This window comes from Anomaloglossus baeobatrachus, chromosome 1, assembly GCF_048569485.1.
Source record: "Anomaloglossus baeobatrachus isolate aAnoBae1 chromosome 1, aAnoBae1.hap1, whole genome shotgun sequence".
Lineage (NCBI taxonomy): Eukaryota > Metazoa > Chordata > Amphibia > Anura > Aromobatidae > Anomaloglossus > Anomaloglossus baeobatrachus.
Genome location: NC_134353.1, coordinates 628,639,351 through 628,711,439, shown reverse-complemented (window position 1 = coordinate 628,711,439; position 72,089 = coordinate 628,639,351).

Below are 72,089 nucleotides of genomic sequence, written 5' to 3'. Positions count from 1 at the left end.
ATTCAGTTATATGGACCATACAGTGCTGTATTTATATTGTCGTGATCCTGATGTAATATATGTTGATTATTGTCATCCACCATATTATATAATATATATCTAATATTCATATTAATTGCTTGTGGCATTAGTGACAATTGTCACTGATATTGTTTTAGGCCTATAACAATATTCTTATGTATGCTCTGTATGACATTGAATCCATTGGGACTGCAGATATATTAACTTGCAGTTTATATGATCCATTCACTAAGTGCCGCTGTGGTAATTGCACGCATGCGCGCCCAGTGTTGTCATGTTCCTCCCATCCTCGGCCATGTCTCTAGGGGCGGCTCTGCCTGTCCAATCATGTGATGCCCCGTGATCTGGTGGGCGGAGTTCAGCCCTTGACGTGGCGGCGGATGTGGATGATCGGCTGCTCTTGGCTCCCATGCGTCACTGATGACCACCGTTGATCTGATTGGTTTTCGGGCTCTTTTAACACTTGCACATTTCCTGGCATGACGCCACCCCTGACGTAGGCATCCGCCGAAACGGACGTTCGTCGGGTGGGGTGCCATCCGGTGTCACGGTGAGACACTTTATTGGTAAGCTAATACAATACTTTACACTATTATTAAGTTCATGTGGTATTGTCTCCTATGGAAGGTCTGACTAATGATCTAAACTGGATTATAAACCATCATATTAGATTTACAGCAATCAATCTTGTTATGAGACATTGGTTGGAGGTTTTTTTCTGTCTTTACATTCCTTCCCTGTCCATATAATCTGTCGTCACACCGGATTGTGCACCTTTTTGTATGCTTGTCACTGTGCTTTACATCTATGCATATAATAAATATCTTTAATTGATACTAGGAAGTCTGATCGCTTCTTTTTCCTTGGTGTATGTTTGCTTGTTGGCGATTATTTCCATGGTCCTATTTATGTCACACACCATGCTACTTACATAAATTGTGGTATTGATTTGGGTTTATCATGGTGGTGTGTATGTTGGAAAGTAACCTCATTACTCTCTCTCATTCCCTGTCTCTCTCTCTCTCATCCCCTATCTGTCTGTCTCTCGCTCTCTCTCATTCCCTATCTGTCTGTCTCTCTCTCTCATTCTGTCTCTTTGTCTCTCTCTCTCTCATTCCCTGTCTGTCTCTCTCTCTCTCATTCCCTGTCTGTCTCTCTCATTCCCTGTCTTTCTGTCTCTGTCTCTCTCTCATTCCCTGTCTGTCTCTCTCTCATTCCCTGTCTGTCTGTCTCTATCCGTCTCTCCACCGATATCATATTACCTCACACAGAAGCTTCTTACACTAGCAATGTCCTTTGTTGCCTATAATAACCAATCACAGCTCTTATTAATGACCTCACCTACTAGCTCCATTAACTTTAATGTAAGGAATTTTTTTGGAGAGTAACTGTAAGGCTTAAGACACACGGCATGAAAATCGGAGCGAGTGGGATGCAATAAAACATCGCATTCCACTCAGACTAATATTAGCCTATGTGCCAGCGCATATGAGCAATTATTTTCTCGGCCCCAATCAGACTGATAAAACAATTGCAGCGTGCTGCGATTGTTATGCGAGACTCTCGCACCCATTCAAGTGTATGGGGTGAGAAAAAAAACGCACTGCACTCGCGTTACACTGGTGTACCACGAGTGCAGTGCGAGAATCGCAATAGCTGGCTACGGAGGAGAGTCGGAGATAAATCCCTCCCTCCCCTCCGAAGCACTGGGCCGCCCCTCCTGAGTGCTGGCCCGCCCCCTGCAGCTGAGGTCCGATCGCATGATCGGAGCTCAGTCGCAGTGACACTCACATGACTGTCGGCTCCTGCTGTGCTCCCAGCATGAGCCGAGTGTCATGCGAGGATCACACTAGTGCCCTGTGTGGCCCCAGCCTAAAGCGCGGCTTTAAATTTTCCCCTCAAAAAATAGTCTATGAAGTTCCCTGAGTCACATCTGTGCAAAATATCGTGATTGTAAATGAGACGGTGCGGGTTTCTATAGCGGACACACATACAGTGTATATGCAGTCATATGAAAAAGTTTGGGCACCCCTATTAATGTTAACCTTTTTTCTTTATAACAATTTGGGTTTTTGCAACAGCTATTTCAGTTTCATGTATCTAATAACTGATGGACTGAGTAATATTTCTGGATTGAAATGAGGTTTATTGTACTAACAGAAAATGTGCAATCCGCATTTAAACAAAATTTGACCAGTGCAAAAGTATGGGCACCCTTATAAAATTCTTGAGTTGAACACTCCTAACTACTTTCTACTGACTAACTGAAGCACTAAATTGGTTTTGTAACCTCATTGAACTTTGAACTTCATAGGCAGGTGTATCCAATCATGAGAAAAGGTATTTAAGGTGGCCACTTGCAAGTTGTTCTCCTATTTGAATCTCCTATGAAGAGTGGCATCATGGGCTCCTCAAAACAACTCTCAAATGATCTGAAAACAAAGATTATTCAACATAGTTGTTCAGGGGAAGGATACAAAAAGTTGTCTCAGAGATTTAAACTGTCAGTTTCCACTGTGAGGAACATAGTAAGGAAATGGAAGAACACAGGTACAGTTCTTGTTAAGCCCAGAAGTGGCAGGCCAAGAAAAATATCAGGCAGAGAAGAAGAATGGTGAGAACAGTGAAGGACAATCCACAGACCACCTCCAAAGACCTGCAGCATCATCTTGCTGCAGATGGTGTCAATGTGCATCGGTCAACAATACAGCGCACGTTGCACAAGGAGAAGCTGTATGGGAGAGTGATGCGAAAGAAGCCATTTCTGCAAGCACGCCACAAACAGAGTCGCCTGAGGTATGCAAAAGCACATTTGGACAAGCCAGTTACACTTTGGAAGAAGGTCCTGTGGCCTGATGAAACAAAGATTGAGTTGTTTGGTCATACAAAAAGGCGTTATGCATGGAGGCAAAAAAACACGGCATTCCAAGAAATGCACTTGCTACCCACAGTAAAATTTGGTGGAGGTTCCATCATGCTTTGGGGCTGTGTGGCCAATGCTGGCACCGGGAATCTTGTTAAAGTTGAGGGTCGCATGGATTCAACTCAATATCAGCGGATTCTTGACAATAATGTGCAAGTATCAGTGACGAAGTTGAAGTTACGCAGGGGATGGATATTTCAGCAAGACAATGATTCAAAACACCGCTCTAAATCTACTCAGGCATTCAAACAATTACAATGTTCTGGAATGGCCATCCCAGTCCCCAGACCTGAATATCATTGAACATCTATGGGATGATTTGAAGCGTGCTGTCCATGCTCAGCGACCATCAAACTTAACTGAACTGGAATTGTTTTGTAAACAGGAATGGTCAAATATACCTTCATCAAGGATCCAGGAACTCATTAACCCCTTCAGCCCCCGGGCACTTTCCGTTTTTGCGTTTTTGTTTTTTGCTCCTTTTCTTCCGAGAGCCGTAACTTTTTTATTATTCTGTCAATCTTGCCAAGTGTGGAAAAACTGCAAAAAAAGTGTGATCGCACAATAGTTTTTGGGATGTTTTATTCACAGTGTTCACTATATGGTAAAACTGATGTATCTATGTGATGCCTCAGGTCGGTGCGAGTTTTAGACACCAAACATGTGTAGGTTTACTTGTATCTAAGGGGTTAAAGAAAATTCACAAGTTTGTCCAATAAAAGTGACGTACATTTTGCGCCATTTTCCAAAACACGTAGCGTTCTCATTTTTCGGGATCTATGGCTCAGTGATGGCTTATTTTTTGCGTCTCGAGCTGACATTTTTAATGGTACCATTTTTGCGCAGATGCTACGTTTTGATCGCCTGTTATTGCATTTTGCATAAAACATGCGGCGACCAAAAAACGTAATTTTGGCGTTTGGAATTTTTTTGCCACTACGCCGTTTACCAATCAGATTAATTGATTTTATATTTTGATAGATCGGGCATTTCTGAACGTGGCGATACCAAATATGTGTATATTTCTTTATTTTTTAACCCTTTAATTTTTCAATGGGTTGAAAGGGGGGTGATTTGAACTTTTAGGTTTTTTTTATTTTTTTTATTTTTTAAAACTTTTTTTTATTTTACTAGTCCCCCTAGGGTGCTATAGCGATCAGCAATCCGATCGCTGTTATCTATCTGCTGATCACAGCTATACAGCTGTAAACAGCAGATTCAGTCACTTCCGGTTTCCCTCTGCTCCGTGACGAGGAAAAACGTAAGTAAAACTCCGTAGCTGCAGGCGTCATCACATGACACTGTGCTACGATGGCAACCACCGAACGTCACGTGATCACTCACGTGACTTCCGGTGGGGGCGGCGGTAAGTAAAAAACATGGCCGCGCGCATATAGATCTCGCTGCCAGACTCCGATTCCACTCGCAACATGGAGGCACACATGTCAGCTGTTGAAAACAGCTGATGTTGCGGGCGGGGAGGGAGCCGTCGCTGCTGCGCTCTCGCTGGCGCTCGGGTCCGGCGCTGCTGCTGCTGCTCGGTGGCTCGAGCGGTGGGCCGGATCCGGGGACTCGTGCGGCGCTCCTCGCCCGTGAGTGAAAGGGGTGATTTGGTTTGGGGATTTGGTCCCTGACGCCACCCACGGGTTGTGGTGAGGTTGGACACCACCACTGCTGTTGATGGGGATCCCGGGAGCGATGGCAGGGAACAGCTGGGATGTTGTTTCCCCCCTCCGTGGGTAGAGGGTTGGTGGTCCCGGGGCCCGGTGAGGTGACAGTGAAGCAGGGCTGGGCAAGGTGCAGGGGGCGCTTGAACTGCGCAGCATGGTACCGGACGGCACGGTAGTACTCACTCAGCCACAAACGGATGCAAGTCTCTGGTAAAACAAACGGCTGGATGGACGGGTCCCGCAGCCGGCTGCTGTGGTTTCTCCCGGACGGTTGGTGGTGGCTGCCTTTCCCTGCACCTTTTGTGTATCTTCGGTTCCGATGGCTTCCCACCGGTAACCCGTTCCCCAGCATGGATATGTGCTGGAGGAGCCCTTTTGCCAGCAGGCTCTGGCCCTGGGAATTCTAACTGTGGCAGTAGTTGTATTTCCCTTCTGCTGTTTGGACTGTTGCCTTCAATCGGGTCTTGGCTGTTTGGAAACCCTTGGGGTTCTGGTCACTAACGGATTTGACCTGTTTAACGGCGACTCCAAGCCTGGTCGGGGTCCGCAGGCCCTGCCGGTTTGTGCTGGCTTCACTTCGCTCCCCGGTTCGGTACCGGCGGGCCACCGCCCGTCCCCAGTCCTATGGTTCTGCGTTAATCCGCCTCTCCTGCAGACGGCCACCACCGTCTGCCAACCTTGCTCTTCATGCCCGGGTCACGTACCCGGACACAGTCATTTTGCTCCTCCACTACCACTTCACTCCTCTCCTGACTCCTACTCAGATCTCAACTGACTTCCTTTCCCGCCTCCAGGACTGTGAACTCCTCAGTGGGTGGGGCCAACCGCCTGGCTCCACCCCACCTGGTGTGGATATCAGCCCCTGGAGGGAGGCAACAAGGATTTGTGTCTGACTGGTGTGCCTATCTCGGGGTGGGGGTGTCGTGTTGTAGTCCCTGTGACGACCTGGCTAGTCCAGGGCGCCACATTCCCCCTTGGTTAAATGCAGACCCTCCGCGGGCTGCCCGTCCATCACCGGTTTTATTTTCAACTGCAAAAAGGTAAAAAAAAACATATGAATACATTCAATGAAAGCATATTTATGAACTTCCCTTAACGGGAGGCACAGTACTTCAACGTTACAAACGGTAGACATTTTTTTTTTTTTTTTTTTTAAAACAGAAGGCTTCCGCTCTCCCACCCAAACAACCTGGCCCTGATGCTGCCCCTAAGAATTGGGCAGCAGCCCTTGACCCCAGTCCAGATCCAGGCTGCCCGAGCGGGAACGGGTACGGTGTTTCGCACCCTACGGTCACTTCAGGGGACCCCCCGGAGGATGGCCACCGGTCCAGGCCTACTCTGCTGCGGGCCCTTCCTCCAATCTGCCTCTCCGGAGGCGACAACGGAAACATGCCAACAGATTTACATTTCTACTAGTTTGTGGGTGCCCTGCTAGTTCTCAGGCATGTCCATAAGTAGTTCCTTATGCACGGTAACAAAGGGTCCCTACGGGGACTACTTGCCGGCAACGGCCGGTTCAATCACTGTCGACAATCAGGTAACATCTTCGGTTGATTATTTTTCATTTAACAGGTTAACGGTACTGGTGGTCCCAACGGGGACAACGGTGCAACGGAGGGACCGCTGACCTACTTCAGATCTACACCGCAGGCTGGAGAAGGGGACTGGGCTGGCTCTTGGGCCTCCTGGGCTCCTCTCAGCTTGGCATCCAGGGCAAACCAGCCCCTCTCTCCGCAGTGCCGTGTGTATTGTACCAGATCTCCTGGGAGCAGGTTTCGGCCCGGGTGGTCCTCTGGCAGGTGGGCATTAACGTCCCGGCGGGCCACAAACACCTCGGCCTCCAGGCCCGGCTCAAAAATGAATCCATATCCCCGACGGATATCAAACCTTCTTACTTGCCCCTCGTGGATCGGGCCCCGTACCCGGAAGGTGGCTCTGCGGAGGCTCTCTTTTTCCTGTATGGTGCGGGCTATCAGCTCAGCCCTCCTCTTTTTCCTCTCCGCAATTTCTCGGCCCAGCGGGGTCGGTTCCCTGTCCCAGGAAGGGGCTACTGCTTGCCCCTGCGCGCGGGTCGGGCCCCGCGGGCCTTCTACTACACTGCCCACAACTGGCGCCCTCTGTGGAAGGTCCCGCGGTGACATGGCCTGGGGCGCTGCCTTGCAGCAACGACCCGGCGCAGCCTCAGCCGAGGCATGGGGGATGGGTACAGGGGTCCTCTCCCGCTTGACCTCCGCCTCCTCCTGTACGGGACGGATCACCAGAGCCGGAACGGGACTGGGCACGGTCACTTCTGGTGCCACAGGTAAGTCGTCGCAGATGGATGATGCCTTCGGGTACTTCCAGGGAAGCGGCTCGGGGCGTCTGCGGGCTTCAGCTGCAGGTTGGTCCACTTGGGTTGTGCGGGTAGCGGGCCTAGTGGCGGAGCAGCAGCAGCCAACACGGGTAGCGGGGCAGGCGGCAGGGCGAGCGGGCGCAGACCGGGCCCCTCAGCCGTAATGACCGATCCCGCAGGAACCCAGGGGCGTGGGTCGCTTACCCGCTCTTCCAATTCTGCCTCCACCTCGCGTCTCCGTATGGCCGCCACAAACGTCCGCCATGTCGGCCTCCCACTCCTCCAGGAGGAGCTGCATTCAGACCTGCAGGCGGCTGCTCAGCTGAACGGTCCGGATCTCCACCCACGCCGCGGTACCAGGCGTGGGCACGGGGACTTCAGTGTTACTGGACAGACGGTGCATACTGGCAGCGGTATCTTCCAGGAACCAAATATGGCTGCCGAGTCCTGGCGTCTCTGCTTTTATAGCCGTGGGTTACATGCGGCCGGACACCATCCGTCCCCCCTTGGCCTTTTCTCAGCACCTCCTCTTCAGGGGGCGGAGCTTCAGCTTTCGCGCCTCCACTGCTCGAGAAGACGCTCAAGCAGGAAAATCTTCGCGCCCAAGATGGCGGCTTCTGAAATTTTTCGGCCGGATACCGCCGGCGGGACACAAGGCGCACCTCTACCAGCCGGTAGAACGGTAAGATCCTGTTCGTGACGCCAAGTTGTTGCGAGCGGAGGGAGCCGTCGCTGCTGCGCTCTCGCTGGCGCTCGGGTCCGGCGCTGCTGCTGCTGCTCGGTGGCTCGAGCGGTGGGCCAGATGCGGGGACTCGTGCGGCGCTCCTCGCCCGTGAGTGAAAGGGGTGATTTGGTTTGGGGATTTGGTCCGTGACGCCACCCACGGGTTGTGGTGAGGTTGTACACCACCGCTGCTGTTGACGGGGATCCCGGGAGCGATGGCAGGGCGCAGCTGGGATGTTGTTTCCCCCCTCCATGGGTAGGGGGTTGGTGATCCCGGGGCCCGGTGAGGTGACAGGGAAGCAGGGCTGGGCAAGGTGCAGGGGGCGCTTGAACTACGCTATCATAATCTCTCACACCACAGGAGCAGGTGAGTATTATAATATACAAATGTCTGCCTGTAACACTGCGGAAAAACTGCCCTGTGCTGTGCCATCACTCTGTGTGTTGCCCCTGTGCCAATGCTGTGTGTGTGTGTTGACCCTGTGCTGTGCCATCACTGTGTGTGTGTTGCCCCTTTGCTGTGCCATCAGTGTGTGTGTGTATTATCTCTGGACTTTGCAGAGTTTTAGTATAGATCCTAAGGCTATAAAGAGTCATAATCATTACCATTAAATGGGGGAGACAGATGTGAAAATTTATATTGTGTGTAGTGAGGGGCACAAAGAAGGACATCCCTATCCCTACTTTAGGCCAAGTTCACATATTGCAGATTTTTTTTTAGGGATTTCTGGTGTGAACCCACTGGTCTTTGTGCAGTGGCCTTTGCTCAGTAACAGAATGGTGGTTATATTCAGACTCTATGTAGTGATATTTGGTCATGATGTGGCGGCATTATTTTGCAATGTAATAATACATTGTAAACCTTCATATGGTGGGTGTTGTTCAGTAACACTATGTAGTAGTATGTGTTATCTCTGACTATAAGACGCCCCCAGTAATGCATGCCGGCCCCCAGTAACATGTATAATGATCATTATGATAATATTTTGTTTGTTTTTTTGTTGTTTTTTTTTATCGGTGGGGGGGGCCCCATTCAGACTTTTGCTATGGGGCCCCATGATTTCTATGTACGCCCCTTTCAGGAAGTCATCTGATTGACCTCATATGTATTCTGCAGTAGTACAATGACCCCAAACATGTAGTCAATGTCATAAATGACTATCTTTAGTGTAAAGAAAAACAAGTAGTCCAGGAAGTGATGATATGTTCAGCACAGATCCATGATCTCAACGTCATCAAGTCTGTTTGGAAATACACGAAGAGGCAAAAGGTTTTGTACAAGACAACATCCAGAGAAGATCTGTGTTTAGATTTCCAAGATGTTTGGAACAACCTCTGACAAGTTCTTCAAAAATTGTGTCTAAGGCTATGTGTCCACGCTGCGGAAAATGCGCGGAATTTGCTGCGGATTTTTTGCGGAAAATCCACGGATTTTTCAACAATCTGCAGAACAGCTACTCCCCAGCCATTTCTATGGCATTTGGGAACTGCTGTGCCCACGCTGCGTTTTTTTCCGCAGCGGAAATAATGCGGAATTATTCCTGCGGACTTCTCCGCAGGGTCCCATATACTTACCTGCCTTGATAGAAGACAACAATGTCACTTTCTCCGTCTGGTGCACAGGAGCGCGGTCAATCCAGGTACAGGAAGGAAGAGGTTGGCGGGGCCTGCACGAGCTCCGGTCATATGACAGCTGGAGCTAGTGCAGGCCCGCCCACCTCCAGCACAGTGCACCAGACGCTGACAGAGTGACCCGGCCGCCGGAAAGCGAGGTGCTGCATGATGGAGGTAAGTAAAATGAAAGCCCCGATCACTGCAGCACTTGTTCTGCATTGAGGATGCAGTGCTGAAGCTATGGTACTGTATCCTCAATGCAGAATGCCCGCACCATATCCGCAGGACATTCCGCTGTACATCCGCAGCATGGAAACAGACAGAAGTTGTGCTGCGGTTTTCTGGGAGCACCTGCGGAATGTCCTGCGGATATAACCGCAGGACACTGTCCCCGTGGGCACATAGCCTAAGTGTTCCTTATAAGAACTGATGATTTAATTCCTTAACAATCAAAGATTTTTTGATTTTGCGCTTTCGATTTTTCCTCCCTTATTCCAAGAGCCATAACTTTTTATTTTTCCGTACACGTAGCCATATGAGGGCTTGTTTTTTGCTGGATGAGTTGTCCTTTTCAATTACATTATTAATTTTATCATGTGAGGTAATGGTATGGAAGAAAAACATTCCAAGTGTTGCCAAATGGAAAAAAAAAATAGGAAATTCTGCAATTTTCTTTTTGCTTTTTATTTTCAGCTTTCATAAATCATAATGTATAGCATTTTCTACTATAAAACTGACCTGGCAGTATGATTCTCCAGACTCAGCACGATTACATAGATTGTTTTAATTAAGTATTGAAAAAAATTCAGATTTTTTTTTCTTTAAATCTTTCTTGTGTCACGATATTATCAAAACTGCAACATTTTAAATTTTTGTGATGTGGGGTTGCGTGAGAGCTTGTTTTTTTGCACCTCCAGCTGATGTTTTTATTGATATTATTTTGGAGGTAACTACAATGTTTTTATCCCCTTATTATATTTTTTTCTGTTGTTGCAGTGGCCGAAAAAACAGCGGTTCTGGCGCCTTCATTTTTTTCTCAATAAACTGTTTACCAATTGCATTAATTTATTTTAGATTTTGATAGATCGGACATTTCTGAACGCTGTGATAAAAATATGTGTATTTTTTGTAAAAATTGTTTAATTTTCAATGGGGCAAAAGGGGGGTGATTTGAACTTTTGTGGTTTTTTTTAATCTTTTCATATTTTTTAAAACTTCTTTTTCAATTTTTACTAGTCTCTTCATCTCATGAACTTCAGCACTGCTCTGTATTGCATAAATCATGATCTCCTATGAACTCTGTCTCATAGCAAGCATTCATAAGAGGATCGTCATGACAGATACAGGAGTCATCAGCTGAACCCTAGGTGTCATGACAACCCATCAGCACTCTGCGATCATGTCATGGGAGTGCCGATGGGAGTGTGGAATGAAGCGCAACTTAAATCCCGCTGTCAGAGATTGACAGTGGGATGTACTGTAACTGGAGATCCACCTGCTGCTGTTAGAGACACATGTTGGCTTATTAAATCAGCCGACTTGTGCAGGGAAAGATGCGGACTCTGCATGCAAGCCTGCATCAAAGGCAGGGAGATGACCCATGACGTACTGTACATAACATGTCCTGCTGGGCTGTTAAGGAATTAATGTTTTCTAGACAAAGATTGGTCACAACAAATGTAAATTACATTTCTCTTTTCTTCAGTCACTTTGCATTTTGTTGATCTAATATATAAAGCTGAGTCTGTGTGTGTGTATGTCCGCTAAAGGAATCCGCACAGTCGCATTTATAATCACAAAATTTTGCACAGCCGCCTCGTTTGACTCAGGGAACGTCATATACTATGTTTTGAGGGGAAAGTTTAACTCCACGCTTTACAGTTATTCACCAAAAAACCTGCTTACATTAAAGTCAATGGAGCTGGGAGCTACAGGTCATTAATAGGAGCTGATTGGTTACTATAGGCAACGAAGGGCATTCTTAGTATAAGAAGCTTATATGTCAGGTAATATGATATTGGTAGAGACAGACACACACAGAGACTGAGACACACAAAGACTGAGACACACAGAGATAGAGACACACAGACAGAGACACACAGAGACACACAGACACATGGAGACAGAGACATACACAGAGACACTCAGAGACAGAAAGAGAAACAGATAGACACACAGACATAGACAGACAGAGAATAACACATAGAGACACACAGAGACGTACAGAGATGGACACACACAGAGAAAGAGACACACACAAAGACAAAGACACACACACAGAGACAGACACAGACACACAGAGACAGAAACACACACACACACACACACACACACACGCACACGCAGACAGAGAGGGAGACAGACAGAGAGGGAGGCAGACAAAGAGGGAGAGACAGTCAGTCATTGAGGGAAAGTGAGAACGTGGGAGAGAGGGAGAGTGAGAGAGACAGAGAGACATTTAGTTACTATCCCGGGCAACGCCGGGTACTACAGCTAGTTGATAAATAAAATAAACTATTAGCACTTCTATTTTTTAAAACATTCTTACTTTGCAGCATTTTCTTCACATCTGCCAAAAACTTTAACTAAGTACTGTATATGGGAACAGTTTTGTTTTGTTTTTTTTTAAATAAACCTGGAGTTTAATTCAAAAGTGTGTTCTTTGTTGTGCAATAGTCAGATGTTCCTTGCATTGTTCTACCAAGTGATGGAGCTTTTCTTGTACAGATTTTTAACATCTGAGACTGGATATTTGACTCAGCTTTCAGCTGAAACAATAAAACGTAGGCCAAGAGTAAACACAACGTTTTAGTGCGGTGGATCTCAAGTGTGGGGTAAATTGCACAATGTTGTAAGATGTTAGGAAAGGAGAAAAGAGCAGTTAAAGCCGTGTTACTGTCTAGAGACACACGTCAGACATATTGTAAATCAGCTATGCTGCCTTTAAAATCAACTTATTATGTTTCTTGGCCGTAACAGGATGTTCAAAACACATCTGACTTTTAATCTTTCATAATGAAAAAATTTTGGATAGAAGCTTAAAATGGAAATATACATCTTACTTTAACATATAAAGGAACAAGTATGTTACATTCCTGGCATGCTCCAATGTTCAGCATAAAAATCCTTTCGAAAGACTGTGGTGTGTATTTATGTAAGCCACACAAAAAGTCAAATTAATCATGTTTAGGGTTTCTTTCTCAATCATATAAAAATAGCACTGTGGTGGAGTCTTGAGGGACTAATGTGACAATACAGATTTTCCCATTGACCCATCCACAGGATTGATCATAAGTGTCTGAATGGATTTAGATACAATGCAGTACATTCTGGTATCCTCCATTTTGATACAATTATGCAATTATTACCATCTTTTCAGTTAGCCATTAAAAGGTATCAACCACTGCGGACTCTCAGTTCTTTTAAACAATTTTTGAATGGATTTAGGAACTCTGTAATTCACAAGGCGCGGGATCATGCTGCGAGGAGCAGCTAGAAGGAAGTGACCGTACTTTCAAACAAATTTAGCAATCAGCTGATTGCACAGAACCGACATATACTGAAGCAAGATGAGTGTGTTTTGTGGAGGGAATAGTTTGAAGGGGATGCCTAGTCAGGAGACACCTGTAGCACACTTATAAAATATAAAAAGTCGGGACGGTAGAGAAGGGAGGAGTAGTTGCGCCACAACCAGCAGAGAAGTGGATGTGTATAAAGTAGAGCGGGCCTGTGTCGATTACATCAGAGGAACCCGAATACCAACCCTGAGGATACCAAAGACTGTATACCATCCCTGAAGGATCAAGAAGACAGAATATCATCCCTGGAGGATCCAGAAGACTGAATACTGGAAACAGTCCCCAGAGAAACACCAGACTTTGTGGTCAAGCACTGAAGAGCCAACGCCGAGCACTGTTTCCAGAGGAGGACCAGACTTTGTGGTAAAACACCGAAGGCTATAGTAACAAAGTAGAGCTGCTGCTGGATGTCTCTGCCGTCGGCGTCCCCAACACAGCAAAGCACTCAATACAGGATGCGCAGAAGCAGGAGGATGACGTCACCACTGAGACCTCCATTGGGCAATCCGACGCATTTCAAAACTGACGGCTGAGGCATCCAGCATCATGCCCAGCAGACCGTGGGTCCGCTCTACTTTGTTGGGATAGACCCTCACAGTACCCCACCCCGAAGTCCCCCTCCAAGGTTGATGCAAGTGTAAGCACTTTTTTTTTTCTGAGCTCTCCGTAACAGGAGTCTACTCAGAATGAACTCCGGAATCACTTTCCTGCAAGCGACCGATTGCAACCAGCCTGATCATGGAGTTTTTCCTGATCTACACTCCCGATCACACATGGTCACAGTAAGTGCCCTTTGGGCTATTTATTATCTAATCTTGGATATACCTGAAGGTGTTTGTTTGTTTATTTATTTGTGGGTTGTTTTTATCTAATTTTTCTAATTTTGACCACAGCAGAAGAGTTAATTTGCGCAGCGGTTGTATTCTCATATCTCATGTTCTTTGTCACTCAGCAGGAGTGTTATCGCTTGCAGCATCCTTGAGCTCTTCATGTGGGGTGCATTTTTGTAGGTCGAAGATACTTTTCGTATACCTACAAACACCGAAGGCTGAAGACTGGGAACAGAACATTTGTTCCAGTGGAGCCTCTGAGTGAGGCGGGCTGTTACTTTCCACCTTAACATACGTACTAAGAAAGTAAAGTTAGTTACCAAAGTTAGTGTCACAGGTGTGTCATGTGTGACAGACAGTCATGTGGTTTCTGGCCAGAAAAGGTCACAGCATGTGGCTGCGCAGAATGCTTCCTGAGTTTCCATTGTTCATGCTATCAATATTCATTGGTTTAGGTAGCTTTCCTGTTGTATTCATCTCTCTCCATTTTGGACCCAGCAGGAGCTTGACTTCCACCCAGCTGTATTTGTGGCACCCTTGGGCTTCAGGTGCCAAGGGGTATTACACCACTTTTCAGGGGTAATATCTATCCTGGGTCAGGAGGGGGTTAACCTTCCGGTGCCTTCACAAAACACACACAAACAACAGCAGGTGCTTACTCACAGGGGGTTTGACTAGGGCAGACAGGGAAGCCAGCCATCACAAAGCATGGGACTTCCCCAGTCGCTAGGACAACCACTGTGGGCGGGTACCACATGGGGTAGAAGTAGGCGCAACCAACACACTTGAGACAGAACCTTCCTGGGCACAGCTTGGGATAACACCTAGCACTGACAACTGAAATTAGTGTTCCTCTCTCTTCGTGGGCCCGTGGCTTGGAGCAGGAGGCTTGGCCCAGGTTCCGGATAGCAACCGAGGGACACTTCACTAACAGACTTTCACGAGCACCAGCGGTGCCCGCTGACGGATCCGGGATCGCCTGGAGCCCATCCTGGCAGAGGACAGAACTCTGGGGCAGCGCCTGAACATCCTGTGAGTAAAAACACTTGGAACCACAGCCCCTGCCTCTGCCTCTCCTTTAACCAGCACCGTGACGCCCAGCACTGCGGTGCCAACGGGCACTACCACTACCCCTGCCATCCTCCCGGGGTAAACCAGCTCCGCTTGTGGAGAGCGACACCATCCTGGCTGCACCTAACATCTACTCCGGTGAAAGACCCTGCAGCGGTGGCCCCCATCCCTGGCCACGTACCACAGGTAGCGTCACGATCCTAATAGACTTTCCTAACCCCCGACTACTACCTCCATCCTCCCTGTCACCCTCCAATTCTCCTTCCTATATGACTCTAGGCAACGGAACCAGGCCACCCCTTGATGTCGCAGAGGATCTGCACCCCCGGCCTGGCAACGAGTAGGTTAAAATACCTGCCCCATGGGGCGCTACATACCAGTATTCTCTTGGTGTTTAAATATACCTTCCTTTGGACTGTGATGGTGATATTTTTAGTTCCTTCAAGCCGAGGTTGCAAGTAGCTGCTTTGTTCTCTTCTGTGGTATCGGTGTTGAAAGCTCTGCTAAACTTCTACCAGAGTCATCTAACGATAAGTAGGTTATGTGTGTCTCCCTTGTGTCTTCAATAGATAGTTGTTTAGTGGGGTTGACGAAGCGCTCATTCCAGCCGTTACCTATTTAGGGCCCAACACCACGAATATCTAGGGTCAAGTATTTGATTTGGCACATAGGTGCGAAACCTATCTAGGGTGGTGAGGGAACCCAGGGACGAGAAATAGGTTCAGTCAGGTGTCACCATCTTCCCTCTCCCTATACGCAGGGTTTCCCTTCCCTTTCGCCATGCACTTGGTACTTCACCGTACTTAGCGTGACAGTTAAGGCCCCTTTACACACTGAGACTTTCTAGTGATCCCACCAGCGATCCCAACCTGGCCGGGATCACTACAAAGTCTCTGGTGAGTCGCTGGTGAGCTGTCAAACAGGCAGACCTGGCCAACGACGCAACAGCGATCCGGACCTGCAGAACGACCTAGCTAGTCATTGGGGACATTGTAAAGCAGCTTTTTGAAGGGGAAGTCGCTAACGAAGTCGCTGTAAAGTCCCCTTTACACATTGAGACTTTCTAGCGATCATGCTGCTCAGCGGGAAACAAAGGACCAAAGAATGGTCCTGAACGATTTGTAGCGATCAGCAACTTCACAGCAGGGGCCAGGTCGCTGATGTGTTTCACACACTGCAATGTCACTGGGGAGGTTGCTATTACGTCACAAAACCGGTGACGTTACAGCGATGTCGTTTGCGATGTTGCAGTGTGTAAAGCCACCTTTAGACTGGTGACATAGTAAATAGTATTGCAGTCACATCAAAACCAGCGTATAACTAACATCTATAAATCTTCAGTTTGCATATAGGTATACTGTGACATGAAGCAGGGTAACACTTACGCGTCCCTCACAGAAAGACTGGGATTGGGTTAACGTTAGTAAAACTTGTTAACTAGAATCTTAAGTATGTAATAGACCAGTCAATTGTTACTTTGTGTATTAGGGTACCTTCACACTTTAGCGATGCACAGCGATCCGACCAGCGATCTGACCTGGTCAGGATCGCTGCTGCATCGCTACATGGTCGCTGGTGAGCTGTCAAACAGGCAGATCTCACCAGCGACCAGTGACCAGCCCCCAGCCAGCAGCGACATGCAAGCGACGCTGCGCTTACACGGAGCCGGCGTCTGGAAGCTGCGGACACTGGTAACTAAGGTAAACATCGGGTATGGTTACCCGATGTTTACCTTAGTTACCAGCTCACACCGCTTAACTTAGCGTGTGCAGGGAGCAGGAGTCGGCACTGGCAGCGTGAGAGCTGCGGAGGCTGGTAACGAAGGTAAATATCGGGTAACCACCTTGGTTACCCGATGTTTACCTTGGTTACAGCTTACCGCAGGCTGTCAGACGCTGGCTCCTGCTCCCTGCATATTCAGGATTGTTGCTCTCTCGCTGTCACACACAGCGATGTGTGCTTATCAGCGGGAGAGCAACAATAAAAAAACGAACCAGGGCTGTGTGTAACGAGCAGCGATCTCACAGCAGGAGCCAGATCGCTGCTCAGTGTCACACACAGCGAGATCGCTAATGAGGTCACAAAAAACGTAACTCAGTAGCGATCTCAGTAGCGATCTCGCTGTGTGTGAAGTACCCCTTACTAATTGTGAATTGATTAGCCTTATCTTGAACGTTTGTACTGTTTATCGATTATCAGTCACTCTGATAACTGCTTGTGTTGCTCTAAAATAAATATATGCCTTTATTGTCTCGTTTCATTCCTGACCCCCACTGTTTGCACCTTGTGCCATTTCTAATGTATGCTTACAAAGTAAATTCCCGAACATAAAAAATCCCCTCTAAATATTCCTCCATTTCTTAGTTATATCGGTTTCTAAAAAGACTAGGAGATATGAAATTTGGTTGCTATTACATCCCTCATATGGGTTGTCAGTCACATAAACAGAAAAAGTTGGGGTCAAACAGTCTTTTAGGGAAAAACAATAAGGGGCTGCTTAATTAAGAAGTAAGATCCAAGTCCAGCTTCTCTACTGTAGGCTTCTTTATTATTAAAATTACAGGACACGCCGCATCCCCTATGATGCTGGACTTGGATCTTTCTTCTCATCATGTTTACAAGTTTTGGCATAGTGGATCTGTGCTCCTAACGAGGGCTTGTCACAATGCAGTGAGCTGGACTTTTTGTCTTATTTTGCTAATTAAGGCTAGGTTCGCACACTGCGTTTTTTTGACGCTGCGTTTTTGGCCGCTAAAAACGCACAAAAAACGCACCTGCGTTGAAAAAACGCGTAAAAAAACGCATGCGTTTTTACCGCGATTTGGTGCGTTTTGCTGCGTTTTTGATCTCTGCGTTTTACTGCGTTTTTCCAATGCATTGCATGGGGGGAAAACGCAGAAAAACGCAGGAAAGAATTGACATGTCCATTTTTTTTTTTCAAGCTCAAAAACGCAGCTTAAAAAAACAGTTGTGTGCGGACAGGAAAATTGAAAACTCATAGACTTTGCTGGGGAAGCAAAGTCATGCAGTTTTGAGGCCAAAAATGCACCCGAAAAACGTGCAAAAACGCAGCGAAAAACGCACTGTGCGCACATAGCCTAAGACATGTCTTAATGAAGGAGCAAGCTGGAAAATTATGCAGCAAATTCATTAAGCGGCAAATGCAGGCACATTTATTAATTGGCACGTGCTGCTGCCAGAAATGTACTCCAGTTAGGGGCTAAAATACATTTCTGGAATAAGTTACGCCAATAGAGTGGCATACGTTTTTAAGAGTTTGATGAGTAGGGTAGCCATGGCCTGTCCCACACATGTTACACCCATATTTGCTTAGCTGTCTGATACTGGTTTGTAAACGCTAAATGTTGCAATATTTTCTGCAACGTACAGATTACGGTAAAATATAGTGACTTATTAAGGTGTTTTACATCAGAATTGTGACATAATCAGACCCTAAATTAATAGGGACCTTTATAATCGGACATTTCTCGTTTGTTTTTTAAAGCTTTTTTTGTGCAAAAATTACTGCGGACAGATGTTATGTTAAAGGGACCTGTCACCAGATCAAAAGGGGGCAGATTTTGCTTTTATTTTCTTCCTGTTGCTGCCCTGAGTACATTATTTGTGGGGGGTTTCAAATCTGCCATACAATTCCAGAGAAATGGGCCTTTTTATGTAGTACTGATCGAATACTCAGGTTTGCCGAAGCGGCACGGACTGAAAAAAAAAAGTTTGGTTCAGAAACCGAACTTGACCCGGACAATAAACCCCCATGCAAGTCAATAGAGATGAGAAGTTCTGTGCTGTAAAATGGTCATAGTAAGGGCTAGGGAGCTGCAAATAGAAGCTAAATGGGGATAAAAGCAGGACAGTTATACATACCGTGTTTCCCAGAAGATAACACTGCAGTCAGACTCTTTTCCGGGCCCTCTCATTAAGCTTCATGAATATTCACTACTTCCCCCACCCACCCTTTTGTGCCAGTGTATGTGATTGGTTGCACACTGCTATGCACATCTCAAACCCTCTGTGTCGGCGTCTGTGATTGGTTGCAGTCAGTTTGCTGTATGGTAGTGTAAAAAGAAAGAAATAAATAAGTTAAAAAAATGGTGTGGGCTCCCCCCATATTTTTGATAATCAGTGTGGGTAACAGATGACTACAGGCTGCAACACCCAGCAGTCTGCTTTACCGTGGCTGGTTATTAAAAATAGAGGGGATCCCACACCATTTTCAAAATTATTTAAATAGATAATTAGAACAACTTATGGTCCCTCACATTTTTGATAACCAGCAACAGTAAAGCTAATAGGTGGGGGTTTGTATTATCAAGGTGGGTAGTGTCATGGTTATTGGCCCCTCCCAGACAAAAAATTCTAATCCACAGCTGCTGCGCTCTGCCCGGCTCTTCACCAATTGCTCTGGTTCAGTGGCAATCGGGGTAATTCATGGGGTTGATGACAGCAGTGATCACAGCTGCCATCAAGCCCAACATTAGTAATGGGGAGAAGTCAAAAGAAATAAACATAGACAGAAAATTCCTTTATTTGAAATAAAATATACACACTCCCTCTTTGACCCTATTATTAAGCTCCAAAACACCCTTGCAGGTCCAACGCAATCCACATGACAGCCCACGACAATCACAGCCCTGCTACATCTGGAGGTTGCGGTGACAGAAAACATTCCGGGACACACTGAGGGCAGCAGGGGTCCTCACTGTGACAATCATTGACGTCACTGAGTTCACTGGAAGTCACAACCGGGTTCTCATAGTACCAAGTGTGACTGCCGGTGAACCTGCTGCTGGATTGATGGACTGCCAAATTGTGGGACACAGCATCTGCAGTGATTGGTTGCATTTTCCATCACTGCAGCTTCTGGATATATCACAGCCAGGATCATCGTGGGTCATCATGGGGATTATGTTGGACCTGTAAGGGTGTTTGGGGCTAAATAAAAGAGTGAATGAGGGGTGTGTATATTTTATTTCATATAAAGGATTTTTGGTGTTTGTGTTTATTTCTTTTGACCAACAAGTTAGTAATGGGGGGTGTCATAGACCCCTCCCCATTACTAATCTAGGGCTTGATGGCAGCTATGATTATTGACAAATCAGTCACAGCTGGCATCAACCCCATTTATTACCCAGAATTATATCTAATGCATCTAATGGATGTGTCACTTCTGTGGTGGCTGCAGACTAGTAATTTTTAGGCTAGGAGGGGCCAATGACCATGGCTTTTCCCACCCTGGTAATACCAGCCCCCAGGGGTCAGACACATGCTGTTTTTTTTTCTAATTTCCTTTATGTTTTATAACAAGCCACGGTAAAGCTGACTGCTGGGTGTTACAGCCTGTTGCTGTGGCTTTTCCCATGCTGGATATCAAAAATAGGGTTGCAGCACATGCCTTTTTTTTTACATTGGTACATTGACCAATTACAACCATGTCAATACTTGACATAGCTGTAATGGGGCCAGAAGTGCCCACCCTTGAAAAGCTTGCTGATTGGCAGCTCTACAACCTTTCAACAAGCTTTTTTCGGATGACAAACTCAAACAGGAAACAGATGTCCAGATAAAAGTCAGTGTTTGGGTCCGAGACTCAGACACTCAGTGTTCAGTGTGAAAACGAAATTTTACAGTTTGGGTGTGCTCATCCCTACTTGCATTATGTTTTTAAACTAAATAAAGTTTATTGAGAAGATATAAAGAATCATATACATTATGGATGCAGCAGATTAACAAGTTTTGAAGTCCAATAAATCATTATCAGGAACGAATATAAATATACTCAGTCCACAGTGGTAACAGTATTAAAAACATTGTAGCACCAATACAGAGAACTTAAATAGTATATCTCACAGCATACAGCATATGCATGGGTTCTGCCCACTACCGCTCACCCTTCACCCCGTTAAGCAGTCAGGGGGGATTTAATCCATCTACACCACATTTAGGGAAATTTTCCAGAGAAGCAATGTCATATATACATAATTTTTTTAAAGCGAGAAAGAGGTTTACCACGGATTTCCATTGCAAGATGGTGGCACTCATGATGGCTTCCAATATCTGACCACACATTTTCAGTCTATTAATAGGAACTCAGTCAGGAATAATCTCTCCAAAGTCCATTGATATTGTTCAGGGTCAACAAATAATAGACCAGTCTTAGGGTTATTTGTGAGGGGGATTCCCATGTAGTCGTGTAGGGACTGAGCTTAGTTTCCTGGCAATCCCAGAGAAGATAAAAAATGTTCCCGGGCCTTGTGACATTTGAGCTCTATTCCTGGAATCAGCCATTGTATTATCGGCGTGCGTTCTTATCAGAGAGCAGCATAATCCCTGACCAGTAAAACTACCTCACTGGAGGACCGTTTTTTTCTGTGGATGACTTTGTCAGAATTGTGTTATCTTGATGTGGTCTAATTGTGGACAGCCACTGATGAACCTCCAAATGATTGCTATGGGGGAGAAACGCGTCGGGAAATGAGCTGCTAAGTGTGGCTAAGTACTGGCCATTTGGCCGTTTTTCTATCACCTATTGTGATGAACATTTATATGTTATTGCTGCATACACATAGGGAGGATGGTGATGCTGCTATGACCCTAAAAAATGACTATTGAGTCATAACAATCTACATCCCTTATCCATTATTTCTATCTTGACCATTATGGTCTTTAATAACTATCTGGAAATTAAATATATTGATATTTTGGAGGAGTAAAAATTACTAATCTGGATGGATGTGATGATATCACTGTGGATTTTGTACGGCCCTCAATTAGACCAGCAGCACTTATAGACATCAGTATAGGGTCATAAGGGCCAGTCTTCGTTGAGTGGGGGCGCAATTTCGTTACCTATCAGGTGCCAACCTCCGCGGTCAGGAAGGGTGATACTAGGGAATTTGGCCCGGGGCCCCGTCTCCTGAAGTGTATGCTATGAATAACCTGGTTTTACTTGCACCTTTTTGAAATTTGTGTTTATAATAAAGTTTGATATTTTATGGGGGTTTTTCTTCTTGGTTTCTGGTGTCAATACCCCTTGATTTATCTATGTGAGGTTTTCCCTATTCCTGGAAGTCAGGTTATGTGCATTCTCGATGCAGTGTGAGGGGCACTGCAGCCAAAATTTGAGATGCTGCCACCTGACTGCGGGCCCCCTATGCTAATTTTAGGTGGTTTCTCCCCCTGGAAAGACTCACCAGCTACCCCCCCCGGCTCCTGTGGTATGATCTGATCGGATATAAGTCACTGCGCTGCCCAGCTTCCGGTCTCTTTGTTCCTGGACCCGGACCTGTTTGGGCGGCCGGTGGCGTGTACCCGCTTCGGAGGGCGGTAAGAGAGCTATCAGCAGGGAGGGAAGAGTTTTGCCCACGGCGCTTTAGCTGTGAGCAGCTCCCTCCCTGCTGAGGCATAGGTGACATGGCCGGCGGGCGGGTATTACCCTGAAAACACCGCCCGCCGGTCCGCCTGTGCTCGCCGTCTGACACAAATCCCCCATCAGCAGGGAAGGAAGCGTCCGACTCACAGCGCTGTTAGTTGTGAGCGGCTTCCTCCCTGCTGAGGCACAGGTGACATGGCCGGCGAGCGGTGTTTTCAGGGAAAGACCCGCCCGCCGGTCCGCCTGTGCTTGCCATCTGACACAAATCTCCCATCAGCAGGGAAGGAAGCGTCCGACTCACAGCGCGGTTAGTTGTGAGCGGCTTCCTCCCTGCTGAGGCACAGGTGACATGGCCGGCGAGCGGTGTTTTCAGGGAGAGACCCGCCCGCCGGTCCGCCTGTGCTTGCCATCTTACACAAATCCCCCATCAGCAGGGAAGGAAGCGTCCGACTCACAGCGCGGTTAGTTGTGAGCGGCTTCCTCCCTGCTGAGGCTCCAGCTAGGTGTGCCGGCGAGCGGCGTTCTGAGTGAACTACCCGCCCGCCGGTCAGCTGGAGCTCCCCCCCCTCAGTTTGTAAAGAGCGCGAAAGCGCTCTTTGCTTAAGGCACCGCCCACCCGCCGCCCTGCCTCTGCCAGCGGTGGGTGCGAGTGCAGGCTGTGAGCCGGCGCGGTCCCTGATGCAGCGCAGGTGGAAGCGCTGCAGCGGAGGACCCGCCGGCTTTGTGTGAAGAACAAACCCTGTGCCCCTGATCCCTCCACTGCCCTGTTACCGGTGCCCTGTCATAAAGAAATAAATTATACATAAAAAATAAATAAATCATAGCCTCTGATGCAGCTCGGATTGGAGGTGCTGCATTGGTGTATGTGCTGACTGCAGAAGTCAGCAGAATCCACATCCCTTATTGGTATCCCCAGACAAGTTAAAAAAAAAAAAAAAAATTAAATAAATAAATTATAAAAATAAATAAATAAATTATAAATAAAGAATAAATAAATTAAATAAATAAATTTTAAATAAAATAAATTAAATTATAATTAAAAAAAAAAAAAAAAGCTGCTTCCTTCCATTAGTGCCAGTGTTTTTCACCCCCCTCCTCTTTAGGGGTCGGCATGACACCTTAGGATAAAACCTCCCCTTCTGTGGGTAGTGGCTTGGATTGGACTCTGTCACTCTATGCGCGGGCCCTGGGCGTCATGAGTCACATGGAGATTTAAACCCTCCCTTTTTTCTTCAGAATTAACCCCTGGTGCTGTCCCGCAGCGGGATGATGAGCATCTGAGTGTACATTGGCCTGGACAGCGGAGTGCTGTGGGAATTGGGCAGGAACATCTGGAGTCCGGCCGCCCCCTTTTATTCTGCACAATCTGGCAAGCACCATTACGTGGGATTGTGGGGTGGAAAAAGCGCCCTGGGGGGGTCACGTGATGTCACCAGGCAGCAGGTTTCCGCCCTATTCAACATTCTGTAATTAAGTATTATGACCGACACTATAGGTGTACTGAGGAAATCATACACCCGCCTTAATAGGCGTTATAGTAGCTGCCATTACTACCTCTTGTGGTCGGCATTCCGCAGGCTGTTTGCTTTTACTGTAAAGAACCCTTCTCATTTAGCTGCGGTAGGTGGAAGTAATGTTCCAGTCCTGTATGGTGACCACACACGATTTATGCATAAAAATGAGATCTCCTCCTCCATTCCTTGCAATAATCTAGTTGTCTCCTTGAACCGACTAATCTCAGAATGTCTACCCGCCGCCTTTTGATAAAAAAAAAAAAAAAAAGTTGAGCAGAACTGGATCCCAGATTTTAGATGTGGCCTGTCAAGTGATTTATAGGTGGGTTACATTATTTTGGGCGCACAGGATATCACCTCTCCTTGGTATACACTCTAACTTAGGGCTGCAGTTAACAAGGTGTAAGCTATGTTCGTCACTGATAACTTTATGGTAATAGCAAAGTGTATTTCTGTGCATTTTCGTGTTTGTTGGAGTTTCAGTTCAACAGACGAAAATGAACATGTGAGATGTAAAAATTGTTAATTTTCTGCAAGTGCATAATTATGCCCGCTAATATTTCCTGAGCAATTATGTCCACATAAATAGCCTCAAAAAAAAAAAAAAATACACAATTTTAGTTTAGGTCTCAGGTGTGCACAACTGACCAGTGTTTTCCCATGTGTTAAGTAGACAACAATCATTCTAATACTAGACTGTAGAGGGTGTCAAGTAGCTTCATTATTTGAAGCACCTATTATGAATTTAAAAAAAAAAAAAAAAAAAGAAATTATGGAACAGCCCCTCCCTTTGGGTTTGACTTTTGTTTTGGAAGGTTTTGCCGCATGGAAATAGCGTTTATCGGCTATTACCCATCGTATGGAGGTTTATCTTTCGGCCCCTGCGATTCCTTAGGTATGAACTTTAACTTTGCGGTTAAGTTCATTTCTATTTCTGTCATTGTTTACAAGGCACCTTTCCTAGGCTTTCCGGTGTAGGACTAAGCAGCAGGGTCACGTTACCCGGTATCGGTATATTGGTCCAACCCTAGGTGCGGTAAGTTTGAATTTTATTTTCCGTTACATGGAATCAGGCACCTGAAAAGGAGGAACTGATTGGTAGCTGAATTTTCTTTAAGCTTCAATGGCTACATTCGCTTCAAGAGCAGTAACGGTTGAATCGATAGGGGATGTATTTAACAGCAGCAGGTCTGGCTGTTTGGGTTTGTTTTCAACACAACGTTAAAAAAAAAAAAACAAAACTGTCTAACCACCTGTTTGCAACTTTCCTTTTCAGTAGTGGGCTGTTTAGGCGTTTTGGTTTTTAGAATGCGCATAAGTTAACGAAAGGTTAAAGTCATACCAGGTATCCAGTTGCTGTGATAGTATTGTTTACTCCCTATTGATTTTCCAATTCCAGGTATCCTCCTTAACTCCGTCCGCTGGCAGGTCCAAAGGGTTTTTGATTCTTTAAATTCGTAATGGTACTCCCATCGAAAGGAGGCCGATGACCCGGCCTCTCGTTAAAACACAGACATGATGGGCCTATAGTAGGGTATGCAGCGAGTGGGGTTTACCAGGCGGGTGAAAAGCATGATGATTTTCAAGCGATCCCTTGCTAATGTACAACCGGCAGTATTTAGTGATTCTACTTCACCAACGGGTACCATTTTTTCCTGTTATGAGCAAACTGGTATGGGGTTTTTGCCCTGAAATTTTTTCAGTTGCAGAACTGGACCTGCGTGACCAAGGCCTAGTGGGACCCACGGTATGAAATGGGTAGTGGTTTAGCGACAGGTGGGTGGATGTCAGGAGGCCTAATACTCCTGGCCGTTTGTCGATCTTATAAGGTACCGGGCCGGGTGGTTACGTACATTGTGGTTTTGATCTTAAAGCTTAGTCACACAGGCTGAAGAAAGGCCTAGGTCTATCTAGCCAAGCTTGTCTTTCCTCACAGTTTTGGGATCTTTTTCCCCACCTCTGGTTGGTATGCCTAAGGTGTTAGTGATAGCCCTCAGATGAACAGGGATGACGGGGAGCATTTTTTAACCATGAAGACTTTTTCCCATATTTGGCGGGCAATTTCATGGCGGTAACTTGGTGATGGTTGTTATTGTGGGTGCGTTAGTTGCAGTACTTGGGATGTAAACACCCCTCCCTTCCCCCCCCAGAACTGGGGTGCTGCTGAAGCTTTGGGGCAAGTGTGTATGAGCGTGGTTTCAATGGGATGGGTTTGGCAACGCAAATGGATTTTGAGGAACGTCCGTACCGAGTTTGTTTTATAAACCGTCACTAGTAGAAGGGCAAGAGGCTACTGACTGTCATATAGGTTAGCGTAACATTACATACGTTTCAGATTTGTGTATTAAAAAAAAAACAAAACAACGGGAGTTTTTGCTAAATCAACCCCAAGGGAAAGGGGGTCTGCTGTTTAAGAGAATTTTGATGGTTTCGAGAGTTTTTCCTTTCTGACAATGTTTTCCTTTTCAGATGTAAGTTGGCCTAGGTTTCAAGATTAGGTCATGCCCATACTTTTCGGGCAGCGGGAAAAGGTGATCCTCGCTCTGGCGGTTGGTCCGTGGTTTCCATTGGCCTGGAAGTGATTGGAGAAGCTGCCGGGAGCTGGTTGAGCTGAGTGTGCTACCTGAGGTTTTCAGGATTGTGGAGCCGCTCTCCACAGTTGACTTGGCGACACAAGTAGATGTCACAGATTTGGTCTCCTGCAACTTAGCTGCGCTTCGCCTCGTACCCTCATCCGGTCAGAGATGGTACAACTTTTCCTGTTATTTTCCTAATTTAAGATGGGCAAGGCAGAGGTGATTTTCAGCTCATATTGGAACGTATCCAAGGAAGGATGTGTTACGGGGCTGTCCTTGGTGCACGGGCAACCAGTGCCTACCTAAGTTGATTGTGTAAAATATATATATTAAAAAAAAAAAAAATTGGTGTGGTACCGCCAGCTGGAAGGTATTAACTTTGCTGTCCTTATGAGGGAGCGGGTGCATTTTCCATGATGCGGTTTTCGGATGGATTAACAGTGGGAATGTGTGAGGAGATGGCTCAGGTACTGTGGTTTTTGGGGGGGGTCGCAGCTTGCTAGCGCTTTGCTGCTCCTTGGCGGAAGGGGTAGGAAAAGTGGTGGCGAAATACCCGCACCGGACGGCCGGTGGCGGAAAATTTCCCAAAACCCCATGGTGTTGGCTGGTAATGCCTAATTTGAAAGCTGCGACCATAATTTATGCCAAAGTAAAAGATGAGAGTGTTTTTTCCCTATGCCTCTCCATAAGTGAAAAATAAAAGTAATTTAATTTATAAAGAACTGTGTGGTGTCTTTCTAAGGGGGAAAAGGTGGTGTTTGGGTCCTGGCAGTCTAATATATATGGTGAAAAATACATAATTATGTGGCTGTGCTATGGTCTAAATTAGAACAGATTGTGGACATTTAACTCCCTATTGATGCTGTCAATAGATTGATAACAGAAGGATTTGGCTCCCTTTTTAGCCACACTGGCACCCAATGGACCAATGAATGTGATTACCATGACAACTCAACAATAGCTGCAGGGTCTCGTTGCCGATTAAGAAGTTTCCAAGTTGTTTTGAATGATAGTACTCACTTTACCATATAATGTACTAAAATTACAGGGAAATAAATGTAAATGGTGAAAGAAATAAAAACGCAAATTTGTCATTTTTGGGTTCAATTTTTACAACGTTCATTGTGTAGTAAAAAATTATGCAGTGGTTTTTCTGTGCTGCTGTCTGTAGGACAAATTATGAAACTTGATATAAAACTGTGGTTTATTCGATCAACGCATTTCAAAGTCTCCGAAATCTTCATGAGGATCATAGCCACATGTTTATATAAAAAACCACTGTTGCATCAAGTTGCCTCATTGCGTCCTACTGACAGCAGTGCAGAAAAACCGGGAAAACCTTTTAGGAGGACACCACCCATAGGGTCAAAAATAATCCCCTATATATTTTTCAATTAGGGATCACCCCAAAACACCAAAGCAAAGCAGAAGAAAAGGGAGGAAAGAGGGTGTGTATAAAATGAGGGATACACCTTATTTTCAAAAATACAAAAAGTCTTTTATTGATTAACAATGAGTAAACAGTAAAACACACTATTAAATTCATTTGAAGGGCATGAAAAAAAAGCCTCCCTCGTAATTCGATCCCTATAGGGAACAAATCTCCCCACCTCATTCCTAACAGCACCCATAGAAAGACATATAAGGCTTCACATATACAATAAATGCAATATAAATACATATCGGTACATATGCATCTATGTTATATATATATATATATCTCACACTTTAAATAGAGGACATACAATTATCAACATGTCAGACATATACAGTTAGGTCCAGAAATATTTGGACAGTGACACAATTTTTGCGAGTTGGGCTCTGCATGCCACCACATTGGATTTGAAATGAAACCTCTACAACAGAATTCAAGTGCAGATTGTAACGTTTAATTTGAAGGTTTGAACAAAAATATCTGATAGAAATTGTAGGAATTGTACACATTTCTTTACAAACACTCCACATTTTAGGAGGTCAAAAGTAATTGGACAAATAAACCAAACCCAAAAAAAAATTTTTTATTTTCAATATTTTGTTGCGAATCCTTTGGAGGCAATCACTGCCTTAAGTCTGGAACCCATGGACATCACCAAACGCTGGGTTTCCTACTTCTTAATGCTTTGCCAGGCCTTTACAGCCGCAGCCTTCAGGTCTTGCTTGTTTGTGGGTCTTTCCGTCTTAAGTCTGGATTTGAGCAAGTGAAATGCATGCTCAATTGGGTTAAGATCTGGTGATTGACTTGGCCATTGCAGAATGTTCCACTTTTTTGCACTCATGAACTCCTGGGTAGCTTTGGCTGTATGCTTGGGGTCATTGTCCATCTGTACTATGAAGCGCCGTCCGATCAACTTTGCGGCATTTGGCTGAATCTGGGCTGAAAGTATATCCCGGTACACTTCAGAATTCATTTGGCTACTCTTGTCTGCTGTTATGTCATCAATAAACACAAGTGACCCAGTGCCATTGAAAGCCATGCATGCCCATTCCATCACGTTGCCTCCACCATGTTTTACAGAGGATGTGGTGTGCCTTGGATCATGTGCCGTTCCCTTTCTTCTCCAAACTTTTTTCTTCCCATCATTCTGGTACAGGTTGATCTTGGTCTCATCTGTCCATAGAATACTTTTCCAGAACTGAGCTGGCTTCATGAGGTGTTTTTCAGCAAATTTAACTCTGGCCTGTCTATTTTTGGAATTGATGAATGGTTTGCATCTAGATGTGAACCCTTTTGTATTTACTTTCATGGAGTCTCCTCTTTACTGTTGACTTAGAGACAGATACACCTACTTCACTGAGAGTGTTCTGGACTTCAGTTGATGTTGTGAACGGGTTCTTCTTCACCAAAGAAAGTATGCGGCGATCATCCACCACTGTTGTCATCCGTGGACGCCCAGTCCTTTTTGAGTTCCCAAGCTTACCAGTCAATTCCTTTTTTCTCAGAATGTACCCGACTGTTGATTTTGCTACTCCAAGCATGTCTGCTATCTCTCTGATGGATTTTTTCTTTTTTTTCAGCCTCAGGATGTTCTGCTTCACCTCAATTGAGAGTTCCTTAGACCGCATGTTGTCTGGTCACAGCAACAGCTTCCAAATGCAAAACCACACACCTGTAATCAACCCCAGACCTTTTAACTACTTCATTGATTACAGGTTAACGAGGGAGACGTCTTCAGAGTTAATTGCAGCCCTTAGAGTCCCTTGTCCAATTACTTTTGGTCCCTTGAAAAAGAGGAGGCTATGCATTACAGAGCTATGATTCCTAAACCCTTTCTCCGATTTGGATGTGAAAACTCTCATATTGCAGCTGGGAGTGTGCACTTTCAGCCCATATTATATATATAATTGTATTTCTGAACATGTTTTTGTAAACAGCTAAAATAACAAAACTTGTGTCACTGTCCAAATATTTCTGGACCTAACTGTATACAAGCTGCCATTAATATACCCAGATTATAGATAGCATATCCCCAAAAGGAAGTGAGAAAAACCACTGCATTTCTTTTTTCCACCATTGTTTCCCTTGTGAATTGTCATGCTAGGTGTGGGGAAATACCAAACAAGTGGTGAAAAGGGAGGGAAGAGGGAAACCCTGGGTCTAGGAAGGGGAGAGCTAGGGACCCCTAAGCCAACCTCCCACTAGCCCCTGGCTCCCTTGATCAACCTAGATACAGTAGGTTCCTCACCTATGTGCCGAGCAGGATACCTGGCCCTCGGTGACCCTGAATTGAGTCCTAGGTAAGGAACAAATGGGATGAGTACTTAGTCAACCCCACTAAGCTCCAAAATAGACACTGGGAGCACAAATAGGGGGAAGTAACTGAACAACTTATCTCCAAGAAGACTCAGGCTATGTGCGCACGTTGCGTAAATACATGCAGTTACGCTGCGCTTTGTAGCGCAGCGTAACTGCATGCGTCCTGCGTCCCCTGCACAGTCTATGGAGATTGTGCAGGGGCCGTGCGCACGTGGCATCTTAGAGCACAGCGCTTCGGCTGCTGCCCGAAGCGCTGCGTTCTAAGAAGTGACATGTCACTTCTTCCATGCGCTTTGCCGGCAGCTCCTGCTCTGTCTATGGCAGGAGCTGCAGGCAGAGCGCATGGAATCTGCTTTTTTTTTTCTCTCTACGGACATTTTCTGCAGTGATTTGAAGCGCACGTGTGCTCTTCAGATCGCTGCAGAAATTTCTGCAGGGCTAGTACGCAACGTGCGCACATAGCCTCAGGGAGAGGGACAGCAACAAACAACGTTTCTTCAGATGAATACTTCCTGACTGCTTGCATCCAAGGCCTATATAGAAATATAGCTTTATCACCAGCAAACACCAAAGGGAGATGTAGGTATTTATGGACACAAAGGGAAGTGATGATAATTAACAGCTGAAAGGTAAGGATATCTGCAGGGTCCTAAAAGAAAAGGGATTACCCCAAAGCAGAGAAGATACATAAGATACCATTTGCACCACAGCAGGAAGAATACAATGCCAGGGATCAGTTTGTGTAGCCAAACACTGTGACCTTCAACAGCTGGATACCAATCTGTCAATCATGATACACCCAGGACATGGATCTGCAGCAGCTGATTAGCCTATGTGCAACCCTTTCATCCATTCGAGGTGAGCAGATACAATACATCCCACTTTGTTTCTATTCCGGATATATCCAACCTCTCTTTTCTTCCCTGAATCTGTGCCATTTCTCAACATCCAAACATCCGTACTCTGGCATGTCTGCCTTTTTGAGTATCGGTCTGACATTTTTCACTGCTTCTTTGCCTTCTCTTTCTTGCACTATCTGTTTGGCTGTTTTGGATCCTGCTGGAGCCCCACGCTGCACACTGAACAAGTTGCCCATGGCTTCAACTTATTCCCACACAGCCCACCTTTCTGCAAATGCCCTCTCAGTGTCCCTGAACCTTGTTAACAGGCCACACGTCTCCTGGCATGTCAGAATGGGCTCTCAAGTGGTAGCAAGAAGGCTCAATCAGCATTCACTCTCACCTGCTACACTTGTAGGGCGTATTGGGAAGGGTTAAAAACACCTCTCACCCAATAGACCAGATGACTAAAGCAGGAAGGACCAGGTGTGATAGTCCTCTCACCTGCTAGACCACCTCCATGTAAGTGGGAAGGCCACAAATGCTCTCTAACCCACTTAGACCTGATGTGCAGTTGGGTACCCCATGCTGGTCCTTTACAAAGTATTCCAGCAACGAACGTAAACTAGAGTTAAACCAAAACAATTAACAGAGCTGACTTCTCACAGAGGGCAGAAAATCGCGCAGCTGTTCACTTGACCCCTCCCAAAAGAATGTCAGCGCACAGTTTGTTTAGCAAGAGTGTTATCTCAAAAAGAATTCGTCCAGATTCAGTTTTTCAAAAACATCCTTAATACCTACTGGTATAATACACAATCCCTGCAGAAAATTGAGACTACTTATATACCTTCACAGCACTAATATTCTACTTTACTATAAAACCTTCATCCCCATTTTGAGGGGAAGAAACACACAATATCTCACTATAAGGACAGATCCCAGGACCACTTGTCTTACTCATTCATTGATTCCAGAAGCATATGTAACAATACACCTTCCAAGGATCAGTTAACCTCACATGCAAATAAAATTATCTAAACCGCTCTTGACACTGATGGGAAAAAAAATACATATGTCAGGTATCCACTCAAATACTCTATATGGCTATACCCTGTGACATTTCATAACCGGAACATCTTTTCACAGTCCACAGTATGACCTATAACCATTAAACTTATACATACATATTATTTCACCAAGTCTCTTATCTCAATTACTTGTCACTTTGTTATTCAGAGGCTTCTCATCAATATACAACAACCTATTGCCTGCCTACTTTATCTAGGCATTAATATGAAACCACTTATGAACACAAATCCCTAGACCAGTGTATTGCCCATCAAAGATGCAAAGATGGCCAAAGCAAAACACAAAACACAGCAACACAGCAAATGCAATTATACAGAGACTGTCCCAAATTCCGTGCTATGCAATCTATGCAATCAGTTAACGGAGGACGGACAACAGATTATCTTATTACTCTATATTTCAACTCTCATTCAGACATGCATGAAAAAAACAATACTCACTGGTGATGCCAGAGTTCTTGAACCGTGTGTACAGCCTTACCCAGAATATTCGGGAAATCAGAGAGAGTGAAATGATGTGTAAGAATAAAGCTTCTCACCTTGCTGCAGCTGAAATTTCACTGTCTCAAGAGCCCCCAAAACTTCTTCCGAATAGGCTGGTTGGCCACGGCTCCACGTTGGGCACCAAAAACTGTTGTAGCTGTTCTGTTTTGTCACAAGTCAGCTTATGGGATCACCAGTGAGGTCCTCTGAATTAGGCCTCTTCAGACCTTAATCCAGATCGAGCGCTCGGAGAGAAAAGACCAGCATCCATGTGGGCATGATCAATTTCTTCTGTTTATTTAATGAAAGTAAAGTTTATTTATACCATTTACAGATCAATGTGATATTGCAAAAGAAAAAGAAAAAAAACTTCTAGCTGAACTTTACTAGTTGCTCATATGACCTTTAAGTTTTAGCAAAACAAAAATGTAGAGTCATGCATATGAGATAAGAAGAAGATAAGAAGAACATTTAGAGACCATAATAATCCTTGAGCCTGTCTCTTATTCCGTAGGCTCCATGACTATGAACTACCATCAGATATACTTACTAATAACAATAAATCTTTAATGAAGAAATAGAGAAACTATTAACCCTTCTATATCAAGACCATATTGTGCTGTTTACTATTTATTCATATAAATTCTTGTATAAGTAACATTTATTTTATTCTGCAGGTAGTGTGATTATATCAATGCCAAATATATATTTTTTTTTTATATATATTTTACTGCTTTTAAATAAATCTCAAAATTTGTGTCAACACTTAAAAAAGCATTCCTTTTTATTTTTTCATTGATAGAATTATACAAGGCTTTGTATCTTGATGGGCGAGCTGACATTTATATTGGTACCATTTTAGGGTACATATAACTTTTTTGCAACTTTTCATTCCATTTCTTGGAGGTGTGGTGACCAAGAAATGCAAGTCTTTATTTATCACATGGGTGACAAAAAATATATTTTAAAAGACCGAACAGTTGCAGATGCTTTTTGTTACATTGGGAAAGTACAGGGTGATTTGAACTTTCAGTCTTTTACATTTTTGTTCAAAATATTTTAGCTGTTTTTCTTTTTACATTTTTTAGCCCCCCTTATGGAACCTGTAATTATTTGATCACTTTGACAATTATACTGCAATACTTTAGATTTGCAATATATGGTGAAACTGGGGGGATCAAGTTAGCGGCAAGAAGGGCCTTTACTAGGCAACAGCAACCCATTACCCCTTCCCCTTTATAATCCTGATGCAACATCATGTAAAATAAAAAAAATAATATATGTTCACCTGGAAAACTTTTAACGCTGCTTTGATCTGCTGCTTGTCTTTGTAGAACATGGAACTGCTGCTAATCGGTGACAGCAGCTGGTAAATAGTCATTACTTCTTACTCAAATATTCTAAAACGAATGTCAACGACAAGAATGTTTAATATTATTCCAGGATACCTAAATGATTCTTCAACAAGATCCCCACCACTGTCATATATAATGTGTAAATTGGTTTATTCTGTCTGCCTGGATGGAATAAGTAAATTACAATTTCAGATCTGCATTGTGTGTGTGTGTGTGTGTGTGTGTGTGTGTGTGTGTGTGTGTGTGTGTGTGTGTGTGTGTGTGTGTGAAGGCATGAAAGCTGAAATGTTTCTGATCAGTAAAACATTAACATATCATCCTTATATCCTCCGGTAAAACATCTCCGACACTTGTGTTGAATAGTTGGACAGTTTATTTAAGTATGTCAGACAGTCTGGGATTCAGTTACCTCCATTAAAATGAGGGATGATTTGTTAACACATTGCTGGGTTTAAACAAATATGACTAATTGTCTATAAATCTATTTTTTCTAAGATGGAAGACTGCTTGCAGGACATGTAACTATTTCACAGGTCATTTCTCATCATACTTTAACAAAAATGTTTTCTTTGTCACAAATTTTGCAAACATCGGGTTTGTGAACAAGGAAATCTAAGCTCTATGTAAAATAAGCTTCTAAAAAAAAAACAAACTTGATTTTTTTATTTGTTATATGTAGGTCTATTTAGAGGGATTTTCCATTTATTGTGTTTTTGAAATGTCAGTGTGATAGACTGGCTGTTGGCACCCCCAACATATCTAAGAAGTTGTGCCATGTAGAGTTGTCACATCTTGCTGCAGATTTCACATAAAAAATCCCCAACGTTTTACAGAACAATAAATGTAGACGAACTTTCCAAACCCAATCAAAACAGAAAAATGTAATTTCAATATAGATAAAAAAAAAGTTCATAACATTTCCCATGCAATAAAAAGTTTGTGTTCGTGGCCCAGTGACTGAGGAAAGAGGAAAATACAAACTGCATCATAATCCTCCTGCTCCTCCTATTGTACGGTATGTCTGTGAGTTTTCTGCTGTGAGAGGGGAAATGGAGCATGGCTTTTCTTATGTGCTTCATTTTTTTACTGCTGTGAATTTTAACTGTGTTTAATGATTGTATAATAAAATACAGTGGAACCTTGAATTACGAGCATAATTTGTTCTGTAAGTTTGCTCTTTAAACCAAGTTACTCTTGTACCGCCCCAGAGCTCAGCCGGCTGCTGAGTCGCTCAGATCTGTGCTCGTCGGTGGGTGACTCGAGCTCCTCCCGGACCCGGGGGTCACGTCGCTCTGAAGGGAGGCTGGCGCTACGCGAGGGGTGGTGTTCGGTGGTGAGGTTCACGGCCGGGGGCCGCGGTTGTTTGGGGGTTAAGTTCGTGACGCCACCCACGGGTTGTGATGAGTGAGTGGGCACCACCGCTGCCATTGACTAGGCTCCTGAGGATAGTGTTGTGCAGCTTGGTGTTGTTCCCCTCCGTGGGTAGGAGTTGGTGGCCCCGGGGGCCCGATTGGGCGCGAGGTGCGGGCGGGATGATGCGGTGCAGTGCGATGTGCTGCCCGAGGGCACTGTTGTACTCACTATTATAAATACACCGGAGTCTCTGGTAAACCAAAAGGATGGTGGTCGGTGTCCGCAGCCGGCTGTGCTTTGCCCCTTACTCAGGTTGGTGGTCCCCGCCTTTCTCCTGCACCTCTGTGGTAGAATGCTGACTTCCTTCGCTTCAGCGACGGGAGTCCGCTCCCCGGCTAGTGGATGTTGGGGGAGCCCGTTTGCCCGCAGACGCTGGCCCGTGGGATCTCTATTCCTGGGCGGTGGCTTTCTATCCCCCTTGTTGGGCTGTTGCCTTCAGTCGGGACTTGGGTGGGAAAGAACCTAAGGTCAAGACCCCAATCAGTGAATTTTACTCGGTCCAGTGGTTTTTGGGCCTCGTACTGGGTCTGAGTACCCCTCATGGTGCTTCGGATTCCGTTTGGTTCCCCGGTTCGGTACCGGTGGCCCACTACCCTGTCCCGGTCCCTGACGGTTCCACCGGTTGTCTTCCCGGCTCCTGCAGGCGGCCATCACCGTCTGCCTCCTGGCCACAGGGTATCCGGGCTCCTACCCAGATCCCTGGCAGATGCTACTCCTCTCTACTCCCCTTCACCTCCTCTCCTTTTCACTTCCCTAACAGAACTGTTGTGTTTTCCCGTCTCAGGCTATCCGAACTCCTCGGTGGGCGTGGCCAACCGCCTGGCTCCGCCCCCAGGTGTGAACGTCAAGACCTGAGAGGGGTGACTCAGGGTTTTTAGGTTGGCTGCTGATACCTTTTTAGGGGCTGGTGTTTGTGCAGGGGGCCTACCTGTGACTACCTGGCTAGTCCAGGGCGTCACACTCTTATATCAAAGCGAATTTTCCCATAGATAATAATTGAAGCACAGACAATTTGTTCCACAACCCAAAATATTTGCTGTATTTATACAAACTTATTACAGTAATACAAAATAATGTACTGTATTCACATAACATTATTACAGTACACTAATACAAAATACTGTGCAGTACAGTAAAAAACAAAACAAATTAAACTGCACTTTAGCTTACAATAAAATTATTGGTTTGCGAGAGGTACAGTATAAGCAATGTGCTTTACTGGTTAGCCGAAAGAGAGTACAGTCCTGTATCCACAAATGCAGATTGATAGACATGCTGTATAGTATATACTGTATAATGGTATATTGTATACAGTAAACAGTACATATGTACAGAAAGTTACCTCCAGAACGGGTCAGAGCGTGATGAAAGGACAGAACCAGACGTGTGCACGGTGAGTATTTGCTCTTCTTGCAAAGCATTGCTCTTAAACCAAGTTACAAATTTTTAAAAAGCTTTGCTTGTTTTGCAAAACGTTCTCAAACCAAGTTACTCTTAAACCAAGGTTCCACTGTACATATTTGAATATCCCCCCCAAAAAAAACCTATTCTGACATTTCTTTTTGATTGCACCTCCCAGGTGGTTTCTTGTCAGTTTTTGTTCACTACTACTTCATGTTGATGTGTACTGCCCCGCTCTCAGCAGCCGAGCTGCTCGGATCCGGTCCTTCTGTGGGTGGCTCGAGGGTCTCCGGACCCGGGGGCCTCACGGTCACTCCAAATGAAAAGGGGGAGTGATGGGATGGTGGTTTTAGGACGTATATGTACGGGCTGAGCCGTACGGAGTTCGCGACGCCACCCACGGTGTGTGGTGATATTGGACACCACCGCTGCAGTTACGGCGCAAACGGGGGAGATGTTGTGCAGCAAGTTGTGAACCCCTCCGTGGGCAGGGATGGTGGCCCCGGGACCCATTGAGGGTTTGGCGATGCAGGGAGATGGGCGACCGCAGGGTGCTGGTGTACTCACTATTAGAGAACATATGAGTCTCTGGTAAACCAAGGTGATGGTGGTCGGTGCACGCAGCCAGCTGCGTTCGGGTTCCCCCACCCAGCTAGTGGTCTCTGTCTTTCTCCTGCACCTGTGTAACATGGTGGACTGCCTGTGCTTGCAACTTTAGGAGTCCGCTCCCGGCTTGTGGTTGCCTAAGGAGCCCTTTGCCAGCAGACGCTGGCCCGTGGGATCCCTTTTATCCCCCTTGGTGGGCTGTTGACTTCAGTCGGGACTTTGGGTGGGACAGGACCTCTAGTCCTGGCCTCAATCAGCTAGCCCCCAGTCGCTTCTGGACCTAGCTTCAGGGTCTGAGTACCCCCCTTTGTACTTCGATTTCTGAGTTGGTTCACCGGGTCAGTACCGGCGGGCCACTACCCTGTCCCGGTCCACCTCGGTTCCACCGAGCCGTCTTCCCGGCTCTTGCAGATGGAGACCGCCGTCTGCCTCCTAGCCAAAGGCACCAGGGCTCCTACCCTGGCACCTGTTCAATTTGGGTTCTTGGCTGGAGCTGGACACAGCTCCAGCCCACACTCCTCTCCAACTTGAACTCTAAACACAAATTGCTCCCTTTTCCCCGCCCCGGGCTGTCTAGGACTCCTCGGTGGGCGTCTTCCAACCGCCTGGTTCCGCCCCCTGGTGTGTCTATCAAGCCCTGAGGGGGGGGATTAGGGTTTTGAGGTTGGCTGTGTGTTACCTGTGAGGGAAAGGTGTAATGCGGGGCCCTATCTGTGACTACGTGGCCCGGCCAGGGCGTCACAGATGATTGCCTCTTTTGCCGCTTTTCTTCTGTTAATCACTGTTGTATAAAGCCCTGGTCACATTAAGGGCTTCTCCAGCAAAAAAATGTATATGACTTATGAGTGAGTAAACCAGTTGCACTGAACACCTGTGTGGACTACCTTCTTCCGATGCCCACTGCACCATACACCCTCTGGGGCAAAACCCAACTTGTGGAGGGTCTACCATTCTAGCTGCCAATACCACCAGCCCCAGTAGAGACATTCTGCAGCGGCGGCTCCCTACACTTAGCCGCAACACCGCAAGTGGCGTCACATGTGAACATTATCTTATTCTCCCCTATAAATATCCCCATTACAAAAAGGGCCCAGGGCACGGAACCGGGTGACGGCCACCACCGTGACATTCCTAATAGAGACTCTGCCCAGAACCGAGTACCCCATATCCCTGGGTGCTACATTTGCACTGCGTTTTGGATGCATTTTTTCAACAAAAATGCAGGTCATCAACTTTTCTCCATTATCTCTTTCTCTCTTGCTCGCTCTCTGTCTCTGCTTCATACTCACCGATCACCGGCGCGGCGTGGCTGTCATGGCATCTCCTGCTTTTCAAAGTGCCAGCCGCACATTAGGCTCGTCTCATATTCACATGATCCGCTCATTAGGGTCATCTCATAGTCACTGCTTCCACTGGTGCCTATGATTGGTTGCAGTCAGACATGCCCCCACGCTGAGTGACAGTTGCAATCAATCACAGATGCCGGTGGGTGGGTCTATATCGTACAGTACAATAAATAAATAATTAAAAAAAAATGGCATGCAGTCTCCCCCAATTTTGATACCCAGCCAAGATAAAGCCTCACAGCTGGGGGCTGGTATTCTTAGACTGGGGAGACCCACGTTATTGGAAGCCCCCCAGCCTAAAAAATATCAGCCAGCAGCCGCCCAGAATTGCCACATACCTTAGATGCGACAGTGTCGGGACTTTACTCGGGTAATAAGGAGTTAATGGCCCATAGCTGCCACTGAGTCCTAGGTTAGTGATATCAGGCGTCTATAAGACACCCCCTCATCAATAATCTGTAATTGAAAGAAAATAAACATGAACACCAAAAAATCCTTTATTTGAAATAAAAGACAAAAAAGCAAACTATATATCAATCCCATAAGCTTCTTGTGCTCTTTAGCATGATGTTGGAAGTGCTGACAATATATTCAATGTGGCAGGTTCCCTTTAATTCTGCACACTTGGTGCTTTGGTTAATTTCATAGTAGTGTCATAACAAAACAACTCTTCGATTTATAGTCAATATAGTGTTCAAGACATTAGACAGGAATATGCGTATTTTACTGTTATCGGCATGTAAGCCTCGCTGGCCGGTTTGCTACAGCAGCAGCTTCTCTCACTCATTTGCTTTGTAGTTACTCCAGGAAAAGAGAAATGTGATGCTGACTGCAAGGTAGAAAAATAATCACATTTTAGGTTAGGCCAGGTTATTAAGACTTTAAGGCTCCTATTTTTTCTTCATAATCAGAAGCAGAGGGTTTGCCAGTCCAGGCCTGCATGGATCATTAGTTCAGAAATGTAAATATTATCAGCGGGAGGATATTGGCCATACTCCTCTCACTGCTTTGTTTAGCAGATGTGTAAAAACTACAGTTTGCATTGTCAGTTACTGCTGCTGAAGCTAAACATGAGAAACAGCAAGTGGTTAAAGATACATTGTCCTCTGTCTAACGTATATCTAAATTAGTTATTATTTAGTTCAGAGTTTAATTAAAAAAAATGTAATAGTTTATCTGGATAAGAAAAACTTAAAAGTTTGCAGTTTCCTCACTGGGCAGTAGAACACACATAATACCCTGACAGTTCCTATTGTATGTAGACTGTGTCCTCGCGGGCAGGGACCTCTCTCCTCCTGTACCTGTCTGTGTCTTGTTTATGATTATTGTACTTGTCGCTATTATGTACACCCCTTTCACATGTAAAGTGCCATGGAATTGATGGCGCTATAATAATAAATAATAATAATAATAATGTATTTGTCAGCTTTGCTGTGTAGACTGAGGCAGAGTCAGCAAAGCAGGTAGAAGGTTTTCTTTTTACAAACATTTCATTACAGGTTTTCAATACAGAAAAATAAAATGGCATGGTAACTATGAGTGCAGCAATCACAATCATTACAGACATTACACTGTTTGTCTTTGACCCGAGTTTTGGATCCTCTGTATGAAATATTAAAATAAATGAGTGAAATGTGGGTTGATTTGTGGGGTACCATTGATTGACTCTGCAGTTTGGGAATCAGTCTGTTATTAAGAACACAAATTTGACACTGAGGATGAAGACATCTAAATGTTGTGACTCCACTTCTCCCACAGTACGTAATAAGGGACATAATGTCTGAAACAAAGGGTTCGTTTGAACACTTGACACTTAAAGCGCACCAATCACCGGGATTTTCCTATATAGCCTAAAGCCAGTGCTATACTGGCACTATCAGGCTGATTCTATACATACCTTTAGTTGTCAGCTAGGATGTATAATTTTTGAAACACAAGCAATTATTATGTATACCCCTTTCACATATAAAGCGCCATGGAATTGATGGTGCTATAATAATAAATAATAATAATAATAATAATAATAAAAATGTATAGCTTTTTGATTGGCAGTAGCTGCCGATCAGCTGCTAGTTGGAATGATAGTCGTTCTCGCCTGTTGTTCCTCCCCCTATCTTTTAATTTATGCTAATTCTACTATAGATGCTTTTACTAATGGTTGTGGCTAGAAGGACCTTGCTGATTTCATACCCATGTGACCAGAAGGGGCGGGGCCTCAGTCAACAGAAAAATAATGTTGCTTCCTGATATCAGCAATGTTGGCTGAGGACCTGCCCCCTTCTTGGTCACATGGGGATGACATTAGCAAGGTCCTTCTAGCCACTTTGATTTCACCACAATTAGTAGAATGCTTCTATAATTGAATTAGCATAAATAAAAGATAGGGGGAGGAACAACAGGCAGGGGATGGGAATCATTATCAAAACCCACCCCAGTTATCAGCTGATCGGTAGCTGCTGCCAATCAAAAAGCTGTTCATTTTACATACTTTACTTGCTTGTGTTTCGAAAACTACATCCTAGCTGATAACTTAAAGGGAATCATCACCAGGATTTTCGTATATAAGCTAAATCCAGTGCTATACTGGCACTATCAGGCTGCTGATCTACATACCAGTAATGGTCAGCTCGGATGTTTAGGCTTTCAAATCCAAGAAAATAAACTTTAAAAAATAATCAGCTGGGAACGACCTCACCACAGGTCCTTTAGCATAGTGAATAGTTTGTTTAATACCATTGTGAACAGAGAGGGAGGAACAACAGGCAGGGGGGCGGGAATCCATATGAATACCCACCCATATATTTATTATCTGCTCAGTTGCAAATGCCAATCAAGAAGCTGCTGATTTTTTAAAGTTTACTTTCTTGGATTTGAAAGCCTAAACATCCGAGCTGACCATTACAGGTATGCAGATAAGTAGCCTGGTAGTGCCAGTATAGCACTGGCTTTAGGTTATATAGGAAAATCCTGGTGATTGGTTCCCTTTAAGGTATGTATAGAATCAGCATCCTAGTGCCAATATAGCACTGGCTTTAGTTTATATAGGAAAATCCTGGTGATTGGTGCGCTTTAAGGTCCATTCACACTATAAGATTATTGTAAACAAGCTTTCCTAAGAACCCTCTTTTACAATAATCTTGCAGTCTAAACAGGCTGCCAATCAGACAACGAAAGTCCAAAATGTTTGTTCATTGGGTGAAATGATCTTTTGTGCTGAACAAAAGATAATTGTTCATAGTATCTTCCAGTGTAAACAGGTCGCCTGCTGCCAAGAACAATGGCAGACTATGTGCACTAAATATTCTATTGCTGATCATTCAGAGTTAATTTGAACCATAGTCTGCCTGTGTAAACCACAGATCATTAATGATTTACCAATTGGCAGCAGTAAACCAGTTGAGCCGTGTAAATGCACCCTTAGGCTATGTGTCCACGGTAGAATGTACCTGCGGATTTTTCTGCATGAAAATCCGCGACTTTCGCGGCAAATCCGCACCCGCGGATTTGCCGCGGATTTACCGCGGATTTGCCGCGGATTTTGATGCGGATTTTTTTTTTTTTTCCCCCCCATTCTATACCCAAATCCGCACCAAAATCCGCAACAAACAATTGACATGCTGCAGATTTTTCCGCATCAAAATCCGCGGCAAATCCGCAGCAGAAAAATCCGCAGCATGGACACAGCATTTCCAAAATGCCATTGAAATGGCTTGGAAGTGCCGCTGCTGCAGATTTTTGGGAAATCCGCGGCAAATCCGCGGCAAAATCCGCGTCAAATCCGCAGCGTGGGCACATAGCCTTAGGGTGCTTTCACATATCCAGTTTTTGCTGTCAGGCACAATCTGGTTTGTGCCTGATGCAACGGATCTGTCGCAGATTGTGGTAAAACTGATGCGACGGATCCAGTTATAAAACGGATCCATTGTAGCAGTTTGTATTGAGAATCCAGCTGTGGCCGCGGGTAACCTGAGTGACGTTATCGCTCTGTGGAGCTCACAGTGAGCGGCGGTGCTGTACGGCTGCTCCTGTCAGCTTCCGATGTAGCAGAGCTGAAAGCGTCGTGGGACCTTGTGTGGATTACATTGGACCTGGAGAGGTATTTGGGGGTTTTAATAAAGTGGTGAAAGAGGGTGATTTTTTTTGTCTGTTATTGCAAATAAAGGATTTTTCGGTGTTTGTGTTTATTTACTTTCACTACAGTTTAGTGATGGGGTGACTCATAGACACCTGCCATCACTCAGCTAGGACTTAATGGCAGCTATGGGCTGCCATTAACTCCTTATTACCGCGATTGCCACCGCATCAGGGCAATTCGGGATGAGCCAGGTAGAGTCCCGGGACTGTTGCATCTAATGGATGCGGCATTTCCGGGTGGCTGCTGGCTGATATTTTTACACTGGGGGGCTCCCCATAACGTGGGGCTCCCCATGCTGAGAATTCCAGCCCTCAGCCGAGTGGCTTTACCTTGGCTGGTATCAAAATTGGGGGGCACCAAACGCCATTTTTTAAACTATTTACTTATTTATTTTACTGCAAGATTTAGACCTGCTGACCGCGGCTGTGATTGGTTGCAGTGAGACAGCTGTCACTCAGTGTGGGGGCTAGTCTGACTGCAAGCAATCATAGGCGCTGGTGGGCAGGGGAAGCAGTGAATACAAGATGGAATAACAAGCGGCCGGCATTTTCAAAGCAGGAGAAGCCGCAGGAGCTTTGTGACAGCTGACCAACCGACAGAGAGAGAGACACCGACATCGACAGAGAGAGAGAACAACCGACAGACAGAGAAAGACCAACATCGACAGAGAGACTGACAGACAGAGAGAGAGAGAGAGACCGACAGAAAGAGAGACCGACAGAGAGAGAGAGAGAGATTTTCTAACCAGAAAGTAATTTACACATCTGAGCATGCTCAGTTAAAAAAAAAAACAGATCTGTCTGTGGAATGCGTTTTTTTGCCAAATTACGACGGATACGGCGCCCATAGGATTTCATTTTACAACACGCCGCACGGCACCAGATCCAGTGTGGTGCGTTTTTTTACCGGTGACAAATATGTTCCCTTGTGCATCCTTTCCGGCAGCCGGACACAGAAATTTTGCCGGATCCGGCACACGCCGGATGAAACGCGATGCCATATGGCACAATCCGGCGCCAATACAAGTCTATGATGAAAAAAATGGATCCGGCGGCACCGGATGGACACCGGATTCGTTTTTTCTGGAAATCGCCGGATTGTGCCTGACACCAAAAAACAGATGTGTGAAAGCACCCTCAGTTGTAGCACTCCCAATGTTCTCTGAGGCCTTCTGTAGAATTTCATTGTGTATACTGAATTTTTTAAATTTACTTTATAGTACCATTCATTTTAACAATGCTTTACAGATATCATCATGGTCCCGATTCACCATTGTGGCTGATAATCTAAATTCCCCATCAGTATGTCAATGGTGTTTAAGGAGGAAACACATGAAGAATATATAAACTACTTGCAGATATTATCCCTGGGATTTTAACCCCGGACTCCAGTGCTGCAATGCAAAAGTGCTAACCTCTGAGCCACTATGTTTCCCACTTATGCCGGCGTCACACGGTACGATATATCGGGTGATATGTTGTCGGGGTCACGGATTCCGTGATGCACATCCGGTATCGTTAGAGATATCGTACCGTGTGACACCTCCGAACGACTGTGAACGAGCAAAAATACTCACCTCATCGTTGCTCATTGACACGTCGTTCATTTTCAAAAAGTAGGTCCTCCTTCTCTGCGCCGGTTGTTCGTCGTTCCCATGGCAGCACACATCGCTCCATGTGACACCTCGGGAACGACGAACACAGCTTACCTGCGTCCCACCGGCAATGAGGAAGGAGGTGGGCGGGATGTTAAGGCCGCTCATCTCCGCCCCTCTGCTTCTATTGGCTGGCCGCTGTGTGACGTCGCTGTGAAGAGGATGTTCGCCACCCACAGTGACGTCGTCCGGGAGGTAAGTACGTGTGACGGGGTTAACGACTTTATACGCCACGGGCAACTAATTGCCCGTAACGCACAAACAATGGGGGCGGGTACGGTCGCTCAGGCGATCGCACAATAGATCGTCCAGTGTGACGCCGGCATTAATCTAGTTCTAATTTCAACCAGTTTTTAGCAATAAATAGCTTCAATTTGTTTAAAAATGTATTTGCGACTTCCGGGAGGCGGAGCTACGAGGTAGCTGCTTTTATCATGAGCTCCTGCAGCAGCCTAGGCCAAAAACGTTATCCAGGCCCATCCTAACATCTCAAGGCTGCAGGGATAAGGCCAGGACAAGGGGCGCACATCAGGCCCGGCTCTCCTGATACTCCGGAGGTGAAAGGTGTATGCTGCACCACAAAGAAAGGAGTGCTCTGACACAAAGCACCAGGCTGCAGGCTGTGCTGCACAGAGGAACGCTGCCCATCCTCCCTGCTCCTCCTGCAGCTGTGCCACTGCAAATGGAAAGCACCCGGGACCTGGTAAGAGAGGGGTTAAATATCGGGCACTAACATCCAGCAGGAGATAGGGAAGGGGACTGAAGTGCTTCCAGCGGCAGCCATAGTTTTCAGTGAACTCTCACACACTCCCCTCCCTGCCACAGAAGAAATAGTGAAACACCGAGCAGCAGCAAGCTCAGCAAACAGGACTGCACGCTGTGTTTACCTGTCACACAGAGCTCCGTGGACAGGCCCACCATCTGAGATACTGTGAGTGAGGAGGGAGCTGAGAGCCCCTGGAGACATTCGGCTGTGAGAGCAGGTCAGGAGATAAACAGGGGGCTGTGAAGAGGGCAGATACATCCCTGCAGGTCTCATCTTAAATGGCTGCTGCACAAGGCCTGTAATCTGCAACAGTAAACAGAGGCAGATAAGCCTGAAGTGCATCACAGCTCAACTTGATTAACCCCTACTTCACCAGCACTGACAGTATAGAAGAGGGTGAAAAACAAAAAGAAGTGGGATCAGTCATCTGGCCTGCCTCCTGCCCTTCTGACTGGTCTTTTTCAAGTAACATCTATACACTCTCATACACAGCGTGGAAATAATTGTGAAACAGCCAAGTTTACCACACAGATGTAATTAAGCTTATGTTATTGTGACGTCACCACAGTCTCTAAAGAAGCTCCATATTTACAGTTCTTACTATGGATAAATTTGTGGTTAAGAGCAATGCCACACAACCAAGTAAAGGAATTAGACCGCAAAGACGAAACCAAAATGCACCCCCATCACCAGGGGCTTCCCCTGAGGCAACTACAGACCCACCCCAGGACACTGCTAAGGCCATCACGGATCTCTTGATGCCGGTGATTGATGGGCGGCTGGCAGCCTTCCAGTCTTCATTAGACGTTATAGTCACCCAAGTTAATGCCCAGGGTTCAAGGCTAACAGATGTGGAGCAGAGGGTCTCTGATGGAGGACTCTGTAAAGGAAATTTCAGAGATGCTGGAGAGCAGGAATAAGGACATTGCTGTATTGCTGCACAAGGTAGATGATCTTGAGAACAGGTCCAGACGCAATAATTTAAGGTTGGTGGGCGTCCCTGAATCGGTTCGGCAAGCTGATCTACTGAAACTCACTTCAGAATGGCTACCAGGAGCTTTGAAATTGGATCTAAAGTCGGGGCCAATTGCTATTGAAAGGGCCCACAGAGTGGGCCCACCTCGAAATGATGGAGAGGTCAGACCCAGACAAGTAATTTTTAAGGTCCTGGACTTCCAAGACAAGATCAGATTGCTGACAGCATTTAGAAAAAATCGCTCACTTACCTACAATAACTCTAAACTGCTTTTGTTCCAAGATTACTCAGCAGCCTTGACAACAAGACGCAAAGCCTTCAATCCAGTATGCAAACTATTGGCGGAAAAAAATATTCGCTTCAGTCTACTGTATCCTGCTGTTCACTACAGGGGGAAAGAATTGGACTTTTGAAGATCCTAAGTTGGCTTTAAATTACCTTCTTCAGGAAAATGGAGCTTCGCCAGCAGTCAACACAGACACTTAAATCGGAGACGTCACTGTGCTACAGTTCTGATGTTCATTCTGTTTTTCCTTTTTTTTTTTCAGTGTCAGGACTGCCAGAGAGGCAGGTGACATTGCCATTAGATTAAGGTTTTTGTTTAGATGGGAAGGGGTTAGGGGGCTCTGGGTGCGTACCTTTAGTTTAGCTCTCATATGGGTTGTCGCGTTTACTCGCTGGGATGGACGAGGGAACCCAAATAGGTTGTTTATAATTTTACAATTAATTCCTCCTTCTGGAATAGGATAAATGACTAACACAGAGAGCACAAATGTGTCCACGATTAAATCGCTGTATTGGTGCTCCTGGAATGTTAACGGGTTAAACTCTCCTATTAAGAGGAAAAAAGTTTTAAATTATCTACATCGTTTAAATTGCCATATTGTCTTCTTACAGGAAACACACTGGATGAAGGGCAATCACCCATTTCTTCACAGCAGTAAATATGCCGTATGCGCAGAAGCGTCATTTACGAGAAAACAAAGAGGGGTAGCTATATTGATCAATAAGCATATTAGTCATGAAGTTCTGGAGGTTTCAGAGGACCCTATGGGGAGATTATTATTGGTGAAAGTGAAGATAGAGGGCACTAGCTACAACTTAGCAAACATATATGCACCAAATATTCCTGATCCACAGTTCAGAGCCAGATTGATCGAAAGTATCACAGGTTGGGATATGACTAATTTAATTGTAGGCGGAGATTTCAATGAGGCTCATGATGGAATTTTAGACAGGTCAAGTCCCCAGCCATCTCCTCTATTGGCGCTCCATAGTGGTTTGCAATATCTCGTCAATCAATTGGGACTAATAGACACATGGCGCATGCAGCACCCAATAGATAAAGACTATACAGTTTATTCACATGTCCATGACTTACATACACGGATTGACTATTGGCTACTAAGCCCAGCACTGACGCCACATTTACTTTCCTCCAACATCCTAGACATCTGTATTTCGGATCATGCACCGGTTACTTTTAATTTGTTATTATCTACCACAATACTACGGGAAAGAAGGTGGAGGTTTCCTTCATATTTATATCAATCTGAGGATTTCAAAGCTTCTTTACAAAACTACTGGAGCTTTTATGAGAAGGATAATCATGAGCATAGTGGGGACGCTGGTTTGTATTGGGCTGCCTCCAAGGCAGTAGTAAGAGGTCAGATAATATCATATGTCAGCCATAAGAGGAAAAAGCTCCTGGAACAAACTATATCAGCACAAAAACTTCTCACGCAGGCATATAAAGATTTTAAAAATAACAACACGGATGCGACAAAACAACATTTCTTAGAGGCCAAGGAGGCGGCGGACACCTTGGCCCATGAGATGGCACTTAGTAACCTGGACTACCAGAAACATAAATACTTTAAATGGGGCAACAAACCTGGGAAATTACTAGCTTCTTTAACCAAACCCTTTAGAACCACCACTAGAATCCACAAAATTAAAAAGAAAGATGGTACCATGGTAACAAAAGATGAGGAAATAGTGGAGGAGTTCAGGGCATTCTTTGGCTCGCTGTATGAGGCGGAACCGAGGGAGGTTGACAGGGAAGCTGATTTTATCCATGGTACCGTAGCGCCCATCTTGACAGAGGAACAAAGAGTAGTACTAAACGCCCCTATAAATATTTCAGAAATAGTAAAAACTATTGGCACTCTTAAACTAGCCAAAAGCCCAGGGCCCGACGGATTTAGTAACGAATATTATAAGATCTTGGGAGCCTCTATCGGTCCTCATCTATGTGCAGTGTATAATAAGATAGTCACAGATAGAATAATTCCCGACAGGTTCAATGAGGCAAAAATTATAGTATTACCTAAGCCAGGAAAAGACCCACTACACGTGGAGGGATACAGACCCATCTCATTACTCAACTCTGATTTTAAAATCTTTACTAAAATACTAGCTGGTAGATTACAACAAGTGATTCCAGATCTTATTCTGCCCTTCCAAACGGGATTCGTGCACGGGAAATCCATCACCTATAACATCAGGACGGCTATTGGGGCTATCTCTTATAGTAGGAAGCATAGATGTACCAAACATATGGTAGTTAGCCTTGATGCGGACAAGGCCTTTGACAGGGTCTCTTGGGCCTATTTACATAATTTTTGGCATGTCGCCAGGTGGGATCCTGGTTTTGCGAAGCTGTCAAGATGATATACACAGAACCCAAATCCAGACTATCTATAAATAATACATTCTCTGAGCCATTTGAGGTACAGAGGGGAACGAGGCAGGGGTGTCCCTTGTCACCTTTATTGTTTAATTTGGCTCTGGACCCAATGTTGAGGACCCTACATAATTTAGCAATATTTCAGGGCATGAGAGTTGGTGGGACAACAATTAAACTTTTGGTTTTTGCCGATGATATTTTATTGTTTATTGCCAATCCCTCTCAAGCGATTCCAGAGATAATGAACACATTGAATAATTTTGGAAAGGCCTCAGGCTTCAGGGTAAATTACAAAAAAACTGAGGCATTGGCAATGTACAAATCGGGTAAAATTGATAACTTATTTCCCTTCCAGTGGTGTACCAGGTCCATTAAATATTTGGGGATTCAGCTCCCAGCAAACCCCTTGTTACTATATCAAATTAATTATAAGCCTCTTATAAATTAATTAATACATCTACTCCAATCTTGGAAACATCTGAAAATATCCTTTTCGGGCCGATGTCACTTAATTAAAATGGTAGCATTCCCCAAAATAATGTTCTTATTTCAGACTCTCCCATTGCTTCTACGCAAATCAGATACTAAGCTACTAAATTCATCCTTTGGAAAATTCATTTGGGGGCACAAGGGGCGTACTAGGATCAGCTTAATCAAGCTTCAATTACCAAAAGGGGCAGGGGGCATAAATCTTCCATATCTGGGCAGATATAATCTAGCAGCAAATTTTAGATATGTGGTGGACTGGGTGCGAGGAGTATCTCACTTTGCCAATGTACAATTGGAACAACAGCTATGTTCACAAGTCTCGTTAACAGCATTGCTGCATTTAGGGAACAAGGAAATACCGAGTGAGGTTAGGGATCATCCAACACTATGGCATACTATACAAACGTGGAGGAAGGTGAGGAAACTTGGTAAAATTAACACTTCAAGTTCCCCATTTCAACCCTTTATTGGAAATCCGAGATTCCTCCAGGGTCGCCCTCCAAGGATTTATGAAACATTGTCAATGCAGGGTTGTGCTTATGCTGCAGATCTAATGGAGCCTGATTGGTCGTTGCTTTCTTACGAGAAGGCGGCACACCGATTTCCAGCTTTTGTGGGTCAGCCTTTTCTGTTTCTTCAGGCGCGTAGCTTGGCACAAAAATATCTTGTTGACAAGCCAAAGGGAGATCTTGGAGGAAGTGTGGATAACTTTCTTAGGAGGGCAAGAAGCCAGGCGTCCTCGACTAGTCAGGTTTATTCAATGTTGCGTACAGTTTGGACATGGGAGGGGAAAACAACATGTCCAGCAAAATGGAAGGTAGACATGCCAGAGTTCGAGGTAAAGGATTTTTTACAAGCCACGCTGTTGCAACGTAAAATTCTGTCGTCCAGTAGCTACACAGATATGGCCTTGATGATTCTACATAGAGCATATATTACTCCAAAAATTCAATCAAAAATGGACACAAATGCCTTATACTCTTGTTCTAAATGTGGCATAAGAGACACTGACCTGTTTCACCACTTATGGGACTGTGTTCAGATACAGGGAGTATGGAGAAGCGTTCACTCAGTCTTACAAAACACATACAATATTCAGTTTGCTCTGACACCACAGTGGGCAATTTTTAACATGTTGGAGGAGGCTCAACAAAGTCTTCCGAGAGGTACCAGGGCAATGTTAACTATTTGGGCCTCGGCCACTAGGAAAAGTATCCTACATCTCTGGGTAAATCCTGAAGCACCCTCTCTAGCGTTTATCCAAACAAAACTAATGTTCATATTCAAAATGGATTGGCTGGATGCACTGTCGAATAAGGAGAAGTTGACTAAGCGTTTCTTTGAAACATGGTCTTTATTTATACCTAACTTGGCTACAGTGCTTAAGGATAGACTTAAATCTCAGTTTGGACAGACCTCTTGGTACCTTCTTGAACTGCTCAATGGACACATACCAATTACATAAGTTACCATTTTAAGTTGCTTCTGGTCGCATGCAGAGCGGGGGGAGGGGTGGGCGGGACTGTTTTGATTATAATGTCATCAATGAAATGCTCCTTGTATAAGACCAGATTGTAAAAGAAATTCGGTTAAAATTCAATAAGAAGATGTTTAAAAAAAAAAAAAAATGTATTTGCTCAGCTTGGTATGATCAGAAGCTGCTCCCCCTAGTGTTTAACAGTGGTAAATATCAAACTTTTTAATTTTTTTTTTTATATTTTGCACAATTAAAAAAAAAAAAAATAATAATATTTAAACAAAACATTTAAACATTATTACTTTACATTTTTTCAGTTATTATTTTATATATTTTTTTTTTGACGATACCTTCCCTTTAACATACAATCTCTCCAATTGATTAACCTTTTCACTATAGTTTATTTTTATATTGCAAAGTGAATGAACGAAAGAGAAATCTAATCAGATCAATATTTGGTGTGACCACCCTTTGTCTTCAAACTAGCATAAATTCTATGAGGTACATTTGTTCCAAACATCTTGGAGACCTAATCACAGATCTGTGGATGTAGACTTGTGCAAATTCTTTTATCTCTTCATGTATTCCCAAGGGAAATTCAAAGGAGTAATGTATTTTGAGTGTCGGTCCTTCTCTTCTTCTTATTCTTTCATGTAATTCAGACAGGCTAGATGATGTTGAGATCAGGGCTCTGCAGCAATCATATCATCACTTCCAGGACTTTTTGTTCCTAGTTCTTAGTTTCCTTGGCTTTATGTTTGGGGCTTTATTTTGCTGCAGAATACCTTAAAAACCTATCACATAGTTGTATTTCTCAGCATTGAGGACACTAAAAAATAGGCAACATTGAAGACGATAGACGCAGTAGTCAGCCAAGGAAACTTTGTGCGGCAGATAAAAGATGCATCATGTTTACTTATTTTCGAAATTGGAAGATGTCCATCCAAGGCATAATGATCGCGGTTGCAGAAAGTGTGACTGAGACCGAATCAGTGCAGGAGGGGGGCATGGAGCGGGCAGCCCCTTTTTCAGCTGAATGTGCATCCTATTGGCGTTTACAGACACCATCTCTTTGAGCTGCAATAGCTATAGTGTCCACCAGGCTATCTGAAGCCAGTAGGTGATGTTGCTGTGCCTGTCGTGAGTGTCGCATGACATCACTGCCCCCTTGTGCCAGAATAGAGGAAGAGGGCACTGCTTGCCGTGGGCGCTCAGGTTTGTTCTTTTGTGTTTAAAAGTGTTTTTGGAGAGCATCAAAGCAGGGGATATTATCAAAGGATGAGGGCTACATAAAATGTCCAGAACATCCAGAACAGGGGTCATTATTACCTAGAAGGGGCTCAGGATGGAGGATATTATTACCAGGAAGAAGCCCAAAATGGAGAACTTTTTTACAGGAAGAGGCCAGGATAAGGACACTGTCACAGGAAGGGGCCTAGGATGTGGGACATTATTACATAAATTGCGAAGTGTAGGTGCCTTTATTACAGGAAGGTTTCTCTGGATGGTGAACATTACTATACAAAGGGCCTAGGAGGGGGGCCATTATTACAAGAAGGAGTTTAAGATGGGGGACATTATTATAGAAAGGGGCTTGGGAAGGGGGACATTATTAAAGGAAGGGGCCTAGGATTGAGGGACATTATTACAGAAAGGGGCCTAGGATGGGAGACATTGCTACAGGAAGGGGCCTAAGATGAGGGATATTACTAGAGGAAGGGACCAAAGGTTTGGACACACCTTCTCATCTCTAGAACAACTATTAAGAGGAGACTTTGTGCAGCAGGCCTTCATTGTAAAATAACTGCTAGGAAACCACTGCTAAGGAGAGACAGCAAGCAGAAGAGACTTGTTTGGGCTAAAGAACACAAGGAATAGACATTAGTCTAGTCCAGTGGAAATCTGTGCTTTGGTCTGATGAGTCCAAATTTGAGATCTTTGGATCCAACCCCCGTGTCTTTGTAGAAAAGGTGAACGGATGGACTCTACATGCCTGGTTCCCACCGTGAAGCATAGAGGAGGAGGTGGGATGGTGTGGGGGTGCTTTGCTGCTGACACTGTTGGGGATTTATTCAAAATTGAAGGCATACAGAACCAGCATGCCTACAACAGCATCTTGCAGCGGTGTGCTATTCCATCCGGTTTGCGTTTACTTAGACCATAATTTATTTTTCAACAGGACATGGACCCCAAACACACCTCCAGACTGTGTAAGGGCTATTTGACTAAGAAGGAGAGTGATTGGGTGCTACGCCAAATGACCTGGTCACCAGACCTGAACCCAATCGAGATGGTTTGGGGTGAGCTGGACCGCAGAGTGAAGGCAAAAGGGCCAACAAGTGCTAAGCATCTCTCGGAACTCCTTCAAGACTGTTGGAAAATAATTTCCGGTGACTACCTCTTGAAGCTCATCAAGAGAATGCCAAGAGTGTGCAAAGTAGTAATGAAAGCAAAAGGTGGCTACTTTGAAGAATCTAGAATATAAGACATATTTTCAGTTGTTTCACACTTTAAGTATTTCATTCTACATGTTTTAATTCATAGTTTTGATGCCTTTAATGTGAATCTACAATTTTTAGAGTCATGAAAATAAAGAAAACTCTTTGAATGAGGACGTGAGTCCAAACTTTTGGTCTGTACAGAATGTCTAGAAGAAGTGGTGCTTTTTTGAAGGCAAAGGGTAATTCCCCCAAATATTGATTTAGATTTTTTTGTTCATTCACTTAGCATTTTGTTAATTGATAATTTTCTTTAATAACTCTTTTATTATGAAGCATTGTTACTTTGAATCAGTTTTTCCAAACTTGCCTAAAACTTTTACACATGACATTAATATCGTTAATTAGAGTAATCTCATGTCACAGAGGAGGAACACTTTTTAGATCCAGCCCTATCAAGATCAAAAGGAGAAACCAAATAGAAAATCAATATAAGGGTGTCTCTAGCCAGAGTGAAACCCTCCAAAAAGAAGGTAAAAAAAACAATCACTTTATCCCAGAGTTCCCTCACACAAGGACATTTCTGAATGCCATGCCAAAGGTCAGACGGGCTGAAAAACTTGGGGCAGTTTGTGAGTTTCTCCAGATGTGCAGCCATGGCTAGGAAATTGAATCCATACAACATCAGCTTGAAGTGAGCTTCTCACCACGTCTCGCTGATGACATATTTTCTCACATTTCCCACTCCTCTCGTGCTTCCTGATTCTCTAAAGTTTGCTATTTTTGAAAAAGTTATTTCAGATGGATGGATAAAAAAGGAGTTCAGTAATGAGGAAATAGCGTGCCTGACCTCTCTTCACCCAATGAGATCATCAGATAAATAAAATGTCGCTTCACTCTGTGCGAGTAAAAGACTGGATCTACAAAATGAGATGAGCTGCATCAAAGATGCCTAAGGGTGGCTTTACACGCTACGACATCGCTAAAGCGATCTCGTTGGGGTCACGGAATTTGTGACGCACATCTGGCCGCGGTAGCGATGGTGTTGTGTGTGACACCTATTAGCGATTTTGAATCGTTGCAAAAACGTTCAAAATCGCTAATCGGTGACATGCCCCCCTATTCCCAATTATCGTTGCTGCTGCAGTAACGATATTGTTCCTCGTTCCTGCGGCAGCACACATTGCTACGTGTGACACCACAGGAACGAGGAACCTCTCCTTACCTGTGTCCCGACAGCAATGAGGAAGGAAGGAGGTGGGCGGGATGTTCGTCCCGCTCATCTCCGCCCCTCCACTTTGATTGGGTGGCCGCTCAGTGACGTCACTGTGACGCCGAACGAACTGCCCACTTAGAAAGGAGGCGGTTCACCGGTCACAGCGACGTCGCTAGGCAGGTATGTGCGTGTGACGCTGCCGTAGCGATAATGTTCGCTACGGCAGTGATCACCACATATCGGCCATATGATGGGGGCGGGTGCTATCGCGCTCGACATCGCCAGCATCGGCTACTGATGTCACAGCGTGTAAAGCCCACTTAAGAATATGGAAATGGCATACAGTTTCTTCTGTTGAGCACACCTCTTATTTTCTGTGTTCAACAACTGTAATATAATTATTTCTTGATTTTCCATGCATATTTTCTATCCATGGAAGAAATTCTGGATGTACCCAGAGGTACATATGATTAAAAAGTAAGAAGGGGAGCTTAAAATGCTTTGTCAGTTCCTTTCAGTCCACAATTATGTCTCTCAGTATAATTAACACTTTTGCCATGTCTTTACTTCTAAGTCTATTTTGGCAATTAGCAGGTAATTTTCCTTATATCCATTGCTTGGCTGTCTTCTCAATGTTTAATGCCAATGACAGCTATGTGTTCCTGCTACAGCGCAATAGACGTGAATGGGTCCCAGTGCGATCCCTAGAGTACCGCAACAGACTAGCAAGTCACAAAAATCAAACAGAGTCCGATTTTTTTTTTTTTTTTTTTTTTTTTGTGACTGGCTTGTCGTGACACCCTTGGGATTGCATGCCGACTAGGGATGATCGAATACCTCAAATATTCGGCAACGCCCATATTCGCCGAATAGGACGCCGCTATTCGACTATTTGCGAATATTCGTTGCGCAATGTAAGTATATGGGAAACCCGAATAGTTGACGAATAGCAGAAGAAGGCAAATAACGGCGACTTATTTGTCGGATATTCGCGAAGCTGAATATTGCCGAATATTTGTGATATTCGATCATCCCTAATACCGACCCAAGTTTTAGCTGCACTACCTGTGTCATAGTGAAAATCACCATGTAACTTCAGCCTATTGGTTATGCCAACTATTCATAGATATAGTGCCTTGAAAAAGTATTCATGCCCTGTGAATTTTCCACATCTTTTCATGTTACACACCTAAACGTAAATGTTTCTTATTAAAATTGAATGCGATATATGAGGGGCTGCTGATAGGTCTTTGGCTTTGTGTTCTTTTTTTGTTTCTATGGTAATGAAAGTTGCATCACATGAAAGCCTTATACAGTCATATGAAAAAGTATGGGCACCCCTATTAATGTTAACCTTTTTTCTTTATAACAATTTGGGTTTTTGCAACAGCTATTTCAGTTTCATATATCTAATAACTGATGGACTGAGTAATATTTCTGGATTGAAATGAGGTTTATTGTACTAACAGAAAATGTGCAATCCGCATTTAAACAAAATTTGACCGGTGTAATAGTATGGGCACCCTTATCAATTTCTTGATTTGAACACTCCTAACTACTTTTTACTGACTTACTAAAGCACTAAATTGGTTTTGTAACCTCATTCAGCTTTGAACGTCATAGGCAGGTGTATCCAATCATGAGAAAAGGTATTTAAGGTGGCCACTTGCAAATTGTTCTCCTATTTGAATCTCCTATGAAGAGTGGCATCATGGGCTCCTCAAAACAACTCTCAAATGATCTGAAAACAAAGATTATTCAACATAGTTGTTCAGGGGAAAGATACAAAAAGTTGTCTCAGAGATTTAAACTGTCAGTTTCCACTGTGAGGAACATAGTAAGGAAATGGAAGAACACAGGTACAGTTCTTGTTAAGCCCAGAAGTGGCAGGCCAAGAAAAATATCAGAAATGCAGAGAAGAAAAATGGTGAGAACAGTCAAGGACAATCCACAGACCACCTCCAAAGACCTGCAGCTTCATCTTGCTGCAGATGGTGTCAATGTGCATCGGTCAACAATATAGCGCACGTTGCACAAGGAGAAGCTGTATGGGAGAGTGATGCGAAAGAAGCCGTTTCTGCAAGCACGCCACAAACAGAGTCGCCTGAGGTATGCAAAAGCACATTTGGAAAAGCCAGTTACATTTTGGAAGAAGGTCATGTGGACTGATGAAACAAAGATTGAGTTGTTTTGTCATACAAAAAGGCGTTATGCATGGAGGCAAAAAAACACAGCATTCCAAGAAAAGAACTTGCTACCCACAGTAAAATTTGGTGGAGGTTTAATCATGCTTTGGGGCTGTGTGGCCAATGCCGGCACTGGGAATCTTGTTAAAATTGAGGGTCGCATGGATTCAACTCAGTATCAGCAGATTCTTGACAATAATGTGCAAGAATCAGTGACGAAGTTGAAGTTACGCAGGGGATGGATATTTCAGCAAGACAATGATCCAAAACACTGCTCCAAATCTACTCAGGCATTCATGCAGAGGAACAATTACAATGTTCTGGAATGGCCATTCCAGTCACCAGACCTGAATATCATTGAAAATCTGTGGGATGATTTGAAGCATGCTGTCCATGCTCGGCGACCATCAAACTTAACTGAACTGGAATTGTTTTGTAAACAGGAATGGTCAAATGTACCTTCATCCAGGATCCAGGAACTCATTAAAAGCTACAGGAAGCGACTAGAGGCTGTTATTTTTGCAAAAGGAGGATCTACAAAATATTAATGTCACTTTTATGTTGAGGTGCCCATACTTTTGCACCCGTCAAATTTTGTTTAAATGCGGATTGCACATTTTCTGTTAGTACAATAAACCTCATTTCAATCCAGAAATATTACTCAGTCCATCAGTTATTAGATATATGAAACTGAAATAGCTGTTGCAAAAACCCAAATTGTTATAAAGAAAAAAGGTTAACATTAATAGGGGTGCCCAAACTTTTTCCTATGACTATATATGTTTTCAAAATGTTATGTTTGTTGCTTATGGCAACAGTGTTCTACGCATGCGGGAAAACAAAATGGCGGAATCTAATGCGATATTCACAGCAACTGAGAGCAGAAAAGTGATAAAATTCTTGTTTCTGCAAGGAAAGTCCGCGAAGGATATTCATTGTGATATGTCGCAGACATTGGGGGATCAATGCCCTTCATATTACACAGTTAAGAACTGTTAAATTTGTTGCCAAATTTAAAATGGGCCACTTCAGCACCAATGATGAGGAACGTCCTGGATGACCGAGAGTGGTTGTTGTTCCGGAGATCATCGATGCTGTGCACACCCTTAGGCCTCCGACACACATCCGTTAAAAACGTGCATGTTTTGTCCATTTCCGTATATACCGGAGACACGGACAAACGTGCACCAATGTTAATCTATGTTTGTGGTCAAACTTGCATTTTTCATCATGTCCGTGATCCGTATGTGTTTCCGTTTTTTACGGCAGCATGTCTGTTTCCTGCACGGAACACGCACACACAGACACCATGAAAGTCAATGGTTTGGTGCGCACAAGTACGTGACATGGATGCATCTCCGTATGCTCCGTGTACGTTTTGTGCTTTTTTTTCTAGCGATGTCGGTCATTCTTTCTTTCCTGTGTATGTCGGTCAATCTCCCTCAGTCCATCGGTCGGTCTCTGTCTGTCTGTCTCTCTCTCTGTCTTGTCTGTCCCTCTCTCTGTCTGTCAGTCAGTCTCGCCCCTCTCTCATACTTACCAATCCCCGATCACCGGCACGGCGCTGCACGGCGTTCACACTGCTCCGGCGGCTTTTACTATTTTGAAAAAGTCGGCCGCTCATTAATCAATCTAGTATTCCGTGCTTTCCACGCCCACCGGCGCCTATGATTGGTTGCAGTTAGACACACCCACACGCTGAGTGACAGCTGTCTCACTGCAACCAATCACAGCCGCTGGTGGGCGGGTCTATACTGTGCAGTAAAAAAAAAATAATTAAAAAAAAACAACGTGCGGTCCCCCTTCCCATTTTGATACCAGCCAGGGTAAAGTCACACGGCTGAAGGCTGGTATTCTCAGGATGGGGAGCTCCACATTATGGGGAGCCCCCCAGCCTAACAATATCAGCCAGCAGCCGCCCAGAAATGCCGCATCCATTCGATGCGACAGTTCTGGGACTGTACCTGGCTCTTCCCGAATTGCCCTGGTGCGTTGGCAATCGGGGTAATAAAGAGTTAATGGCAGCCCATAGCTGCCAATAAGTCCTAGGTTAATCATGGCAGGCGTCTCCCCGAGATACCTTCCATGATTAATCTGTAAGTTACAGTAAATAAACACATACAACGAAAAATCCTTTATTAACAATAAAAAACAATAATACCCTCGGTCACCAATTTATTAAGCCCCAAATACCCATCCATGTCTGGCGTAATCCACGGAGGTCCCGTGTCGCTTCCAGCTCTGCTACATGAAGGTGACAGGAGCTGCAGTAGAACATCGCCGCTCCTGCCAGCTCCACGCAGCGACTGAGGTGAGTATCGCGATCAGCTGTCCTGTCACTGAGGTTACTCGCGGCCACCGCTGGATCCTCCAACTGTGACAGTAAGTCACCCGAGTGACAGCGATGAAGTCACAGGTGAGTTGCGGTCACGGGGGGTAGGATCCAGCTAGCCGCGGGTAACCTGAGTGACAGCAGCGCTAATCACGCTGCTCCCTTCAGTCACTCAGGAGATTAGCGGTCACCGGTGAGTCCTTCACAGGTGACTGCTAATCAGGACGCGACACAGACAGAGCCGCGGTATGATAATGAAGTCGGGTGAAGTTCACCCGAGTTCATTCTCAGCGCGCGACTCTGTCTGCTGTCTGCGGGTATGTAGCAACGACATGTTACATCACACACGGACATTTCAAACGGAAAACACATTCACACGTCAGTTACAAATCTCACGCACACACGGGCATTACACACGCACACACGGCTAGCATACGCAGTTCACACAGATGCCACACGGACCATAAAAACTGACACAAAAACGGGACACAGACCCGAAAAACGGACCGTAACACACGTGCGTGTTTTTTTACGGATATGTGTTTCAGGCCTCATACTAGAGAATCGACAAATTTCAGCTAATGCAATAGCAGACATCATGGGGATTTCCCATGAACGTGTTTGTGTCATAATCCATGAACATTTGCACATGAGGAAGCTATCTGCAAAGTGGGTCCCCAAATGTTTGACAACAGATCAGAAAAGCATGTGAGTGAAAACTTCCCGGTCTATTTGTTAGCGTTTCCGGACTGATAAGAACTTCCTGGATCAACTGGTCACTGACTTGGATTTATTTGTATGACCCTGAAAACATGGAGCAGTCAAAAGAGTGGAGGCACAGTGGTTCTCCTCGTCCAAAGAAGTTCAGGGTGCAAAAATCAGCCACTAAGGTGATGGCGTCTGTGTTCTGGAATAAGGAGGGCGTGCTACTAGTGGACTACCTTCAACAGGGTTCCACCATCAATGCAAGGTATTACATTGAACTTTTGGACCAATTGAAGGCAGCTCTGAAGCCCAAAAAGCACGGCAAGCTGTCCAAAGGAATCTTGTTCCTGCAGGACAACGCCTCCGCTCACACTGCACAAGTGACCACAGCACAACTAACAGAGCTGGGCTTCCATCTGGTTGACCACCCACCTTGTTCACCAGATCTAGCTCCCTCCGACTATCATCTGTTTTCAAACCTAAAGAAACACCTCAAAAGTACCAAAGTTCACAGAATTTCTGATGCCATGGCTGCTAAGGATGCCTGGTTTGAGGCACAACCGAAATCCTTCTTTTTACTAGGCATACAGAACTTGGAATACCGATGTAAGAAGTGTGTTGACATCAGTGGGGAGTATGTGGAATAAATATAAAGTTTCACCATCCTATGTCTTTTCTTTCTGGGTAAAGCCAAATACTTATCAGCAGCCGCTCGTACAAACACTATGTAGAAAGTATATGTGAAGAAATAATACATGGTTTTCTAAATATTTTAAAAATATAAATCTGAAAATTGTGATGTGCATTTATATTCAGCACTCCCGAGTCAAGACTTTGGAGGACCACCTGTCACTGCAATTACTGCGGCAAGTCTTTTGGTTTATGTTTCTACCAGCTTTGCACATCTTGAGGCTGAAATGTTTGCCCATTTTTCTTTGAAAAACGAGCACTAGATCAGTGAGATTGGATGGAGGCGTCTGCGAACAGTAATTTTCAAGTCTTGTCACAGATTGTCAATGAGATTTAGGTTTGGACTGTGATTGGACCACTTACACACATGAATATGCTTTGATCTAAACCATTCCATTGTAGCTATGGCAGAATGTGAGCTAGAAAATATGAGTGTGAATGCACTAATGAAAGAATTCACAAATAAAACTCTATGTGGATCTCTTCTAGTACTTGTTTGACTCCTTTGACGACAGCTCCACCACTTCTTGATCACACTGTTAAATATAGACTGTTCTGTCCATTGACTCTTAATCATTGCAGTTGACATAAAGTACATATCCTGTTGTGTTGTCTATACATGCAATATAAAAAGCAGTAGAAGTAGGACTAGAGCTGTAACACACAGACACAGTCCTGCTCTAATAATGGAGACTGACCTCCGTTGTTTAAAGGAAATCTGATTCATGCTGCCCAAACCACAGGTGGCATGAATCAATGACTCGCTCCTTTATTGCTGCCATGTATGTTTCACTCTAAAGCTCTGTGGCATTTCAGTGACAACACTCTTTAGAACAGTTTCTGGGGATGATGAGGCTATGATGACTTGTACAGGAGGTGTGGCGCCCCTGACCTGGTCAGGCACCACTGGGTACTGCACCCATGCTGGGGACAGTACAAGACAGGTAATCCAGAAGGCTGACCGGGGTGTGGTACACAGGCGCATAGTGATCAGGTCTCACACATGTACCTTTGAGAGGACCCCTGGGGATCCCAGGAGGGGGAAAAAGCCTTCGCCTCCACTGGAATAGTGGAGGGGGCCAAAAGCCTCCATCTCCACTCAAGGGGTGTGGTAAGAGAGTCTGGTTGCTAGGTGGCGTAGGCAAGAACAGGAGAGGAGGAGCAGTGAGCCAGAGCAGTGTAGAGTTCAGGGAGCTCGAGTGAGGAGCAGATCCCTGGGGCTGTGCAGTCTGACAGCGCCCGCGCAGTGGCTACTGACGGGGGAGAACGGTCAACTAGGAGTGCTACCCGAAATCCATCTTCAGCTAGAGAGAGAGCAACGGAGTGGGAAGTAAGGAGACTGCTAGAGAGTACCAGGCCCAAACGGGCGGCAGATCCCGAAGCGGAGATAGATCCAGCTTTCTTTTGCTAAACCTGCCGGTGTGGGGCTCTCAAAGCCCACGCCACAACACCACAAAAGCCGCAGCCACGTAGCCACAGTTAGGGCCCATAGGTCACAGGAGGCAAGCAGCTGGAGTGGCCTGGTCCAGGCGACAAGCAAACGGCAAACGAAGGGGAGAGAGGCTGCAGCATCTTCCCTGGGTGACCCCCATAGGGACTCAAAGTCGGGGTTACCCCAAACCACCAAGGGCTAAGGAGGGCGAGTTAGTAGTCACCCTCACAAGTCAGCCTGAAGGACACCTGGTTCCCACTTGGTTCATCCCAGCTACGCCCGGGTCACTCACCCTGCCATCAACTGTGAGTAAAAACCCTGAAAGACATCCTGCTTGTGTGGAGTTATTCTGCGCCTTGTGGTTCTACACACCTACACAGGGCCCTGGGGCTTGCCTCACTCTCAGGAGGCTACTCCAACTGACTGCACCTATCATCAGCCCCAGGCACCCTTAATCTGCAGTGGCGGTCCCCACTGACCGCAATTCTGAGAGTGGCGTCACGACAAATATAAGATTTCCTACCGGTGACAAGATCCAGACTGACAGCGGAGTCCCTGAAGGTAATGCACCGACACAGCGTACCCGGGGCTCGACATCTGGCGTCACGAACAGGATAAGGACTAGACCTGTTCAGACAGGTGACTATGTGCCTGGGCGGTCCGCTTGAAAAATTGGAAGCGCCGCCATATTGCCACCATGAAAAGCGCGCTGAAAAACAACAGCAGCCCGCGCTGGAAGAAGTTACCGCCCACGAAGAGGTGTGGCTACCCAGAGATCCCCTGCAGAGTTCTGACCTCGCTTGTGAAGAGAGCGGAAGCGTCCAGAGACGGCGGGAAGGAAAGGGAGCCACAAGCCTGCTGCTGCAGAGAGAAGAGATGGAGTCCAGACGTGGATACCCAGAACCAGGCTCTGCTGCCTGGTGGTGCCGGGAGCTTGCTATCTTCTGCGATCAGCTGGAGGCCAGGATTATACGACAGCTCAGTGAGGGACGCACGGAGCTTCTGGAGATGGCTGCGGCGGTTCGGACCTACGAGGAGGGAGCCGCGCGACGCATGCCAGACCGAGCGGCGACGACTCAGATCCCGATGGTGCCACTGATGGGTGAGTCCAGAGTTGCCCCGGCCAGCGCAAGTGCTCCGACCCCTGCTGCTACGACCGCGGTCCCAGAAGAGGCGCCCGGCGCGGCGACGCTGAGCGAGGCCGCAGCCACGCTAGGTGCGGCCCGCCAAATCCAGGCCGCCGCAGCGACACCCCGCCTGGCCCGCAAAGGTCCGACTGCCACGGCGATACTCATCCGTGCCGCAGGTGTGACGCTGACCCAGGCTGCCACCCTGCTGAGCCCAGTCCGCCAAGACCCCACCGCAGCAGCGACGCTCGTCCGAGCCGCAAGTGAGATGCTGAACCAGGCCGCAGCCCCGCCAGGTGCGGCCCGTCAAGCCCCGATCACTGCAGCGACGCCCAGCTCCACCTGCACGGACCCCATCGAGGATGCGATGCCAATTCAGACCGCGGCTGCAATGCCCAGTCCGGCCCGCCAAGAACTGGCCGCAACAGCGACGCAGATCCAGGCCGCCGCCACGCCAGGCGCGGCCCGCCAAGACCAGGCCGCCGCAGCGATGACCTGCCCGGCCCGCCAAGACCAGGCCGCCGCCATGACCGGCGCGGCCCGCCAAGAAAAGACTACATCACCATTTATCCCGGCCTGCAGGGCCAGAGCAGACACCGCTCCCCAGTCTAAGGAAGTCCCTACTAGGAAATCCCTGGTAGGTGAGGACCCCGCATACTGGCAGCTGAAGGCTGACCTGGAGGCCAAGTTCCCACAGGAGATGGTGGACCAGTACATGCTCCCTCCGCACACCCCTAAGGCAGCCCCTGCAGCAACCACGCCGAAGAGTCCACCGCCTGGGCCAGCTGAGGAACACTCATCCCCAGCGCTGCCACGACCAGAGTGCAGCGAAGAACTAAGGGGGAGAGGAGGGCAAGAAGCTGAGGAATTGCCCCCGGAGCCAGCAGCAGTGCTAGTCCCAGAGCCGGAGATGCTGCCATATTCCCGCTGGGACGAGGAAGACCTGACACCTCCTGCTGAAGAAGACCTGCCCAACCGCCCCACCTGGGAGCTTGTAAGCTGTACTTCGCAGAATCCAGCCCGCAAGACACGGCGCCGAGGCGGTAGTACAAAGTATCCTCCAACATCACAATCTCCTGAGCAGAAAGACGAAGTCACCGCCAGAGACCTAGAGGAGAAACGGTTCCTGAGAAGGTTCAAACCCCAGATCAGAGGACCCCTGCGTCGAGGAATTGTCGAAGATTTCAGCCTCAAATCAGGATACGGCTTTATAGTATCACCTGGTGTGAAGGAAGGGATTTTCGTCAATCGAAGGGATGTGAGAGCCCATTTGCCCAGAGGACACCCTGGAAGAAATTTGAAGATAGGAGACTCAGTGGAGTTCACTATGCATCAGGGAGAAAGAGGCTGGTATGCCCTAGATGTTGCACCATGTCCTAGAAGTCCTTGCAGAAGCCCTGCAGTCACAACAGAAGATGAAGACAGAGACACTGAAGAAGAGGAAAGAAAGGATCAAGAAACAGACGATAAAAGCACGGGAAGTAACAGATGCCCCAGCCCTACAGGCCCAAGCCCTGGTAAGGAGGAAAAAGGAGCAAAGTTCACATAAAGCAAGAAGAAAGAATACAGCAAGTTAAAGTTTTGAAAAGTTTGAAGTTTTGCAACGTTTACGTTTAAGTATGTGCCCACATAAACTTGTGTGAGAAAACCATAAACCCTAAGGCTATGAACTGGCTATAGCCACAAACTCTCGCAGTGTAAATAGTTACACCAGAGGCACCACTACCAGAGTCAGCCTGTTTAGGGGCTTGGCTCGTCTGCAACCAGGAGGAGCCCGTCCGTATATAGGGCCTTGGCTCACCTGCGACCAGAGAGCATGCCTGTTTATGGGGCCTGGCTCTCCACCACCAAAGAGGGTACCTGGTCAGCACCAACTGTGGAGGCCGCCTCTACATCCTGCCAGAAGAGGCTGAAGGCGCGGATCCACCAGGCCAGGTATACCCTGAAACTACCAGACCAGGAAAGCCGCCTCAACATCCTGCCAGAAGTGGCTGAAGGCGCGGCCAACGTGAGAGGGTCTGGGTGGTTAACGGACTTGTGGGTGGAGGGTGGTGATGTATGATAGCTGGTGGTCTTAAAATGTTTTACCATGTTTTAATGTTTTATGCATTTTAAAATGTTGTCTTGCAGCCCGAGGACGTGCTGGTGATAACTAAGGGGGAATGTGGCGCCCCTGACCTGGTCAGGCACCACTGGGTACTGCACCCATGCTGGGGACAGTACAAGACAGGTAATCCAGAAGGCTGACCGGGGTGTGGTACACAGGCGCATAGTGATCAGGTCTCACACATGTACCTTTGAGAGGACCCCTGGGGATCCCAGGAGGGGGAAAAGCCTTCGCCTCCACTGGAATAGTGGAGGGGGCCAAAAGCCTCCATCTCCACTCAAGGGGTGTGGTAAGAGAGTCTGGTTGCTAGGTGGCGTAGGCAAGAACAGGAGAGGAGGAGCAGTGAGCCAGAGCAGTGTAGAGTTCAGGGAGCTCGAGTGAGGAGCAGATCCCTGGGGCTGTGCAGTCTGACAGCGCCCGCGCAGTGGCTACTGACGGGGGAGAACGGTCAACTAGGAGTGCTACCCGAAATCCATCTTCAGCTAGAGAGAGAGCAACGGAGTGGGAAGTAAGGAGACTGCTAGAGAGTACCAGGCCCAAACGGGCGGCAGATCCCGAAGCGGAGATAGATCCAGCTTTCTTTTGCTAAACCTGCCGGTGTGGGGCTCTCAAAGCCCACGCCACAACACCACAAAAGCCGCAGCCACGTAGCCACAGTTAGGGCCCATAGGTCACAGGAGGCAAGCAGCTGGAGTGGCCTGGTCCAGGCGACAAGCAAACGGCAAACGAAGGGGAGAGAGGCTGCAGCATCTTCCCTGGGTGACCCCCATAGGGACTCAAAGTCGGGGTTACCCCAAACCACCAAGGGCTAAGGAGGGCGAGTTAGTAGTCACCCTCACAAGTCAGCCTGAAGGACACCTGGTTCCCACTTGGTTCATCCCAGCTACGCCCGGGTCACTCACCCTGCCATCAACTGTGAGTAAAAACCCTGAAAGACATCCTGCTTGTGTGGAGTTATTCTGCGCCTTGTGGTTCTACACACCTACACAGGGCCCTGGGGCTTGCCTCACTCTCAGGAGGCTACTCCAACTGACTGCACCTATCATCAGCCCCAGGCACCCTTAATCTGCAGTGGCGGTCCCCACTGACCGCAATTCTGAGAGTGGCGTCACGACAAATATAAGATTTCCTACCGGTGACAAGATCCAGACTGACAGCGGAGTCCCTGAAGGTAATGCACCGATACAGCGTACCCGGGGCTCGACATCGGCAGCTCCCTTGGCGACTTCTCCCATCCACCACTTATTGATTGACAACTATCTCGCTATACACACATAGGGTATACACCTATCAGCCAATTGGATTGGGGTTCAAAAGAGCTGCTCGGGACATTCCCTTGGACTAATCATACCCGGTGACGAGTAGGTTAAAACACATATAACCAGAAATGTTGACATTTTATGATAAGATAGATAATACATAGACAACCACAAATATTCTTCACTTTATGTTGAAGTTTAGCACGTCAACTTTTCTACTCTCCTGCGATAAAAGCAGAATTACTGTCCAAGGACAGAATATAGTATGTGTATAGTTTACCTAAAGCAAGGTTTTGCTCACTGACAATGTCATAGAGTTCACAAATCCCTGGGAGTGAACAGCTGTGGATGGATTACACCTAATCTAGGAAACAAAGATGTTAGTATTTTCCTACTTGGGAACCTATTGGACACCTCACTTGATTTATTTTACCCTACCATGCCTTTAGTATCTGCATTTTCTACTAAAACGCTCTTTCTGTAAATAATTCTACTCTATAACTTCCCTGAAATCTGACTTCTTATGGTCCTCTCCTGTGCTCCATTTACATCCTGAAGGCATCAGAAGATGAGCAGCCTCTTGTGTGGTAGTGAATCACTCCATGAAATGAGACAAGGGAGTTGTAGAGCTCAGGTCTCGTAAGACATTTTGGTAACAAGGACTTGGTAGATCTGGTCCAAATTAAAGGAATCATTTAGCTGCAGGCATATACAGCATAAGTTGATTGGCCTCCTCCGATTACTGCCTCACTAGAAAATATTACCTGCAGAGAAGGACCAACACTGACTGAGAATTATCTGCATTGGCTCGGTCCCAACTCACTAATGAAATCCTGCTGTTCTGTCCCAGAGCGCTGAATGAAGTGAGCGCCGGAACGCAGCTTTGTCCTCACGTATATCATTCCTACAGAACACGGCTCTTGGTCCATTAGATGTTACACATGCTGATTATGCCATTAAGCACAGGTCTCATACCTACACATTTTACGCAACTCTCCATATAACAAGTTGCATACCACACATGTACTGTTTCTGTATATTTCATAAATTGTGTAGCTGCAACATTCATGAAAAATGTTCTGCTGCTTTATGTTTAGTGTGACATTTTTATACTCCTCTTGTGAGTCTGGAATATGGAAGTACTGCATTATCCTCAATTACAGTACTCACAGAAAATCATATTGTAAAACCAGAACAAGTGAAATGTTTGTGTTCTGTGGACAAATAGATATAAACTCCATGTCCTCTATTTGTAATATCTATTCTGGACGCATAGTTACTGCTTATATGAGTAAGCTCTCTTATGTTTAAAGGGGTGGTTCACCCATTTTCATTACTGGCCACATCGATATTATGTTGAGAAACACGGTTTCTCTCACATACCTTGTGTTACCAATAGTGCCTGTGAGTCGCGGTATTGCGGTCCTCTCACCCCCTTTGCGTGACCCCTGGGCTCCGTGACCTCTGATGTCCGGTGATGTAACATCAACTGAGGCGGGCTGCAGTCTTCCTGAGTGACTGGGCTGTGGACGACGTTTCACTGCTCGTCACAGCCCAGCATCTCGCGTGTTGTCTCATTCGCTGTAGAGCTCTGCAAGCAGAAGCGATGCTCTGCTGTGACAAGCGATGAAACGCTGCCCACAGCTCGATCACTCAGGAAGACTGGTAGAGAAAACGAAAAAATAGTTTTCAGCCTACCGTAATGCCTGTGATATGGATTCAATTGTGATGCATGGATAACACCAGGATTGGGGTTCCCAGGAGAAAGCAACAGCAAAGATCGTAGATAGATTCCAGCACCAATTAGGATACCATCCAAAAATTATGTAAAAAATAGAAAATTCTTTATAGGATCTTCATGTTAAAAATATGAACACACAATTTAAAAGTCTATAAATAACACCTGACGCGTTTCGGATCTAAAGATAATTGGTGCTGGAATCTACTATTTTTGCTGTTACTCAGAAAGACTGCAGCTCTCCCCAATTGATGTGACATCACCGGACATCAGAGGTCACAGAGCCCGGGGGTCATGCGAAGGGGGTGAGCAGACCGCAGTGCCGCTCACAGGCACTATTGGCAACACAAGGTATTTGAGAGAAACCTTGTTTATCAACATAATATCAACATGGCCAGTAATGAAAACTGGTGAACCACCTCTTTAAATATTGGAAATAAATTGTATTTTCTGACTACTTGCTAGAAACTATACATGCAAATTATGACATGCTATAAAGATAAATACCCATCTCATCCAGCTATTGTTCTATGGCTCGATTGTTCATAGACCATGGGGAATAGCACAGTGCTGAGGACCTGGATAGTGGGCAATGCTGGACAGAAAGCAAACAAGAAGAGCAGGACATGCCAGAAGCAACAGAGCCAGGAACGTAGAGTTAAAGTGCGGGTCCAGAGGCGTAGCTAGAGTTTCAGCTCAGGTGGGTGAGAATTTCAGCTCTGGGATATGCTGTGAACTCATGATGTCACCACTTGTTACAGCCACCCGCTCTCTTGCAACTTTGTGTGAGAACTGCCGTGGGCAGTGAACTGCGGTGAACTCATGACGTAACCGATCACGGCGGCTCAGACATTACTGTGTGACCCACATGCTGTGACCTGTGGTGCCTCCATGAAGTCACTGCAGTTTAGTGCCATGGTTCTCACACAGCACAGCATGATAGTCAGCACTGGCTGCTGTCCCAGCCTATAGGGAAGGTTCTGTTCTTCATAGGCTGGGACAGTGAACGACGTGGGACCTCCAAAGACATACAGATAGGGACTCTAGATTATGAGCCCCAATGGGGACAGTATTGCCAATGTATGTAAAGCGCTGTGGAATTAATAGCGCTATATAAATGAATAAAATTATTATTATTATTATTATTATTATTATATGGATTATGGGGGCCTGGATTAGGGATTTGATGGGTAATAAATTGGTGAATGAGGGTGTCTCTTGTCTTCTCTCGTTAATAATTCTCTCTTTTTATGTCTTTCAGGTTTGCTTTTGAGGAACTTTGTAGGATCTCCTTGTGGATTATGGCGAAATCTAACAGACTTTTATTTTTTTTTTTTAAATCAATTGGTGACTGAGGGCTGGTGACCGGAGGGTTTTATTATAAATATTTTTTTTTTGACTACTTACAACTACTGGATTAGTAATTGGGGTGTTTGTCAGCTTTACCTTGGCTGGTCATCCAATTTGGGGGGCCCTACATTGTTTTTTTTAAAATTATGTATTTAATTTATAAATCATTTTAAACAATAGCCTAGAGTGACCTCTGATTTGGATTACCATCCAAGGTAAAACTGCCAGCTGCGGGCTGCAAGCTGCAGTTGTCTGCTGTACCTTAGCTGGCTACCAAAAACAAGGGGGACCCCACGTAATTTGTTTGTTTTTTTAAATTATTAAATTTGTGGCTAAATAAAGTTTATGATTCCCCCCCCCCCAATTTTGATACTCAGCCAAGATAAAGCCTGATATTCTCTGCCACTAAACACTGCATTAGTAATGGGTAAGGATCTATGAGACTCCCATTTTACTATCCATTTAAGTAAAAAGAAATACACACAAACATTAAAAAAATCCTTTATTTAAAAAAAACAACAAAAAACCAAACTCTTTTTCTCCAATGTATTAACCCCCAAAACACCCAGGATTATGTGACGCCCTGGACTAGCCAGGTAGTCACAGTTAGAGCCCCGCACAACACTTGTCCCCTAAAAAGGTGTCATCAGCCAACCATTAAAACCTAGTCACCTCCCTCAGAGCTTGATGGACACACCAGGGGGGCGGAGCCAGGCGGTTGGCCATGCCCACCGAGGAGTTTAGAGAGCCTGAGGCAGGAAACACAAGTCAGTTTAGTCTGAGGAGTTCAGTTTGGAGTGCAGTGAAGGTGGACAGGCCTGTGTGACAGGCCTGTAACTGCCTGACAGGTGCCAGGGTTGGAGCCCGGGCATCTTTGGCTAGGAGGCATACGGTGGCCTCAGCCTGCAGGAGCCGGGAAGACGGCTCGGTGGAACCGTGGTGGACCGGGACAGGGTAGTGGCCCGCCGGTACCGACCCGGGGAACCGACTCGAAAACCGGAGCACAAAGGGGGGTACTCAGACCCTGAAACGAGGTCCAGAAGCCACTGGACTGAGTTAATTAACTGATTGCAGTCTGGACTATAGGTCCTTTCCCACCCAAAGTCCCGACTGAAGACAACAGCCCAACGAGGGGGATAGAAAGCCACCGCACAGGCAGAGAGATCCCATGGGCCAGCGTCTGCGGGCAAAAGGGCTCTCCCGACATCCACAAAGCCGGGGAGCGGACTTCCAACGCTGAAGCGCAGGTAGCCCACAAATACACAACATGGTGCAGGAGAAAGGCAGAGACCACCAACCGGGTGGGGGGGACCAGACGCAGCCGGTTGCGGGCACCGACCACCATCAACTTGGTTTACCAGAGACTCGTGAGCGTTACTAACCGTGAGTACAACAGTGCCCTCCGGCCGCGCACCTCCCTGCACCGCCCAACCAAAACCCCAAAGGGTCCTGGGGCCACCACCCCTACCCACGGAGGGGTTAACATATTGCTGCGTAACATCTTCCCCCGAGTGCCCAGTAACCACAGCGGTGGTGTCCACCTTCACCACAACCCGTGGGTGGCGTTACGAACTCAAACACGGCTCCGGCCGTACACCTACGTCCCCCTAAAAGCGCAAGCCCCCCCTTTCAGATCGAAGTGGACCACGGGGCCCCCAGGTCCGGAGACGCTCAAGCCACCACCCGGTGAGTCCGGATCCGAGCGGCTCGGTTGCCGCCGAGCACAGGGCGGTACAATTATACCAGATCTGCTGCATTCTAAAGTTAGGGGAGCCAGCACATCTGAGAGTGGCATGCATCAAATATAGTGTAAATTCACAGATTTATTCCAACTTTACTATAATACAAAATGAGATTTTTAGCAAACAATTCATCAATTTTTTGAGCCACCCCTGCCACGTCACGGCAAATCTCAATAGGGGGGCCCTACTCTATATTTTATATTTCATTGTGCCATGCAGCCTCCTAGGTAAATGAAAAGCAGAACCATATTAGTGCAACGCATACCTGTGACCTTTTATATAACCGCTTCCATGTCACAAAAAGAGGCAACTGTGGATAAGAGGCAGCCCAGGTCCCAGCGTGCGCAGCAGACGCTACACACGCCAGGACAATATCAGAACTGACTTTCACAGTGCCAGACCAGCAACCATAAATAAAGGCGGACCAGACCCAAGTATGATGCTTAATTAGCAATGTCTGTGAAAAAGGGTGAGGTGGCTGAATGTGAACCAACAGGAGGAATATTTGCAAACCAACATCAGGCATGCATGGCATGGTGGTGGTCAGCCACAGGACCAATGTAACATAATTACAAGCAAAAAGAGAGGGGAGCCATTGCTAATTAAGTACCATACTTGGGTCTGGTCCGCCTTTATTTATGGTTGCTGGTCGGGCACTGTGAAGGTCAGTTCTGACATTGTCCTGGTGTGTGTAGCATCTGCTGCACATGCTGGAACCTGGGCTTCATTTTATCCACAGATGCCTTTTTTTGCGACATGGAAGCGGTTGTATAAAGGTCACAGTTATGTGTTGCTCCTATATGGTTCTGCTTTTAATTTATCTAGGATGCCGCACTGCACAATGAAATAAAAAATATAGAGTAGGACCCCCCTATTGAGATTTGCCGGGACGTGGCAGGGGTGGCCAAAAAATTGATCAATTGTTTGCTAAAAATCTCATTTTGTATCATGGTACAGTTGGAATAAATCTGTGAATTTAAACTTTGTTTGATACATGCCACTCTCAGATATTCTGGCTTCCCTCTCTTTTTGCTTCTTACATTCTGAAGTTTCAGCG